Source organism: Canis lupus, chromosome 28, assembly GCF_048164855.1.
Source record: "Canis lupus baileyi chromosome 28, mCanLup2.hap1, whole genome shotgun sequence".
NCBI lineage: Eukaryota > Metazoa > Chordata > Mammalia > Carnivora > Canidae > Canis > Canis lupus.
This window is the reverse complement of record NC_132865.1, coordinates 4,308,558-4,380,646: the sequence shown is the minus strand read 5'-3', so window position 1 is coordinate 4,380,646 and position 72,089 is coordinate 4,308,558. Positions and strand designations below refer to the sequence as shown.

The 72,089-nt window shown below is 39.1% G+C and overlaps 1 long non-coding RNA gene across 3 annotated transcripts; it reads right to left on the bottom strand.

Moving 5' to 3' along the window:
- Positions 1-17,508: 17,508 nt before the first annotated feature.
- LOC140619930 (uncharacterized) lies at positions 17,509-60,447 on the bottom strand. Of its 3 annotated transcripts, XR_012019694.1 has the most exons (4): positions 60,302-60,447; positions 59,814-59,939; positions 21,950-22,014; positions 17,509-17,918 (listed from the first exon to the last, which is right to left on the bottom strand). It is a non-coding gene; the product is annotated as an uncharacterized lncRNA (long non-coding RNA). The 3 variants fall into 3 exon arrangements; XR_012019695.1 differs by lacking the exons at positions 17,509-17,918; positions 21,950-22,014 and adding an exon at positions 41,577-42,299; XR_012019693.1 differs by lacking the exons at positions 17,509-17,918; positions 21,950-22,014 and adding an exon at positions 58,939-59,274.
- Positions 60,448-72,089: the final 11,642 nt, after the last annotated feature.

Here is a 72,089-nt window from a genome sequence, read left to right as displayed (position 1 = left end):
AGCTTCTGCACAGCAAATAAAATCATCTTCAAAATGAAAAGACAAACTACTAAATGAGAGAAAGTATTTGCAACTGCATATCCAATTAAGAAATGGGCAGAAGATCTGAACAGACATTTTTCCAAAGAAGGCATATGGATGGCCAATGGGTACGTGAAACGATGCTCCAAATCATTAATCATCAGAGAAATGTAAATTAAAACCATGGTGAGATATCATCTCCCACCTGTTAGCATGGCTATTCAAAAAGTCAAGAAATAACAAGCATTGGTGACAATGTGGAGGAACTTGGTGTGACTGTAATTTGGTGCAGCCACTATGGAAATGGGGGAGGTTCCTCAAAGGACTGAAAAAAGAAGCACCGTATGATCCAGTAATTCCACTTCTAGGTATTTATTTGAAGAAAATGAAAACACTGAACTCAAGAAGATATCTGCACCCTCATGTTTATTGCAGCATTATCTACAGTAGCCAAGACGTGGAAACAACCTAAGGGTCCACCAATAAGATTGAAATATACATAATTTTATATATATAGAATTCAGCCATAAAACATAATGAAATCTTTTCATTTCTGACACCATGGGTGGACCTTGTAGGCCTCGTGCTAAGCGAATAAGTCAGAGAAAGACAAATATAGTATGAACTCTGTTGTATGCGGAATATACATGTAACCAAGCTCATAGATACAGAGAACAGGGTAGTGATTGCCAAAAGCAGGTGGTGGTGGTGGGGTGGTGGTTCAGAAAAATGGGTAAAATGGTTTTGCTTTTGTTTAAATACATTGAACAATGTTTTTTTAAATAGGCAGAAAGAGGGATAGCTGGGTGGCTCAGTTGGTTAAGCATCCAGCACTTGGTTTTGGCTCAGGTCATGATGTCAGGGTCATGAGATGGAGCCCTGCATGGGCTCCTGCTCAATGGGGAGTCGGCTTGGGATTCTCTCTTCCTTCTCCTTCAGTCCCTCCCCACTCCCCTACTCTCTCCGTATCTCTAAAATAAATAAATCAATCCTAAAAATAAAAATAGGCAAAAAGAAATAATGCTTTAAATATTTTTTTTTTCCAAATCTTGTTGTGGATTTACTCATTGGTATTTGGTATTTGGCATTTTGGGTGTTCTTTATTTTACTTATTTAATTAATCAGTTTATTTATTTATTTAAGATTTTATCTATTTATTCATGAGAGACACACAGAGAGAGAGAGGAGAGACACAGGCAGAGCGAGAAGCAGGATCCCTGAGGGGAGACGGATGTGGGACTAGATAGATCCCAGGACCCCGGGATCACGACCTGAGCCAAAGGCAGATGCTCAACCGCTGAGCCACCCACGTGCCCCCTAGGGCTCTTTATAATTTAAAAAAATCTCCTATTCTAACTCACTTGGCTAGTATATAGAAATATTGGTGATTTTTTTTATATACTAAACTGTGTCTAGTAATTTCACTAAATTCTTGTTTTAAGAATTTATCTGTAAATCCTTTTATGTTCTTCAGGTACAAAATCTGCCTTTCTTTCTCTTGTCACACACACAGAATGTGGCCATAGACTAACGTATGCCATGTGTTCAATGCCTAATAGTAAATATTAAATATAAAACCATTCCGGTGTCTCACCTCCTCCCAAGGTTCAGACTACAGCTTGAGCACTTATATTCTGAAAAATTTCCCAAATGATTCTAATGTAAAAGCCTGGCTTGAAGCACTGATTTATACCATTGAAATGATGTAAAATACAAATCAAGTTTCTGTATAAATGAAGCCCTATATGTATTTTGCTCTTACCTGTCTGAGTAACTGAGGCAAAAACATTCATTGCTCTAATTTCCTTTTTACCCTTGATTTGAGAAGGGGAGATTAAAAAAACCAACCAACCAACCAACCAACCAACCAACCAACAAGCAAACCCCCCCCCCAAAACCCTAATAAAAATATAAATAGTAGTTTTGTTTGTAAGAAGAAATGCAACTTTAAAGGTGAGATCCTTGCATTTTTTTTTTTTAAAGGATTGTGGTAGAGCAAGCTAAGAAATAAATGTCTGTAGAAGAGGTGGCTCTATGTTTTCTCACTTGGCCGAAATCTTAACAAACAACAAGCTGCAATGAGTAAATCATTTGTAAATGGATGAGACTAGGAATCCAGATGTTTGGAAGCAAGATACTAGCTGGTAATGTGCTGTAGCCCATCATCCAGGCCCTTCCTGAGGGAAATGATAGCAAAGCCAGACTCTCTGCTTTCTAAATATCCTCTAGAAACCAATCTTGTTGTCACCAACATCACAACTTTGTTTCAGCTGGCAATTTACCAACATCTGCTTGGCAAAGACTTTTTTCCCTTCAGCTCTCAAATATATATTTTCCCATTTGGAAGAACTGAACCCAACACACAGCAAGAAAAGAGTATTGAAAATCACCAAGGCTATATTCCAACCCATTCTCAGGAAAACCTCCAATCTTCTTAGTCAAAGTATTATTTCTACCTTCCAAATCTTGGCAGCATAAATTATCAGTGAGTACATCACTGGAGCAACGCAAAGGAGTCGAGACGTATAGGCATGTGGAGCTAGGCAGGTAGTCCTCAGCTATTTCAAATTTTGTAGAGAGGAGTCAGATGCAGAGGTTTTAATCGATGGACTATCAAAAGCTACATTTCACTGGCATTTCACTGGGTTTGTGAATTTTTAAAATGAAGTCATTGGCAGAGGGAAGATTTACTAAATGTAACAAATCATCGATAACATCCATTACATTTTGGCCGGAAGAGGGTCAAGCACACCTTTTTTTGGGTTTTGGACCACTTTGATGATTGCCAAAATCGTTCCATCAGTTGTTGAGTGCGTGAGCTGTATTTATGAGGAGAGGAGACAGAGCGTTTCTCTGGCAGCCCAGAGGCCAAGTTGGACAGATAGATCACTCCAGTATTGTACAAGCCAGCTGAGAGATAATTAAGTCATTTGAATGTGAGCTTTCCTGGCTTCTCGTTCTCATTTTTTTCCCCTTGTCTCTTCTTGGAAGCAAAAACCATGGCTCTTGTCCCGTGTCCTTCCCCCAACCCTTTTTAACATTCCTTCCTGCCTGCAGGAATTCTCTTCTTATCGAGGAAAAAGTGTTGAGAGAAATTATTAGCAAAGATTCAGAAGAGAAACCTTAGGTTCCTATAGAGCCTTGTAAAAAATGTTTTCCTTAGCCCTATATTATCGAAACATGACCCCTTTTCTGTACCACTTCCCCTTTAGACTGTAAATTCCTCCAGGAATTACATCTTTGTACCCCTTACAAAGGTGAAGTCTTACTCATCTTTGTACGCCCGGCCCCCAATCTAGTAAGTGATGAGGAAATGCTCCTTGAACCCAAGGAGATGATCTGACCCCATTATTTTATTTTCTGGAGAAGGAAACAGACCCAGAAGGTAAAGCCATTTGCCCAGGTTTCCAAAACAGTCAGTGGTAATGTCCCTTTCCCCTGCAGAAGAGTTTTAAAGAACAGTTTTTATTTTATTTTTTTTCTATCATAGACTATTTGCTCACTCAGTGCTGTGCACGCTCAGCCAGAGAGGAACACATTAAACATATGAGACCAATTGGAGACACCATAAGAGATTTTGGGCAGTGGGACCATCATTTGGCTGGTGATCCTTGGCTCTCCGCATTTCGTTCTCCTAGTCCCAGATGGTAGTGTGATTCCACATGCCCAGAGCCTGGCTCCGTGGGTTTGCCCCAATTCAGTATCATGAAGATAAAGTGATGCAATTTGGGTGGGACAAATAATCTGGAACCTTCAATATAAAGAATCCGGGCTCCTTTAATTAATGAAATGCATTCGTATCTTGCTTATACAAAGAAAGGCGAAGTGCAAATCCACTCTATATTTTATATCTTCAAATCGAAGTGACTTAATAGTAATTGAAGACCTTTTGGTATTTAAAACCCTTTTTATTTATCCAACAAAATCCTATCAGTTCCCCATTTGTACGTAGTAAACACGTACACACATACAGAAATATTAATTGTTTTAATAATGTTAAATGTCTTAAAATCAGTATTGCTATTTAGAAGTTTCTCGTACATGGGCTGGAATGTCAGTCACTATTTTGTTACTCTTAGTCTCCTAGGTGATACTATCTTCTAAGACATTATTTGGGAGTATTTCATTACAAGTTTATTCCCCTCGAATATGTAAAATGGTTTTCCTACATAACTAAAGGTTTGATTTACTTTCTATAAAAATAGGGTGTATTATTTGAAATAAAAGACGTTGGTTGTTTTCCAAAAAAATTGGTATCAACTCTTTAGTTCACATCCAAGCTATAATACAGCATTGTTCCTGTTTTGACTGCTGTTTTGACTTAAACAGAATCATTCCCTATTTAATGGCCAACAAATGTTGAATTTGGAGATAGAATTACATACATTGGATTAAATGCAGTATACAAATAAATACAGTATGCTGCTGTTTAAGGACTGCTGGTGCAATCTGCTGCCAATTCTTGCAACATGAAATCCTACTACTCCTCTACTAAATAATAATATAGGCTGGAGGTGCGCCGGAGAATAGGAGGTGATGCAGCTATTGAAATCAACAAAATCATGCATCCAGTCACCAATTTGGGCTGGAAACGTGCCAAGGTAGATTTTATTTTATTTCTTTAACTACTGTTAAAGCTGCCAGAATTAAAATGCACGCGCACACACGCACGCATCCTACCGATAAGGACAAAAATCAACAACAGTCAGGGGGTTATGAACTTTTGGATTCCAGTTTTTTTCCTCATATATTCTACCCTAAATTGCTGTTTGGATCATTTCTTTGTCTTCATTATCAAGATACCTATTTGAATGCAATGGAACTACTTTTAAAGATTTTTAGGCAGTATTTCTCTTTCTGGCTAAAGGCCAATATATAGGTTCAGGTCTATATTGCAGCTTCCCAGTTGGTAAAGCTCCATATCAAATTTGAATAATTTAAAACCAGGGGAAATCTTCATAGAAATAAAAAATGTTGGGGCACCTGGGTAGCTCAGTTAGTTGAACGTCTGACTCTTGATTTCTGCTCAGGTCATGATCTCAGGGTTGTGTGATTAAACCCTGCATTGATCTCTGAACCCAATGGAGAGTCTGCTTGAGATCCTCTCCCTCTCCCTCTGCCTCCTCGCCACTCTGCTTATCCACTTGCATGCTCTTGCTCTCTCAAATAAATAGAATAAATCTTTAAAAAAAAGAAGTAAAAAACGTTGCAAAACTATGCCTCCTTTTCCCCCTTAATAAGCAGGATATAATAGATTCAAAATGTATATCACCTTGAGTGCTTTGTGGTATTTGGGTAGGATTTAGCACAAACAGAGATTCTTGGCATTTCTATGAGCTTTTATTTCTATTATCTCCAATACTTTCAGATTTCAAAGACAGTTTTGGTGCTAATTACCAGATTTTGACTTTTATGAAAACCCCACACCACATGTCCTGATTTTATAGTTGCATGTGGAATCTGAAATGTGGTTTTATCAAAATAAACTCACACTTTGGTGTGTGGAATTTCACTTGTAAAGTAGAGATCATAATTTCAAAAACAAACACAATTTGCACTTGGTTTTGCTTGAAAAAATAAAACGCTTGGCTGTGATCAGATGAAAAATGTTTTACTCAAGTACTAGCTTTTCTCTGAAAAGCATCTCCAGTCAGAGCCAAGTGGTCGTGAACAGTATCATCTTCCATGCAAGCACCTTGGCATCTCCCTACTTAATCAGTATTTTAAAACAGAAGGTTCCCCCCCCGCCACCCTGCTCCTTACCATTATTTTTTTCTTTTTTAGACACTTAAACATCCATTATAACACTTTCTACTTGTTTGGGTCAAGAGAAGTGTTTGTAAGAACCCATTACAGGAAGAAAAGAAGATTATTAAATTACTAATTAAGTCAAAGAAAAGAACTGAATACACCACTGTCCAGTGCAGAAATACCCAGTTATTTCTCTGGCAGGCAGTTGGTATAGGGGAGGACAAATCTGTATTTGAATTCCAGCTCTGCCTCTTCCTAGCTTTTTTACCTTGAGCCAGTTACAAAACCCCGCAATACCTAAGCTTCCTTATCTAGGAAGTGGCAATAATTAAAAGAGTAATTTGGAAAATGAAATGAGAAATGAGACCTATAGCGTTTCTCTAGTTAAGTACCTGGAATAACTGACAGAGAAGCTCCTGGTGCTTGTGACAGCATTTTACATTCATGGAAAAAGAACACAAACAAATGTCATCAAAACACTTGAGTTTCTTAGAGTTTCAAGCTTATATATGTGAAATCTGAAAGCAGTTTGTGCCGGTTGTGCCTATTATCAACTCTAAAAAATTCTGATAGCGTATGCACAGACGCTGTTCCTAAGGAATTAGCCCTCGTGATCAAGCAGGCCCATACCCAAGAAGAGAAGAATGCAAGAAAAACCCCTACAAGAAAAGGGACATGCATTTGGGACTTGTTTTGTTGTCTATAACACACACACACCCCTGGAGGCCTCTGAGGGGAGTATAGAGAACGGAGAGGTATAGAGCGTGGTCCTATTGTCAACAGGTTTGGGTTGAGAGCCACTTCTACTACTTACTGCCATAAAGCTTTCAGCAGACCAATTAACCTCCCAAAGATGAATAGTAGCATTTATCTCAAAGAGTTATTTTAAGAATCAAATGAGATAACACATGTAAATTCTTAGCAAGGTCCCTGGCAGGTGATAAACACTCAAGAGATGGTTTAACTCTCAACACGATTATTAGTCCTTTTTTTCTTTATAGGGCTCTTTCTTGGAGGCACGTACTTGCCTTTCTGGAGGGAACATGAATGGAATAGAATATACTATTATGCTTTTGAAGTTTCTCTTTCTATGCAAGACCTTCTTCATTTTGCAATGATACTGTTCTAGGGTGCCCATGGCCATGTAGACAGTAACCTTCCATCTTGAGAGGACTTATTGGGTCTTAACTCATCGAATTATTTAAACATGATAATCAACCTTCAGTTTCCTTATTTCTTCATCTTTGACATCCTATAGCAGTGTGTACTAGGAGCTGTAGGCCTTTGGACTTCATCATGAACAACCTTTTTATGAGTCTGTTGTTAAACTCTTTATCTTTATGAGATTTATCAAAGTGAGTAACACTGCTAGTTCTGTAAGAGTCTCTTACTCCATGAATGATTTATAACAAAGAGGAGCTACTTTATTAAAAGGTTCTTGTGCTCCAGAGGCTCTTGTGAGCTCAAAGAGCTAAGAGTTGCCATTACTGCATTAGAAGAAATACATGTTTATTCATGAGAAATAAAGAAGCCATGGGAAGTTTATCAGTTGGTTGGGTAGTCCCAATTTTTTCTTAGCGTTCTCTCCCTTTGTTTCTTTTCCCTAATCGCTTTCATTTATTCATTCAGCAAATATTTCTTGAATGTTATAATGTCCTAGGCCTTGGGGGTACAGGTGGATAAAACTGGCAAAGGCTCTGTCCTAAACATGCTACTAACGGTTCTCAAAGTGGGCCGCACATTAGAATCATGTGGGGACCCACACCTCTGATGACATCAGAGTCATCTGGGTGTAGTGAAGAAGACCTTGATGCAGAAGGAGCTTATTTCTACTTGGTGGTGGGGGGGGGGGGTTGAAAAGGAGGTCAGTAGGTTGGACTACAGTGTTCAAGAGGAAGATGGTAAAAGATGCGTGTAGAGGAAAAGCAGGGGGTTGATTTCAGTCCAATTTTCCCACATTCAGAACTGCTACTTAAAATAAAACTGGGTTTAACAAGGCATTTATTCAGATTATCGAGTGCAATCCTTTTTCAATTTTATAATGAGTGAGATATTAAAAAGAGATTTTTGAAGGACTCGTGCCTCATTTCAAATAAATGCTATAATTTGAAATTTGCATAATGTGGTCTTCGCATTAATTTTTCAACACAGGGAAAAGGGGGTCTCAAATATCCAGAGTGAAATTTTTTTTAATCGCTTGAACTACAGATGCCAATTCTTTTTATCGCCCTTCCCTTGCAACATTTTGCTAGTAGAATATTTCTGATATCTAAATGCCATCAATTATTAAGTAAGGGCTATGAGCACGCATTTCCCTTTTACTTGGCTCTCTATGCATAGTTTTCTAAGTCCATTTGTTAATTTATCATGTGGCCTCAATGTCATCACTTAGTTACTATGAAGATAAGATGATAAAGTAGAGAAACATGACTGTGCTAAAAGTGTGGGATTGGGGAGATTCATCAGTATCATTTTGCTATGTACATTTTCCAAGAATGTTACTTAAAATCATATCTGGATGAAATTATGAGTTGTGATGCTTTTAATCTGCAGCCATGATGTGAATCTGACTTTATTTGATTGCATGTTTAGAAGGATGGATGCATGCATGAAAAAAAATCATCTAATGGTCTATTAGAACATTGATTTGCTTGATTCATTAATACATAATGAAATCTACATTGCAAGGAACTACCGAAACGTATTTCTTTGGCTACAATTCAAGAATGCTTATACGATTGGAAGGATTATTTTTCCAGGAGAATAAAGTTTAATAGTAATCAGATGTTCACTCTGGAAGCACAGGGATAGACGTGATATTGTTGGAAGTGATATTTAAATGTTTACCTCAGCCTGTTGATTTTCCTGCTGCAGAACCACACCACTGTCCAGAATATTTAGAAGAGCAAGTCTTGTTTTTCTGCGTCTTTCTAAGTAAACTTCTTCCGGGGGTCTGAGAAGCCTGGGTGGCTGGCGTTCAATAGAGAAGCCCAAGGAAGTCATGATAATACCTACTCACTGTTCTAGCAACGTGAACCTAAGTGTGGGGCTTTGCATCATACAGCTCCGTTGGACTGTGCTTGAATTATGCCCCCATTTGTGCCATCCAACAGCGCTACTTAAGCAAAAGCATTTGATTTCTGTGATATATTCCAATCTGTGAGATTTTCACACTACTGCTAAGAGAGTTTTAATGTATTTTTAAATGTTGTACTGTAGTCAATTGGCTACCAGGTGAATCTATGAGCCATGTTTCCTCCATTTAACTGGAGGAAGTGTGAAAGAGACATACTTGATAATGGAGAGGATGCTAGGTTTTAGAAAAATAAATGGAAAAGAAAATCAAGGGAAAGGAATGTCTTGTGCTAGAAACTGACAGCAGGAAGAAAGAATGAAGTCTTGTCAATTCTGTCTCCTTAAATGTCTTGATTCTGATGGGATGGCTCCCCAGGCCCTCCTCTACTTGACCTCATTCATTCATTTATATGTAGACTCAGTGTAGACACTGGAATCTACATATTCCTGGGGTGAAAGTAATCCTACCTAGTGTTCTGTCTGTTTCTTCTCATACCTCCTTGATGCCACTGCTTCAGTTCTTCCAAATTTTTATCAATTATATAATTGTTCTTGCAGACTCCAGTGTTAATCTTATTTGCCCCACGCTCTGCTTCCAGAGTGATCCTCCAGGATAAAATCCAACTTACATTAGGGGTACACTGAGGTTCCTTTATAATCTGGGTCCGGTTACCTTTATGGCTTCTTTTGCTCCTGGCGGTCTAGGTTTCAGGAGTACTTATTTGGACTTCCACCTAACACTGATGTTCCTCCTTCTTCCTGGTCCTTTGCAGACTCCGTACCCTCAGTTAATATAAGCAGAACATCAGGACTTGATCAGAACATCAGAACATCACTTCCTCCAGGAAGTGCTCCCTGAGAACTCCCATCCCTCCCATAAGAGCTCTGTACAACCTTATTAGAATATCCACTTAGGGGCATTTTAGTCATCTATTGACTGGTGTGTCCTGCCTTACTAGATTTAATCTCTTGAAAACTTGGATTGTGTTTTTCTTTCATCTTAGACGACCAGAATCTCACATAGAGCTTGACATCTATTAATTGCTTAGAAGTCATTTGTAGAAAAAATGAGCAGATGACTGAATAGACAAATAAAGAGTGAATGAAGGAACCAGACAGGAATAGGAAGGTTCTGGAAAGCGAGAGAGAAGGGAAGAGAGAGAGAAAGAAAGACAGAAAGAGAGAGGGAGGGAACGAGCATGTGCATGTGTGTGTGAGGGAACAGATTTATTTTTAAGATTTAATTTTTCCCCTCAATTTCTTAGTTTAGAATTTCATAATATTTTTTATTGTGCTGTACAAATTACAGTATCTTTCTCTTGGTCTGAAGTTGGTAAGAAACACGTAGGCTACATACAGCCTAGATATAGCCTATGTGTCCTTCACCAGTTTGACCAAAAATAGCCCTTTCTTCCCTCTTTTGCTTTCTAGAATATATTATATATAACACATATATCTGTTATCAGAGACTTGTTCCATGAGCACAATAATAGTTGCACTGATTTGTCTTCTTCTGAAATAATTTTTTCTTCTTTTTTTATAAGATACTTTTTTAAAAAAAGATTTTATTTATTTATTCATGAAAGACAGAGAGAGAGAGAGACAGAGAGAGAGAGAGAGAGAGAGGCAGAGACACAGGCAGAGAGAGAAGCAGGCTCCATGCCCGGGAGCCCGATGCGGGACTCGATCCCAGGACTCCAGCATCACGCCCTGGGCCAAAGGCAGGTGCTAAACCGCTGGGATCCCCTGAAATAATTTTTCTGATGCATATTAATATTCTAGGACTCCCATTATTTCTTTTTTAAAAAAGATATTATTTATTTATTCATGAGAGACACACAGAGAGAGGTAGAGACACAGACAGAGGGAGAAGCGGGTCCCTGTGGGGAGCCTGATGTGGGACTCGATCCCAGGACCCCAGGGTCACACCCTGAGGTGAAGGCAGACGCTTAACTGCTGAGACACCCAGGCATCCTGACTCTTTATCTCGGGAAGAAGTGTATGTTCGAGTTTCCAGATAACTTCAAAACAGAAAATACAGGACCTTCAGGACCTTTTAATAAACCACTATGCAACTGTTCATGTTTGGGTGTGGGCTGACCCAGACTGAACTCCCAAAGTATCATTGGGGTAATTGAAGAGGTAGCAATCAGTACCCCTCCCTTTTATCTTGTCCTGTCAATAATCTACGTTTCCTTTTTTTTTTTTGGATCTACATGAATCCTAGTATAGAATTGTTCAAATTATTAAATCTTTACTGGTAAAATTCTATCATGGAGCCAGCTGCCTGTGAAAAAGTAGATGGGGAGGCCAAAAAACGGTGAGAGACATCACTGAGAGGCAAAGCGCAGTGCTATCCCTATGTGCCCCAAAGATTGCTCTTTAAAAGACAGGCTGTTGAAAAGTGAGGATCAAGAAAGACCCCCCCTGCTAAGAATGTGTAACAGATCAGTTTATTGGAAACTGCACAGTTTGAATGTGCTTGTGATGTACTACGAAACCCCACAAATGGCAGACGCACGCTTTTGGTTCTACCCACGACTGTGGGTTCTACCCTGATGAGGGTCATCCGGCTGCTTTGTTGTGCTATTTTGCAAGTGCAGGACAGATCATAAAGGATGGTTCTAGCGTAAAAGTTGACAAGAGTAGACTTGGACTCAGACAAACATTATTTTCACTTCTGTTTACTGCTGAACTAGTAACCATGCAGCCTGGGGGTGGGGGGGGGGGTTGGGAAGATACACAAAAATGGACATAGCTTTTCAGTGGTTGCCCAGTTCCTCTCCTCTTGGAGGAGCACCTGAAATTCAGTGATCAGTGTTTTTAGCCAAGAGGATTTTGCTCTGGAGCTTGGGATCAAAGGTGTCTGACTTGGCTCCCCCATGGGCTGGAGGTGCAGCTGTGTCAGCACTCAAGTGGCCTGACTCAATACTCTTGAAGACAATTCTTACTACTTGCTGTTATAAACTTCTGGGGCCGGTGCTGCGGTAATCTAACGACAGCTATACGCCTGCCCAGGTATTTCAGTAATATATTTTATTGCTCCAAAACCATCCCTGGGCCAGTGAATAGGACAGATATGAACAGAAATGGACCTCAGTTCCTAAGGTGGAAGTAGCCAAGGGAAACTCGATCCATTATATTTTTATTTTAGCTGGGTTTTTCTGGTTGCCTAGTAGCCTTACTTCTCAATTTTTGTTGGGGATATCTTGCTCACCCTGAATCTTGCCCCTGGCTCTGTGCTGATTGCTTTAGAAGGGGGGCCGCACTCTATTTGGCTGGTAGGACGTGGGGATCCAATCTCAGAACTTTCACTGGCGGCATCTCACTCACTCTTTCTTGCTGGCCTTGGACGGAGGGTGATATGGGGCTGGAGTTGTGTTGGCCAACTTGTCCAGAGGACACGAGTCTTTTTTAAGAACAAAGCCGGCACATTGGAAGAGGAGTCCCAGGGTGGAGACAGGACCCCTGTGGCATCATTTAAGCCTCAATCCAGTCAGTTCTACCCTTTTGCTTGTTCTTTCATGGGTTGATAAGTCTTGTATTGACTTAAGGAAGTTTGGGTTGAGTGTTTGTCCCAAGAACTCTGCTTGTAGAGACCTATTGTATCTTAATAGGTGCAGAATGCCCACCCGAAGGAGTATCTGTGGGTCTGGGTCTTGCACAAAAGTGCTGTATACATGCACTATATTTGCTGTCTTACCTGTGACCCTGTCCATGTTCCCACCAATGGCAGCAATTGTGCACCTCCACCAACCATCATCCTATACACAAACTGCCCAAATGAACGGGCTTCATGGACTTTGTGACTCACCGGTCTTGCTGGTCTGCTGCTTGTAAGCTTTCAGAGCTTCAGGTGGCTTTACTTCCTACCAGGGCTGCCACGGACAGCAGCCCAGGCCTCAAAGACCCCACCAAAGAGGCAGCAGAAGTGCTGGTGTGTGAAAACCCCAGCAATCATGTTCTATGAGAGCCAGAGATGATCCGAGTCATCTGAACAGTCCTCCAGTGCATCTGTCTCGTATGCTGCGTACGATTTGTGAGAAGTATCCCTCCAGTTTTCCTATAAAACTAACATCAGTGTTTACCTATAAACAGACACAGAAGTCACTGCCGACTGTACTCTGCTTTGTATACAATCCTATTATATAAAGAGCTCAAGCAGCATGTCTGTCTGCCTAGATGTGTGTGTTCTCCTTCTCCAGCTGCCAACCACCTAAATTATTCAGCAAGCCCTGATCATGCCAAGTTTTTAGTCAACAATGGAGATCCTGCCAAAGAGCTAATAATGTTAAAAAAAAAAAAAAAGCAATGTTTGTGACAATTAACAGAGCCTGCAGCCTGCAATGCGCGTTGGACTCATTTGTAAAGGAAAATTTAAATGATATGCTTCATTATAAATGGTCCCATGCAGCACATTGCTAATCAACCAAAGCAGCTTCTTCTTTCTTCTGCCCCCCACCCCCTCCCCACCCTTCTTTCCTATCTGATAAACCCAAATGGCAGCACTATGTCAAGGCTCTTGGCCACTGCTTGCTGTAGCTATAAACGTGGTGTGGTTATCTATCAGTATTCTAATCAGCTTAGATCAAACTGAGTAATTAGCTCTAACGTGGATGAATAGAGCACCAGCCTCTTATCTTGTCTATTAATAATCACAAGTATAACTTCACAGCCAAATCAAGAGGTATGTTACTGTTCCCCTGAGAGCCTGTTTGGGTAAAACCCCTTGTGACTGCACCAATCTAAGTAGTGCAGATGGGACAGTGAGCCCATAATGACGGGCTGACAGCTGCCAAACCGAGCCATTCCTCCCCCACTCTTGGCAGAGAGAGAGAGAGAGAGACAGAGAGAGAGAGGGAGAAAGAGATTGATTGGGGAAGTGGGGCTGATTCTCCATGCTAAATAACTATTATTTCCCAAATAACGGTTTGAGATAAAGGGAGAGGAAAAGGGAGGAGAGGGGGCAAGAAGACGGTTGCTAGAGCTCCAAATTCCAGACTCAGTGAATGAGATGAAGCTGCACAGCCCAGCCCGGCTCCTGCCGGGCACCTGAGCACCACGTGCCTCTGCTCGCTGTTCCTACCACTCAGACGTCTCACATAACTAGGTTTTCCAGGCCACGAGCGTGTTTCCTTTACAGAAGTGATCCCTCTGCAAGTGTGCCTTTTGAACGTAAAAGGTCACAGTAGTTTATAAGAAAGGACATCATATTTGTAGTGTCTTTCATTTGTACAAACAAGTTCTCTTGTTCACTGGGGCACCTCTCCCACCTTGCTTTAATTCGTACGTGTCAATTTGTTGAAAGCTGTAGGCCTTCTCCTCAGAAAAATAATGCTTATATGGAAATTTACACAAAAGTTTGCATAAGGATTCATGGTGGGGGGGGGGGAGTGGTAATCACAGTCTTAAGACCATCTGTGAATTTTTAAGGGGTCTATAGGCACCAGTGTAAGAACACCTGGCTTAAGCGTGGAAACTAATAACGAAGATTTCAAGAATAGAAGTAGAGTTCTTAATTGTGGTGTGAACTATATTTTCATGAAGCATTTGGTCCATGTAGCTTTGGTAAATCGGTGTTTCATGGGGTGATGAGATGGGGGCTGGGACTTCGTAGTCCGCCATCCTGTTGGTGCCACTCCTAGTCAACTGTGTTTTAAATGCTTACGTGTAATTTGAGTTTTAGAAATCGGGAAAGTATTTTCCATTGAAACAATATTGATGAAATTCCATCTGCCTATCCATCCATCCATCCATCCATCCATCCATCCATCCATTCATCATACTGCTCCCTCTCTCACCTGCTCTCCACTCCACATTCCTACTTGGACTGTGTGTTGGGCATACAGGGCTGAACATCTGGGTGATTAAGAACCTTACAGTCCAGTGGAGTTTAGCACCACGTTTAAACGTGTTTACAACATAACATGAGAAAGGTGATCGCTCTGCTAGTGTCCACCTGTTGCCACAGGAGGAAGTAATTCATTCTGCTCAATCATTGATGAGGGGAGAGAGAAGTGGGGGGGGGGGAGAGAGAGAGAGAGAGAGAGAGAGAGAGAGAGGAAGAGAGAGGTTACCATGAAGGGATTTCCAAAAAAAGAGCTAAGGTGCAAGTTTCCTTTTAAAGGACGAGCAGAAGTTCTCCAGGCCGACCAAGGGCATTCCTTCCATACAGAAGGAGCTTGAAGATATGCGCAAAGACGAGGAAATGGGACACAGCACGATGCACTCACAGAACTGTAGAGGGCTTGGCACCTGTGAAGGTGTGTGACGTGGTGCAGAGTGTTGAACAATGACACGATTCAGTAGCCAGGCTTAGACTGCAAGTGTCTCATATGCTTCGTCATCTCAGTAGGCCATTGAAAATTTACTACCGAGTTTTAAGCATACAAGGAACAAGTGTGTCTTGGAAAGATTATTTTGAAAACTGTGGAAAATGTTTTGGAGGCCATGGGTCTTTAAATAGGCTATAGCCCCAGGTCTTTCCTACACAGGTCTATTTAACCCCAGTAAATCCATAAGGAATCACGTTTGTTGGGTGTAGGGTCCAGTGTGAACAGCAGACAGATGATCGTGCTTGGGCAACAGGAGGGTGGTCAAGGACATTAACAGGTTGTCAGTGGCTTGGTGGGAGGAAAACCTGACTTAAGGGGGTTGAGAAGAGAAAGGGGTGAGAAAGTAAATGCAGATATGAGAAATGACTGTGTCCTAATGATGGTGAGATGAACCAACAGAAAGGGGAAGATGATGATGCAGGAAAAGAATCTCTTTGTGGGAGTGCAAACCTTGAGTTGAAAAGGGCCAGGGCTAGAGTCTGGTGTAGGAATATAGGGATTGGTTTTACTCGGGGTATATATGTATGTTTCGCCCATTCGTTATACCTAATGGGAAAAATCGGGTCTGGAGTTACAGATGAGAGAACGGAGAGAGAAAAATAAAGCACGACAAGAAGGTCATCTAGAAACTACAAGTGACTCTGACTTCCCCAGTGCCTAGCTAACCCTTCAAACTCTCCTGGGGTCCCCTCTCCACTCCCAGGTCCTCCCTCAGGCTAGGAGATTCACCATCAGTTACTGAGATTGGACTTGCTCAGAAAACTTCAAGTTTTCCAGATGTACATTATGGAGAAACTCAAGGTGAACCTGAATTTCTAACCCCTATTGATGATTTGATCTTTTAGCTGAGATGCTTAAGGGGATCTTTCTTTATATTTGAAATCCAGTTCCTTTACCAGACAATATTCATTTGTATCATTTTTTTTTTCCTGTCTGGAATATAGTTTGCCTTTTCTATCTAAAAATTCAAACCCTTTTTTCCTAGGACATTTTCTTGTTTTAAACTTTTGACATTTTTATTTCATTTGTTCGAATTTTTAATTTTTAAAAAGAATATCAGTGATTCATATATGGAATCCCCTTTTGTCATATTTGTACCTATTATTGTCTCTTTAATCATTTTTACATCCAAGTTCATTTCCACTTATTTTTGTTCAATTCTCTCACTTCTGATTTCCATATACCTAACAGTACCCTCATCACTATCTACCTTCTCTTGAGTTGCTTATCATGTGACCATTGGTTCTAGTTCTCTGTTCCATTCCTCATCTTAGGCTTTGTTGCATTATTTATATATCCTTCAGGTACGTTTTATCCTGTCTTTCCTAAGTTCTTCTACTGAGTTCATGGAAACATATTTAATTATGGTTTGATCTGTTCAATGGTACTTACAAATATGTAACCATATATATATAAATTATGTAACTATATATAAAATTATATAAACGTATAAAATTATATAAATATATATAAAATTATAAAATCATACATAATGATTATATGTAATTTTATGCTGATTGTTCTTTGCCCTTTCTATATCCTACTACTTATAGTATTTTTATGTAGATACTATTGTGATAATTTTGGATAGTCATTTTTGAATTATAGGAATACTACCTGAATCTTTTATTTATAGGAGCACAATGAGGGGAACAGATTTATGGGGTATTCTGGGCTGATGTTCTTGGCTTGTGTCGAAGACTCTTGTGCATATGTGTATGTGTTGGGAGTAGAGGTTGTCCTATATTTTATTCTGAGCCAATAAAAACATGTAACTCCAGGGATGCTTATAATTTAGAATCATAATCCTCTAGGAAGACTCACGTATAGACTGATTCCTAAAAAAAGAGGCTGAACATACATTTCTTCATCTGTCCACCTAGCTACTTTTCATACCACACTGCACATAGCACATCCATGCACAATGTATCTTTGGCCCAGTAAATACTTTTGCTTCCTTGTGCTCATCATCAGGGTATATTAACTATTTTGGAGAAGTGGGTTCCCCTTTTTTCCTTTGAAATTAGTAGTTGCCAATGCCTTGATTTTTACTTTTCTCACTTATTATATTTGGGGACAACACATAACACTTAATCTCATTTGAGAGAGATTTTGTCTTTCTACTCCCACTCCCAGAGAACCTTAATCCTATGGAAATAAAAATTTCTTTGTACATTCTATTTTAAAAAAGCCTTCTCATTGTTTAGGAAGATTTCCAAGAGGAGAAGAAGACACATGGTATTTACTCCGACATCATCAAACCAGAAGTCAGAAATCTTTTCCTAATACTTGTTTATTGCAGGAGATAGTTATGCTTGAACTGGTATCTCAGAGTTTTCCCAGTGTCGTGGAAAACTGAGGGAGGAGAATATTTGGGCCAGGGGCACTTTTAATCTTTTTAACTTGACATCTGGCAGAGAGTAGCCATTATATTTATTCATCCAGTGGGTGTACTATGTTGTTCAGAATTTATTTTGCTTTAGGAGAAAGAAACCAAAGTCAAAATATTTTAGCCAAAATGAGGGATTTGTTGCTTCATATGATCAGATTATGGGGAGATCAGAAGTTGAGTTGGCCTTGTGAACAGATGGAGCTGGAGACTTGAATGCTATCAGGCTTTCTTTTGCTCCATCTCTCATCCTTGTTTCTTTTTGTGTCGGTTTCAATTTCCCAGACCAGCCAAAGCCATATAAAAGGATCAGTGATCAGTAGCTCAAACTTGCATCTTTATAGTATCTGAAAGAAAAAAAAAAAAAGACTATTTTTTTTCTGTCAACACCAGAGTGAAAATTCCCCTGGAGGAACAATTCTGATCAAGCTGGATGGATCCCAGTGCCTGTGTCTTGGAGCTCTTACTGTGGCCAGACTTTGCCTTATCTATTGTCCAACCTCTACTCAGGAGTGGCACTGTCTATTAGTGGAAGAAGGTAGGGGGGAGGAAGGGCTAAAAAGGCCATAGACAATAGCCACTGCACAAATCTAATTATGGTTGTAAGGCGCTGTTGAATTGTTGCGTGTTTTTTTCTCATGCTGCTTTTCCAAGAACCATGTTGTATTACTTCAAGTTTCCTCTGCGTACTTACACAAATACTTGCAGGAGCATACTTTATCGTTATCTCACACAAATGTGACAAAGCTATTTTTCTTTGAGCTGATAGGAAAAGCATAAACACATAAATATGCATTCATTTGACGACTACTTTATTCCTTTTAAAACCACTTAAGGTTGTTTCTGGCCAGACTGACTATTCACTAATTGAGACAAATGCTGAAGGGGGCCCTCCAAAAGTACTACTCAGTCCCTAGAAATGTAAAGAAGTCCTTTACTAAATACACACACTTTAGTTTATCTCAGTAGATAAGAATTGAGCAAGAAAAAATGGTTATACCATTGCAGGGACCTGGGGGTGGGGTGGGGGAAACTAATGCAAAAACCCACCCCGTTTAATTGCCCAGGATTCACTGAGAGATCAGAGTGTGTCTTTGCTTTTTTTTTTTTTTTTTTGGTAAAGATAGATTATTTATTTATTTATTTATTTATTTATTTATTTATTTTAATAATAAATGTATTTTTTATTGGTGTTCAATTTGCCAACATACAGAATAACACCCAGTGCTCATCCCATCAAGTGCCCCTACTTTTTATGCTATCAAAACAAAAGGTGACCCATGGAATTTGTAAACCATCTTTATCTTTTAGAAATCTCTTTAAGTACATTTCCAAAGTATTGATGCCTATATGAAATACTCTAATTTCAGAGTGTGCGACAAATCAGCAGCTAAAAGAAGGCGAGATGATTGCTAGCTCTCAAAAGAAAGAAATATTTGAATTTTATTTTATTTTATATTGCTCCTTTGAATAGCAATGTAACTTCTTCCCAATCAGTCATGGAGTAGTTTCATTCTATTTATCAGGATAATGGAAGTCTCAAAATTTCTTCTTTCAGGGAAAAGCAGCTGGAAAGAAGTAAAGTGAGCAATGTTTTCTTGTTCTTTTGTGAATTTTATAGAGATAGTAACTTGGCACAGACCCATGTTTCCAACATCTTACCCCTAAGGAGCTAGTTAGTGTTAAAAAAGAGAAAGAGAAAAAGAAAAAAAACCCACTTGGGCAAATGCAAGCACCAATTCCCTCTCTCAAAAACAAGGGAAGGGGAAAATAATCCATTTTTTATGGTATATTACCTACAAGTGCAGACATGACTTTGGTAATCACGCTTTTGTTGCACACAGACTGTAAAATATTTATGGAGACAATGTGATTTGGGTCAAGACATTAAATAAAGTAAAAGTTGCTTTATTCAATATGTGATGAACAGTATCCATATTAAAAACCATTGGGAAAAGTGTTCAAATGAAAAAATATGCTTAAAACAAATTCATCTGTTCAATGTTCATAAATGTTTTAAGAAATGCAGACAAACAAGTCTTGAAATCTATATTTACTGTACACAGTTGAGAAACTAATAGTATTTATTTAATCCAGAGGGGGAAGTGACTCAAAATTTGGCTTTTAATGATCAACAGGAAATACTTTTCCTAAGAAATTACCGAAGTGTTTGTTGTCAACCAAGCTACAATAGGGTTATCACTCTTCTCCTGGCAAATTGCTAATGCTATTAGACTAGCATTGATTTACAAAGGAAAGGTTTCTTCCAGACCTGCAGAAAATCTTAAGTCCTGACTAAAAATACTGTCTAGATAGAAGGAATGTGTGTGAGGAATGCAAAGCCGAGTGTTTACTTGAGGTTTGGGTATTGCTCAATGGCTATTATGCAGCAAATTAAGTAATATATTCACTCAGGGATATTATCTAGTGCTGATTAGGGTCAAACTGTGAGGTCTTGGTTCTGCTGGGTCATTCTCTATGTGTGTTTAGGATGAAAAAGAAAAGCAGCTTGATAATTTAAAGAGAGAAGTAAAATACAGCCACCCAGCTTAACCGTCTATGAAATCCGTCCTCTGGAGCCTGAGCTCTGAGTTAGCCAGTGAATTTAAGGTCGAGTTGATTGTCACTGTTTCACTCATTCACTCATTCTGTGCTGGCTAATTATTTTTAAAGATTTCATTGATTTATTTGAGAGAGAGAGAGAGCTCACAGGCTGGAGAAGGGGCAGAGGAAGGGGAGAAGCAGTCTTCCCACTGAGTAGGAAGCCCGACGGCAGGGTGGGGGGAGCTCAATTCCAGGACCCCAGGGTTATGACCTGTGCAGAAAGCAGGCACTTAACTGACTGAACCACCCAGGCATCCCAGGTATGCTAGTCATCGGTGAATTCCTTCTTTGAGAAAATCAGTTATCCATTTCCACCAAAGCCAACTTCACATAGGTGTGAATCCAAATTCAGCCTTAAGAACTATGCAAATCAGTGCATGCTTTACTTTCTTGCTTGGGTAAATAAAGATGTGGAATAGCCTATATGACTTGGTTCAGGCAAATTCGAGGCAAACTTTGAGAAATCATATCAATAATATAAGCCAACATTTATTAATAGCCAATAATATATTGCCTCTTGGGCTCATTCTACCTGTCAGGCACTGTTCTAGGTGATCAAAGCAGTTAAAAAAAAAAAAAAAAAAGCAGTTCAAGTAATGTTTTGCCTTGAGTGAATCATAAAATTTAACATAATATAACATAACAGAAATTATCCATTTTTTGGTCTACTCCTTACGGGTACAAGCTTTATGAGACATTATCAACTAATCATAGGTGTGATGACTGTCTGTGAGAGGTTTCATGGAAGAATAAGGTGAAAAGAAGCCTAAAGAATCCATGCAAAAATAACCAAAATTATTGGCACTCAAAGGAAATCTAAATATCAAGTCCTAGCAATTGTCCCTTAGCATTCTGAATACCATAAGGATCTGAGGTTAAAAAGTGAAGCGTGAAGAGACAGAAAATTTTTATAGTCTGCTTAAAAAAGACTTTCTGTCCCAAATCCTCTATGTGTCTGTGGTCCTCCCAGAAGAATTAGAACAAAGAGTGCAAAAAAATAAACTAGTATCTTTAATTTTCCTTTATTGGCAACTTTTTTTTTTTTTCTATTCCGGAGGTTGGCAAACTATGGTTCATGAACCAAATCCAGCCTGACGCCTGCTTTTATGTAGCCTGTAGCTAGTCGTGGTTTTTAAAACTTTTTTTTTTAGTTTAAAAAATGGTTGGAAAAAAATGCATTTCATTACATGTGAAATTAAAGAAAATTCAAAATTCATTATCCATAAATAAAGTTGTATAGGAACACAGCCATGCTTGTTCCTTTATGTATTGTCTATGGTGCTTTTGTTCTAGAACAGCAGAGTTAGGTAGCAGCAAAAGAGAATGTCAGGCTTGCAAAGCCCTAAAATATTTTCCTCTCTGGCTGGCCGTCTAAGAAAACATTGGCCAATCCCTAGTCTAACCCAATCAAGTGATAGGTTCATTACTCACTTGTACTAAATCCAGCTAGTTGTTTGGGATTCATCCTCAACGTGATGCATCTGGTTGTCAAGAACTGTGAAGTGTTAGATATTTTACTCCCCTTGTAAACTCATAAGTTGACCTGACACATTTCATTAATGCAGGTAGAAGCCATGACGCTCCTGGGTGGGGAGCAAAAGGCAGTCGATTCCTCACAGTTTTAGCAGGAGCCAGAGCATCAGCATTTCTGAGCTGGTTCTCCAGGCCCCCAAGGCTCAGGTGAGGTCTGCATGCACGGCCAGTGGGTTGCATTGCAGGGAAAGGACTCTGAGCTTAAGGAACCAGAGTCTCTTATAATTGGTGGTACATGTACCTGAGGTTTACTTCGGAGAAGAATGATATTTCTACCTCCCAAGGCTGGTCACACCACAACCATCCCTGAAAACAAAGGAACAAAGGGAAGTCAGTGCCTTCCTTGCCAGACATGGAGAAATACATGAGAGCTATGCTGCATCAGGTCCAACACTGATTCTTCTCATTACCTGTAGCGATGAGACCAAAGAAACATTGCAAAACTGTTTAGGAAAATAACTAAAAAAAAAAAAATTAAAATTGTACTTGACAAATTCCAACAATGCAAATACTTTTAATTTTTTTTTTTCTATAAACGTTTAGCACCTAAAGGGTAGGTAAAGCAAAGTGAGAATTGGATGTTTTTATAAACATAGTTTGCGAATGCACATTCTGGCCAATAGAGCTCAAGATCAAATGTCTCACTATTTCTAATAGGTGGTGAGCTTTACAGTTTACATTATAGTGCAATTATTTCCCCTCCCTGTGGTTTTGTTTTCAGAATGGAATTTTATTGTTTGGTAGAATTTAGCAGTCTTCCAAAAAAAAAAAAAATGCAGGTTACTCTTATTATTGTATTTCCGTGTGGCTATTAGAATCCTCATAGAAATGTTTCAGTCTCTTTATCTCCAAAGTAGAAATTCATTGTTAGCTCATTGTTTACCAGCATGTGAGGGCACTAAACTACGGCCCCAGACTGGAATCCAGGAGCAGAGGAGTCAAGCTGGCAAGGCGGCTGCATCAGAATCAGAAAATTACAGGAGAAATGTCTTTCAAAAGTACAAATGCTTCCCTTCCCAAACACCACTTTCTGTCTTAGAAGGAAAAGAATCTTAAACCCAGATAGGTAAATGATATTAAGGGTTTGACAAAATAACTCTGGAGATTCAAGTCCATTTAAAGGAAGTGATGATTATTTCCTAAGTATGTTGAGAAATAATTTAATAACTTAAAATATAATAGAAAATGACTTTGCTAAACATGTTACCTGCTTATTGTCTGAGAAGCAGTCTTTTCTGGAGGAATCAGTCAATACATTTTATGTTCCTTTCCACTAACTAGATCGTCCTTAGTCTCTGAAAGGCTGACTGCCTTGAATAGATGCCATCAGGTATAACCCCAAACTTTTTGCGTATATTTTCATCTTTGTCTTCTTTTTTAACCAACGTTTTCTTTTCTGGTTAATTATTATTAAAAGTAAATAGAACAATTTTTAAGACAAGTTAGTCTCAATGATGAATAACTCACTACCCAAACTGTCCTTTTAAAATGGTCATTTTATTTTATTTTTACTGCAAATTTAAAAAAAAATGTTAAAAATCGAAACTGCCTGAAGTCATATAATTGGTGATGCAAATATATTTTCTTTCTTATCACTCTTACTGGATGGAAGGCGAGTTTTGAGATGCTTTAAATCACAAAGCATTTAAGATATGCTGAATTAAATTTTGGATCACCTTGGCGACAGTGTTCTGAAAGGAGGTTTTATATCATTAGTTCTAAGAAACTTAGTGGTAGGAATGGCTTCTGATCAGTTCTTTGAAACAGTGACAGGTGGAGGTGGAAGTGAGAAGTCTGGGACATCATAGAATGTATTTGGGGTAGTTTTTATTAATCTTGAATTTGAAGAATGTCATTTATACATAATATCTTGTATTTTGTGGTAACAAGAATTTGTGGTAGTATTTTCCAGTTAAATACATTGACCTCCTTTAACTCCCAGCAATCCTGCTCCATCCGACTGGCAGAGAATAGAAGCTGGATGACCAAGGCTTCATGTTTTTAACCTTCTAAAAGATAGAGGCTGTTCAACCTGGAGATCGCCATCAGCATCTGAAATTTCTTCTTCACCTACATTTTATTGGAGGATGTCATCTTGAAGTTGGTGATAGGGAGAGGATCTTAGCAATGTTACAGGATCAGAGTTGTTTTGTTTTGATATGAACTTTGGTTCAGGTGCTAAGTAGTACACACACCATTTTCCACCCAGAAGACATTACAGTGGTAGACTATGATATATGGGAGCTTAACCATTCCAAATGGATTCCATTCTAGTCTTAAAAATTATGCTATTACTTGAGGATTAAAAATGACTTATAGTCTCAGTTTTTGGCTTCACATAGAGAATCTTAAGATGCACAATGATTTAAAAATATTGAGAGTTTACAGAGATAAAGACATTTTCTTATTACAAAATTAGTTGGTGGATTTCTCTTTTACCCTTAGCTAAATTTTCAAAAGAAATCTAGTTACATTCCCAAACCTAGCTGAAACTGTATAATTATCTTTGTAATATTCCACTGTTAGAGATTTAACATAGAGATGTTTGAGAATTGAGACAAGAAAGAGAAAGTAAAGTAGAAAGCAAGTATATTAAAGAAGTGTGCTTCTTACAACTCTTAAATTTTTTCTGATTTTGTATCGCTGATTTTACGATTCAGTAGTGTTGAACTGAATTTTAAAATATTGCGTTTTAACTAACTATTTCTACTGTGTTGTTAGATTGTGCAATACAACGATTAATCAAAAATGGACTTTGCCTTAGGGGACCTGGGTGGCTCAGTCAGTTAAGCATTCAACTCTTGATTTTGGCTCAGGTCATGATCTCAGGGTCCAGATCAAGGCCTGCCTAGGGCTCGATGCTGGGTGTGGAGCCTTCTGAGGATTCTCTTTCTTCCTCTCCTTCTGCCCCTCTTCCTACCTTGCTCACGCAATACTCTCTCTTGCTCTCTTTCTCTCTCTCTAAAAAGAGGAAGAAGAAAGAAGGAGGAGGAGGAGGAGAGGAAGGAGAAGAAGGAGAAGGCGAAGAAGAAATGGTCCTTGGCATTGGTGGGCTATTAGTCTAGGAAAATAGACAGATAGATATACAGATGAATAATTGCAATATATTAAATTTGTGCTAGCAGATAAATTCCCCTTTCTATATTTTTAATATTGTAGTAGGGACTCAAACAGTTGTGGAGGGACTGTTTAGGAACATGCTAAAAACATTGGTTAATTTGACATGGGGAGGGGAGTGCAGCCCAAATAGTCTTCAGAGAGGAGGTGCTGATTGAAGCCATTCTTGAGGGCTGGCTACAACAAGCTAGAAAATATACAGATGTTGATGGGGCGGGGCGGTTATCTAGGAGAGCACTGTAGGTAGAGAGAGAAGCAAAGAAAAAGACACAAAATAGGAAACAGTAGTGCAAATTCTCCAAGAAATTTAGTATAGTTTGAGCAGAGAGTCTGTGTTTGAGAGAGAAATAAGGCCTGAAAGGTGCCAGAGACAATAGCTTAAAGGGCCTTGTATCCCATTTAAATCTTTGGATTTAATCTTGAATGAGAAAAGGAAAACACTGAATTATTTTAAGTTTAGAAGGGATGTGATCAGCTTTATGTTTTAGAAAGTTTAATCATCATGTTGTCATGAAGGACAGATTGGAGAAGTGGCAAACCGAAAAGCTGGAAACTAACCGGGAAGAATTTGTAAAAACTCTGGCATGAACCAAGGAAGCACCAGCTACGATGGAAAGCATAGGTCATATGGAGGTATTTAAGGGCTAGAGTGAATGGGTTTTATGATTGGTTAGATGTGGGTGTTACAGAGAAGGACTAGGATTAATCCTAGGGCAGTAGCACCATTAACAAACTTGGGGAACCAGAAGTTGATCAGTTTTGAGGGGAAAATTGCATTATACATTATGGAGCATCAAAGTACAACTATCCAGGCTGAAAAGACAATTGGAATGGAAGCAGTAGCAGTCAGACAGTTTAGGTTATGGTGAGTAACAGACATCCCTGAAATCTTAGTGACTTAAAAACAACACTTCTATTTTCTGCTCGTGTTATGTATCCCTTTAGTCTTCACTCCTCGAAATCAGATGAAGGATTCTTCATCAACTGGAAAGTTGCTGGTCCTTGAGGAGGAGCTTTATAAAATTGCAGACTGTCTTTTACAAACGTCTCTCTAGAAGTCACTCTGGCTACAGTTCTACCGGCCAAAGCAAGTCCCACAGACAGGTGTAGCTTCAAAGGAGTGGAAAAACACAATCCCATTCATGTACATATATGCCTAGAGGAAAAGGGAGGAACCAGGACATACGTGGACAGTGACATAAATTGGAAACCATCAATACCGATAAGTATTTGAAGAAATTACAGTAGGTAAAATCATCTCTGGAATTATATATAGCTTGAAATTAAAGCCAAAAACAGAATTTTGGGGTGCACAGACATTTAAGTACAAGAAGAGTCCTTAGGGAAGGTGACTAAAAAAGGAGACACCAGAGAGCTAGATGAAAAATCAACCACAAAAACTCAAGTAAAACCATCAAATAGACATGAGAAAGCAATTTTTATATAGGAAATTATTTCTTAATTCCCATTCAATAGTTTGAGACTCTAAGAGCTTGAATAATTAAATTTTATCCTACGGAGCTGAACTTGTGTGTTTCGATATTATCCAAGTGACTTGTTCTTTCACAGACTGTGAAAAGTAGGTATCATTAGGACAATGAAGCTTTTTTTTTTCTAAAAAACATAAAGAGCAGGTTTAATGAAAGATAAGAACGTATCACTAAATGTGCCAAAAACAAACAAACTCCAAGTAAATAAAGAAATAGGCACAAGAAATGATAGGGTTTGCCATTATATATATATATATATATATATATATATATATATGATATAAGGGTGTCCCTTATATATTTATTTGTCTGCTCAGAAGTGGCCAGGGAGGGGTACCTGGGTGGCTTAGTGGTTGAGCATCTGCCTTTGGCTCAGGTCGTGATCCCGGGGTCCTGGGATCAAGTCCCACATCGGGCTCCCTGCAGGGCTCCTTGCTTCTCTCTCTGCCTGTGTCTCTGCCTTTCTCTCTGTGTCTCCCATGAATAAATAAATACAATCTTAAAAAAAAAATGGCCAGGGAATCACTCCATGAGTATATAGGTAGGATTTTTACAGTGATAGTAACCTTCCAGTACTATTTCCTTATGATAATTTCCCAGAAGTGAAATAATAAGGTAAAAGAATGGTATATTTTTACACTTCATATCTATATTTGTGAAGCCTCAAGGAAGATTATATTCATCTATGCTTATATCAATGGTATATGAAAGTGCCTATTCTTGAATTGTTGTAACACTAGTTTTCATGTTTTAAAAGTATAAATAATGGCATATAATGTTTTGAATGCCAACTAATACTTTAGTTGGCATTTCTAGTGAAATAGGACATTTGTGTATATGCTTTTGTTTGCCTGTATTTCTTTTTTTATGAGTACAATTGCCTGTTCGTGTTTTTCTCTGATTTTCTTTTGGGTTTCTATCATTTTTCTTTTGATTTTTAAAAGTTTTGATAAATACATAGTACATGTGGCAAATACACATATATATTTGTCTAATAATATGGAATATTAAAAATTAATATGGCATAAATTTTCATATATTTAAACAAAATATGTTTAGTCCACAGATTTCCAGATATGGAGATAGATATTGGGGATATGATGGTGAGCAAAGCAGAAATGGGCCCCGTTCTCATTGATTTGATGACCAAGAAGGGTAGATAGGTAAGAAACAAATAAGCAATTAAAATAAGTGATTGTAATTGTAACAAGTGCCCAGAGAGAAATAACAAAATACCTGATGAGAATAACTGAGGGGTTGAGGGACTCTTCTACAGATCATATGGTCAAGAAATCTTTTTTTGAGTAAAGGATATTTAAAATCAGAGCTGTGGGATGAGAGGTAGCGTACAAAGAACATTCCAGGTTGAAAGAACACTCTGTTCAAAGTTTCTAAAGTGGAGAAGAGAGGCTTAAAAAAATGTCCATGTGGCTGGAGTGTGGTACCTGAGCGGAATGAGCCAATAAGTAAGGAGCTGGATACAAGGCAGGAGTCCCATGTCCAGAGTTTATAGGCCATGCGGAGAAAATTGAATTTTAGTCCAAAACAACAGGGAAGCCATCAAAATGTTTTACAGAGGAAAAGAACGGGATCTGATTTCCATTTTAAAAAGATTGCTCTGGGGATCCCTGGGTGGCTCAGTGGTTTAGCGCCTGCCTTTGGCTCAGGGTGTGATCCTGGAGTCCCAGGATCGAGTCCCATGTCAGGCTCCCGGCATGGAGCCTGCTTCTCCCTCTGCCTGTGTCTCTGCCTCTCTCTCTGTGTCTCTCTATGTATATCATGAATAAATTTATTTAACAAATAAATTTAATAAATAAATAAATATTAATTGATTTAATAAATATTAAATTAATTATTTACATTAATTTAATAAATAAATATAATCCTTTAAAAAATAAAAAGATTGCTCTGGTTGATGGATATAAAATAATAGAAGGATGAAGAATAAGTTTAACGTTCGCATGCGGGTGCATGTGTGTGTCTCTCTCCGTGATAGGATGTTGTGTCAGCTTACTACTGCTGCATAATAAGCTTCCCTGAAATCTGTTTGCTTAAAACAACAACGGTCTCTCAAGCCTATAAAGAGGACTACTGGGAAATTCTGTTGAGTTGGGTCCATTTGCTTCAAGTTTGCTGCAGTCTACTAGCCTAAGCCAGTCACACAGCCAAATCCAGAGTCAGTGTGTGAAGGTGCAACAGAAGAGCACAAACACCGGGATGCCATGAAAAATTTGGGCCATATATTCCGCTTACAACAAATAGCTTTAAGTGAAAAAGGTACGCTATACTAAGGGAAAATAATAATCAAGCAATATATTTAAAGTGATATTTTAAAAGGAAATTTAAAAAACGAACTGGAAAGATATGTATCAATATGTAACTGTGATTATCTTTTGGGGGTGGGATGTGGGGTGGTTTGAATACTTTATTTTTCTGACAAATTTTCTGTGTTGAGTTGTATTAATTTTGTAATAAGATGCTACTTTAAAATTAAAAAAAAAGTTTTATCATGACAAGTGGAGATTTGGGAATAAAAAGGAAAGAAAGAGAAGAACTGGGTTCATTTCTCAGAGGTCAGCTTTATCCTGATGACATCCCAACTTCCTTATCTGTCAAATAAGTCTACCCAAGTGCACGTATTACCTTATTATGTCAGCTTCCTATTTCTTGCAGGTAGCCCTACAAAAATCTACTCAACAAAATATGTTTATTTTATGGAGCAGAATCACAGTGTTTCTGCTTTCAGATTTCGGTGTATAATAAAATGACTCTCGGATGCATGCACCATAGGTACTATCAGCATACAAATTTTCATTGTCTGTGAATCAATTTGTCCATTATCTTGTTCTGAAATCCCCCCATGCCTCATCCATTAGCATCTGGAAGTGGGTGGTATTTATTAGAGGAGAAGCTGGTCAGTGCATTATGAGAAAAGTATGGTCTGCAGGGCGAGAAAGTCTGTGTTTGAACTATTTGATCACATAGACAACTATTTTTATCTCTGGGATCTCAGTATTTTTATTTGGAAAAAAGGAGGATAAAGGAATAATGAAACACCATCTACATATGGTTACTCAGAGGAACAAATGTGATTCCCATATGTAAAAATTATTTTTAAGTTAATGCTTTCAAAATCCTTAGTCTTTCTTGGTACCACCTATTATTTGAATTGACATTTATCGTTTTGTTGTCCTCCTAATTTTTTTTTAATTTTAAAGATTTTATTTATTTATTCATGAGAGACACACAGAGAAAGAGGCAGAGACTTAGGCAGAGGGAAAAGCAGGCTCCATGCAGGGAGCCCGATGTGGGACTTGATCCCAGGATCCTGGGGTCACGCCCTGAGCCAAAGGCAGAAGCTTAACCACTGAGACAATCATGGGCCCCTGTTGTCCTCTTTTAGAGGTCAAACAACCCTGAGAGGGGTAAGATCTTATGATGGATGTTACATAGTATGTCATACATATACATAATAATAAAGACCTTGCTATCAGAGAAGGAGAAATGTGCCACATTGGATTCCAAAGCTAAGAAGATAGAGAGCGGAGCCAAACTTTGCCTGATCTAAAGTTTTCTGAAGGCTGACTTTCACTTTCTTGGTCGAAATTTGGGGTGTTGGTTGGGAGTACATTCAGTAGAGGAGGTCAATGAAATTTATAGTGTTTTGGAGAAATTTGCTCTTGGTCAAGGCTGTCTTGCCTTATAGTTACACAATGATGTCAATGTCAATGGGTCTATCAACAAACAAATAATCTTTATAATTGCCAATTAGGTTCTGATGAGAGCATACAAAGCATTTTGAGGCCTGGTCCAGACAATCAGAAACGGTATGAAGTGTACACTGCACCATTAAATATACTTGAAGGCAGTTAAGTCAAACAAGTGCACTTTTTATTTTGACCTTGTTCTAGATATAAAGGAAACTCCAGGAGCCCTGCTATTCCCCATCAGCCCAGACGAAATGATTGATTTCTTTTCAGTTGCAGTGAAAGCTTGTTTTAATTATTTTTAAAATTGTCCAGACAATCATAACTTTCAAGCTATCAGAGAAAGCAGAACCGTGACAAGAAAAATAATGCTTAATTCAGGTGTTCTATTGTATGTAAGCATGTGCACCTTGGTTTTCATGGGGTAGGAAGGAGAAAAGAAGTAATATCGATGATGAAACACATGGACTGCTGATCTAATCCCAGATGGAAACTTCTCAGTGAGGTTGTAGGCGAGGAGACCTTCGGCAAAAATTAAATTCCTATATGAGAGGTTCACTGTCGAAGACCTGCGCTGACTGAATGTAGCCTGAGCACGGGGTTCCTCGACGCCTGTTATAGGCTGAGGTCTCCTTTGGGCCCTGTCATGTGCTAGCTTTGTGATGTGGGTCAAGTATTTAATTTCTGAAAAAGTCAGTTTCCTGCTCTGCAAAAATCTACTTATGGCACTACAAAAATACGGAGTGCCTGTGTACAAGGTTCCTGACATCCATTATTTCCTTTGACTCTCACAATAGTCCTAGGAGTACCGAAGTGGAGGCTGGATAGAAAATAAACTTGCCCAAGATCACAGAGCTGATAGGTGGCTAAATTGGATCAATCTTAATTTAAATCTTATGGCACTTTACTAGATCACACTGCCCATCAGGAACATGGCATAAAACAAACACTTCTCAAATGAAAAACATCTCTTTGTTCCCTCCTACAAAGCCCATCGTTATTGAGGTGAGATTCTCAGTAAGATTGTCTCAGGAGAAAAATCTGTGAGGGTGAGGAAAGAACACTCTTCCTGGGAGTCTCTGTGGGCTTCCTTCCAGAATACGCAACGTGAGGATGGATGGTGGTCAGAGAAGCCATCAGATACCCTAAGTATCTGACAGTGGGCCCCTAGGGTTGGTCGGTGGATGAACAAAACCCTTTAGAGATGGTAAGGAGTGACAGGACACTTGGAAGAAGCGAAGGAGCAAAGAGAGAGATAATATGAAAAGTATAGGGGTGGAGGGAGATGGTCAGGGATAAAGGAATATTTTAGCAGAAACTTTTGAGTTTGAAACTCTAGGGGAACAGAGCAGTGTCTGAGGAGAAAATGTAAGCAGCTTCTCTGTGTGAAGAACTGCATGAAACCCCTACAACCCCATTTAAAAGAAGCTCAAAACAAGAATCTGCCTTATTGTCAGAGAATATGGACTTGAATTGTTGGGTTGAGTTGTCGTCGTTGTTGTTGCTGTTCAGTGAGCTTTGGGGCGGACCCTGGGCTAGTGCCTTCCTGTCTCACAGGGGGCCACCGCATGGTCTTGATCACCGACAGCAATACCTAAGGGGATATAACTGGAAAAGATGGGGAGGTAGTGGAGGAGCAGTGAGGGGAAGAGCAGAGTTCAAGTCCCAGACTTTATTGTTAGAGCCACGTAATACAGTCCTTTGTACACGGGGGTCGTAATATCTGTCCTAGAGAGATGTGAGGCTCAGGTGGGGTGATGGTGCTCTATGCACAGTAACTACTCCACGAATAGCAGTTCTGATTCCTCTGCAGCTCCTCCATTTATAGGTTTTCAAGCAGTTCTATGATGGCCAAGCACAGTCTTACTCAATGGTACACTTGGATTTTCCTGTGTCTCAGAACTCAGTGCTTTCTGTGACTTACCAGGTGTTCTATGTGTCTGTCTTCAATAAGGCCTGGAGAGGCAGGAAGTGTGGGGAATTGCGCTGTGGGAGCATGTTCTGATGGTAAGTCAGACGGCAATGATCACATTTTCTGAACCCAAATTGAAGACATATGGTCAGACAACAGAACAGAATATTTGAAACAGGGTGTGTCTGGAAAAATCTAGGATCATCGGTCACCAGAGCTATACGCTGGCATTGCCAGCAAGGACTCTACAAGCCCTTCATTTTCAAGGTCTCTACTGGAGGGCAAAATTCCAAGTTTACAAAGGAGTGCACTACAAGGCTTTTAATTTCCCCTTCTGCACCCAGGGGGACAAATAATTAGTGCTTTCATAGGTCTAAAGAGGAGACCAGAGCCCAGAAATTCTGCTATCAATGCGTGCTTACTAGGGAAAGACATGCTTGTGCCATGCATCACTAAGGATTATAACAGATTAGCAACTAAATTTGAGTTAATTAAAAATAATCAACTATAATAAGAAGAGAGTTTCCAGAAAATTACCATATTGATCAAGTTGCTGTCTAAACAACTTGGAAAACACAGTACAAATTTTGGAGGCCCAATGCCAAGTATCTGAAGAGGCTCATTAAAATTTACTTAAAAATATCACAAAACTCAATTTTATTAATAATGATAATAAAAATACCTGACAAATAAATAGCTGGGGGGAAGTTTAAGCTTAACAGTCTACATAATTATGCAAAACTTAAAACATAATATGCAACATGACTTTAAGAACTTAGAAGTGAATCTGAAAAGGTGAAGATTTTCCTTTTAAATGGAAATAACAATGTTTGACAATAAATAAAACTGTTTGATGTGTTACGAAGTGCTTGAAAGGTGACCTACATCTTGAAGTAGACCATACTGTGTTTTAGAAAATGAATTCTCTTACATTAAGGGGCCACAAAGCTTATCATTAGGTTATTCAGAGGGAAAAACCTATAAAAATGAATCTAAAGTGTTTTGATTACTAGTTACGATCTAGTTACAGATTTTTAAAAAGTCTTCTCTTAAAACGCAGTTACTTGGGAAACTTAATTTGTCATAGTGAATGTCTCCTCGACAAAATAAAATGTTTGTTATGTGAAGCTTTTAGGGTTTTTAAATGCATGAAAGTAGATTTGGTGAAATGGATTTCCTGGTTTCGTTTCCGAAATGGTCCTAAGACACATCGGATGACACAAATAAACCAAAGTTAAAATGTTCCTGCTGGTGTGAAATCTATTAATCTCCGTTTCATTTGTTGGATTTACTCCCATCCATCTATTTCCCCAAAGAATTTATGATGACTGCTTCCTTTATAGGTATGTCCTGAATACTGTTGGCTGCTCCCTTGTTTAATTTTTGTGACTCGAGTTCTCCTATTCAATAAAAATAGACACGGACAAAGTTGACTGAGAAAACAAGCTATCTAGGAAAGAAAGGCAGAAGCCAGCCTTGGAGGATAACCTCTGCCAAAAGTTATAAGCAAACTTTTCTTTTGCCCCAGCGGCTCGGAGCTCACTCATAACCCATAAAGTGAAGATATCCATCACTCAGCGAGGCGGTACCTGCACCAGCGGGAGGGTGAGAGCCAGTGATTGCTATTGCTGGCTGCTGAGCTCTGGCAATAATCTCATAACTATAATGGGAGTTAGGTGCCCAAAGGAGAAAAAGACAAATACAGACCCAGGACACCTTAGTAAGTTATTTCAGAAATAGGAGGAAGACTGATACAGAAATTAGAACTTGATATCATGAACAGATAAACAGTCAGTTCTCATTCCCTCCAAGTTGTCTAGGTGATTTGCAGAAGACTGGGGAATTGCTTGATTCCCCTTTACTTTCAGAAAGAGATGAAGTAATTAAAAATCTTCCCCAAGAGAAAGTTCTTGGCCCTGGCGGAGCTACAGGAGATTTCTATAAAACCTTTGGCTTAGCCCTCTCTGTACATTTGCTTGACGAGCTCAATCACTTGAGGGACTCAGGTGGATTCATCCTTGCCAGCCCTTATATCCAGATTATCTTAATTGCTAAAAGGGATAAAGATACAGAAGACTGTACCACATTTAGGTTCAAACCCCTGATTAAAGTGGATATCAACTCTTGGAAAGGATCCTGACAGCTCCCATCATTATTTGGAATCTGGGGCACGGTGATCAGGCAATTGTTTGAGAACGGGTCGTTTTTTGTATAAGATGATATATTTTTTTAAAACCTGGATCTCGGTTGTTAGAATCACAGGGCACTGGCCACTCTTTTCATTGTTTTTCTACTAAAGGATACTTTTTATTTTTTAGTAGCAGTGAGTATCAGGTATGTACCATGGGCTCAGAAATCCCAAGCCCTCATTATTTAATAATAGCTCTTTGTTGGTGTTCCAAATGAGCAGGACAATCTAAATTTCTCTAATTTCTCAATGTTCTTAGGGCTGAAGTGGGGAAGCTGACATTACATTATACCATTAACTTTTTTTTTTTTATTATCACACACACACACACACGAAGGTGTGGAAGGATAAATAAAAATACATCTTGTAGGATGGTTCCAATCATATGACATTCTGGAAAAGGCAAAAGTATGCATATAGTAAAAAGATCAGAGGTTGCCAGGTGATAGGGTGAGGGAGGGATTAATAGGTAGAGCACAGAGGCTTTTTAGGGAAGTGAAACTATTCAGTGGGATTCTACAACTGAATTTATGTTGTTACAAATTTGTACAAATGTACAGACTGTACCACACCAAGAGTGAACTCTGAGGTAAACTACGGAGTTTGGGTGGGGGTGAATGGGTGACGGGCACTGAGGGGGGCACTTGACGGTATGAGCACTGGGTGTTATTCTGTAAGTTGGCAAATTGAACACCAATAAAAAATAAATTTATTATTAAAAAAAGAAAAAAAATTATGATGTGTCAATGTAAGGCCATCAGTTGTAACACATGTGCCACTCTGCTGGGGCTTATTGATGATGGAATAGGCTATGCAGTTGTGTAGGCAGGGACGTTTGGGAAATCTTTGTAACTTATACTCTAAACTGCTATGCGACTAAAACTTCTCTGAAAAATAAAGTCTATTAAAAACGCCTTGCAAAATATTGTTGTTCTTAAAAGTAAAATAGAACCCTCAGGCAACCTTCTGCGGAATGAATGTCAAAATATGTGTTTCCCAGACCATCCAGATGACTGAGGCAAAAGCTTTTTTTTACATGAAATTTCTATTTAATTGCATTTTTTTTCTCAGCATGATGCCCTGGCCGAGTATTCTAAAAAGACTTGCTTTTTACTAAAGAAGCGTCTCTAGATGCTCGTCATACCTACAGGCCTCTCCTCAGACATTGCCCCATCTACTCATGGGGGAAGCTATGCTAAGTGATTCCTTACATACGGTTGTCATCTTCTATGCCAAGTGACCCAATCATCCTGACTACATGTCATTTGAGCCAGGAATGGTAACTCACCTGAGGACATTCAATGTCCAGTGGTCTTTAAAGAATCCCGGCATGAAAGTTCTACCCAACAAGGACAATAGGGGAATTTGGATGTAAGAAATTCAAAGAGAAAGCGAGGCGGTTGTAATGGAAACGTAAGATACGTGGAGAAGGGGAAACAGAAGAATAACTGAGTTAACAGCTGACGTTTGAGATTACTGAATTTCAGCTGTTGATGGGATGACAAAATAAGTTACTAGCTATGGTGGATTCCCAACGATCTCCAAAAAGATGTCTAGGTTTTCATAAAACAAAGCAAAACAGAATAAAGCATTAAAAATAGTTTCTGTTTCTTTTTAAGGTCTTTCTGTGTGGGTATCCTGAGCTCCTGTGTAGAATGGTCATCCGACATGATTCCTCTCTCGTGGAGACTCTAGTCTAGTGAGCTTGGTGAGGCACATTACTAACTGGTGGATTTAGGATGGTGCTAGGAGGAAGTGTAGGCTATGAGGCTTTTGGCAGGATGCTCTAGCATAGTCAGGAGGGAAAGAGCTTTCTGAGGTTAAGATTCTTGTCTCTCTTAGCCCCATGAGATCCTTAGAATAAGCTCACTTTTACCTGAGTACTGACAAAGCAAAACCAATATGTTTGTCAATAAAATCATCAATTCATCAATAAATATAAAAAAGTACAAATTGGCAGTTAGGAAGACTTGGTGGGAATACCTCGATCTTACAAAGATAGCCAATATAGCAACATGAGAGGAATATTTCTAGTGGACATCTATTTCTGTGGCTCTTCAAAGTCAACACGAGGTTACCTTAAATGAAATAATCACCTTTCCCCTAAACGACCCTTCAACTTCTGTTTTACGAAGCTAGCATTACCATTTTCTCGTATTTCAAACATACCACACTCATTCTAGGCTCTGTCCTCTCACCCTCGCTAACCAGATGGGTTTCACCTCAACAACGAATCTCACAATCAGCCTCTCCTCTCCATCCTTGCTGTAACTTTAATCTAGACCAGAGGTCAATAAACTATAACCAGGCCAAATTTGACCGTAATGCCTGTTTTTGTCAATAAAGTTTTATCAGAACGTTGCCATGTCCACTTAAATATTGTTTATGGCTGTTTTCATGCCACAACAGCAGAGCTGAGTAGAGGCCATGAGACAGAGGCCATGAGGCCAACAAAGCCTAAAATATTTGCTATCTGGCTCTTTACAGAGAAGTTTCTGGACCCCTCGTCTAAGAACATCATCCGTTGCTTCAACTATTAAAGTATCTCAGTTCTTTCCTCCTGTCAGCATCTCTCCTCGCTCCATTATGGGTCCAACACTACGGTTTCTAAAACACTGATATGATTGTCACTTACCTTCTCCCAGTTCACCATGAGAACACTTTGCCAAAGGAAAATCACCCTAAAAGGCATGAGGGCCTTCAGGAGGAGCTTAAACAAGCCAAGTCAGCCTTGGCAGTTTCCCACTACCCTGCTCCTATTACAACGACCCCTTGGTACTCCTTCACTCCGCACGTGCTATTCATGCCACCAAGAATGTCCACTCCTCTTTCCATCTCCACCCAGCCCTTGAAAGGTCACCGGCAAGATTCATATTGTTTCTTAAAAATCAGATCAGCTGCCACTTCCCATGGGAAACCTTGACATCTGTTGCCTGGGCTTCCTCCCTAGGATCCCTTTGTCTTCTGGGCTTCTCTAGGGCCGAGTTCCCACATCTACCACCTCACTCACTATGCTCCTTGGTGATTTATTTAAGTGCTGCCTGCTTTCATGGATCTCATCTCACTTCGTTGTGCATCAAGAGCAGTTGGCATAGGGTCCAGCACCCCTCTGGCATCTAGTAAATACTTTCCACTCTAGTGTGTTATTGATAGTACAACTCAACATTGTTTAGATTCACATTTTTCTTAGAATTCTGGAAAACCTGGAGAGATCAAAAGATATATAGATATTTTCTATTTATTTTTTTCCAGTCTTAATTACTAAGCTATAATAATTCAATTCAAGAAGTTAATTGATCTATTTGCAGAAATGAAATGGATCTAGATGTAAATAATCTAATATGAGAGAGAACTCAAATAAGAGATGGAGGGATTTTTTTTTTTTTAAGATTTTATTTATTTATGAGAGACACAGAGAGAGAGAGGCAGAGAGAGAAGCAGGCTCCATGCACGGAGCCTGTTGTGGGACTCGATCCCAGAACCCCAGGATCACACCCTGGGCCACAGGCAGATGCTCAACTGCTGAGCCACCCAGATGTCCAGAGAGGGAGGGATTTTGAGGTGTGGGGGTTTCAGTGAGGACTGGATATGACGAAAATAGTTTTATAGAGGAGATATGACTGTTTTTCCAGCGCTTAATGGATAGCATTGGGCAAACATTCAGTTTAGAAAATGCTTCACCATTCATTCATTCATTCATTCATTCATTCACTGTCTCCTCCTTTTGCTTTCCACACCTAAGTAGTATCTTTTTCTCCTACCCTAAACCGTGGAGTGTCTTTCTCTTCACTTGGCTTAGCTTACTGTGTTATCTTCTTAACTTTCAATTTCAGCAAACCCAAGTTTTGAGTTCAGTGAACTTTTCCCTTCACAGAGAGATAGAAATAAATGCTTGCATGTTTGATTATCATCTCTCCAAACTGTAAAATGTGGTCAGGACCATGTTTTTCTAGTTTACCTAGAGTGACTGGCACATAGTGGACACATTTGATTCTTTTGCTTTTCATTCTTTTCACAGATCCTTATTGGGTACCTCCTATAGGCCAAGGCACTGGAGTTAATGTAGGTAAAGCTTTAGGGTAGGAACCGAATCTGTAGTAGGAGGAAAAGATTCTGGAAAACAGTTACATGGATAAGATGTACGTATGGCTGCAATGTAACTCTCTTTAAGCCAAGAAGAATCACATCTTGCACTCATAAAATCTTATTTGTCTTTATAACCTCTATTCGGGAATGGAATATGAAGAGACAGTGCTGGCAAGTGGTGGTTGAGTGAATGAGTTCATACACGAGGGTAGTTTTGTGGTCTTCAAAATTCCTGCCTCTAATTCCTGCCTCTATTCAGAGTCCCTCTTTTTATACCCACTCTGAAACAGCTGACAACTAGTAGAAATCTCAGAATCTGAGATTTTCAAGTTCTTACCCAAACTAGAATGGTTTGACAGGGGAGGGGCTACTGCTAGCCAGTTCTGTGTCACAAGTGATCCAGTGTTCCCAGCTCTGTTTTCAAAAGTTTTGGTGTTTTGTTTTGAAGCTAGAGTTAAAACACTGGCATAGAAATATGAGTGGAAAGGGAAAAGAATAAGCTAAAGACCAGAAACATCCGCTGCCACCAGCAAAACTGTTAACTATTTATAACTCTTTTCAAAATTTGTGAGATGCCAATAGCCATACCACTGGGGTTAAGGCTCGACAGATATAGGTATCTAAAAATGGTCTCACTTTATAAGCGTTTGGGGGGAGATTCTCCAAGGAGAAGCATGAAACACAAGGGATATAGTCTTGCTTAAAGAATCTTTTCTTAGGAATTTGGACTGTGAGCCACACAATTTTTTTTTTTTTTGAGAAATTATCTTTCAAATTGACATCAAATGGGTGTCGAGACGGTACGTGTGGGGATAATCTCAATCTTCTGTGTGGTTACCAAGTTCTCTAGGCCTTAGCTTGCAAAGGGATTTTTGTAGACACTGTTCCAAATTCCAAAAGTGAAGGGCTTTATCCAAGGCTCTGTGGTTTAATAAATTTGGCTCCAGAAACAGCATAAGACTTTTCTAGCTTGAGGACATAAGAGGCTAGTATGATTAATAAAATATTTATTTTTAAAGAGTGATTTGGTAGCACAGTCTAGATTCCCCTTTTGCTATAATATTCTGATTTTAATTATTTGTGTGAAGTTTCTGATTTTAACTATTTGTGTGAAGCCAACTGGATATTAGTTATAATTGGGCACAGAATAGACAAGGACTCAAATTTCAGGGGTGCAAGTTCTTCAGAGGTTGAGGCTAGATTCCAACTAGGGGAGGGCCTCTAAGGTAAGAGTTGGGGATGTAAGATCAAAATTAGAGCACGAATCTGGAGATTTGGAGAGCCAGTAAGGGAGTGAGAGCCAAATAAAAATTCAAAATGAGGCTGGGGTGTGGGAAATCCCACAAAATGGAGGGAAGGTTTTGGGGGATCAAGAACTTACTGTAACTAGGATGAGACCAGATGAATTTTGACAGTTCAGGACTTAACCGGAATGTTAGGCTCATTTAAATATCCCAAGTGGGGAAAAATCAGGCTTTTCATATATTGTTAAGTAAGTATTTTGAGGATATTCAAGGTTGAGAAGGGGTCTATTTACTTCCCTGGAAGGTTCCTTATGTTCCCCTCTGATCACTGGTATGTGATTCCTTTTAGGGACTAATCTGAATGAATGGGAACCTTGGGATCTAGTCCATTTATATATGAGCAAGTACGGCCTGCCTTGTCCTCACACCTTTTGTATTTAATCTCTTTCTGTTGGATTCTATTCTGTATGCTGCTGCCAGGAGCTCTTCCATCATAGGGCTGCTCAGCTCATGAACTTAAAGTGGCTTCCTATTGCTTCAAATCCAATATTCCCATAGCCAGGATCTCTGTGAACTCCAACGACTCTTTCTCGGCTTCACAAGCTCTTCCACTCTAGCAAGGTGAGTGAGTCATTTTCTTTCCACCCGTTTGTACATGTTCTCACGATGCTTTCCCCTGTACTGTCCTTCACCCAAAGCCTCCTTTTTGTTCAATGCTCAATTTTTGTGATTCTGAATAGTCTATAAAAATAATTCTATAAATTTCTATTGCTTGAAGTTATAGTGTACTTTGTCTTAGCATACGGATTTCACAGTAAATTATTTTGATTTTGCCAACATCTCGGCCCTAAATATCTGACTAGCCATTTATTCGGGGTGAAAAAGAGTCAGGTAGTTGTTCTGGCAGTAGGAGTGTACCCCAGAATTTAATGAAGTTGGACTACATATAAGCATGAATGGATTTTAGATTAATTCAGTGGGGTATCATTTTCCAAAGCTAAGTGTCTGGATAGAAGGAGCTGTTGATCTATGGAACCCTATTCTAGGTGTATAGGATATAAGTAGGTAGGTATATAGATAGACAGATGGACATGGAATATAAACTCTTGTAGATGTCTATGAGGAGAACCTCTTTTTTCCTACGCAGCTGTCCTATTTGTTGTCAAATCTTTGGTTAGGCAAAAGGTTGTTGTGTGGTCTTTTATCAATGTCACTGAGACTCTAATAACTTTTTAAGGATGACTTGCTTCTATACCCCAGATCTTATTTCCTTGTGTTTCAACCCAACACTGAGTATTCTATTAATGACTGTTCTGCATATTGAATAGAGAGTGTTTTGTTGAGAGAGACCTATTTTTTTTTTTTTTCGAACCAGTAAGGATATCATGTGCCAGATGGTTAATTCCCATGGGTTAATGAGTGTACCCACACACTTCATGATTTGAAATATCCTGCGGACATTTCCTTTGGTGAAAGGATTGCTAGATTTTAATTTACATTTGTATGAAGTACACATTTGCTTTTTTCTGTTCATACCTAGAAAAATAGATTTTTATCCTTCTGATGTATGGGACTTAAATAATTTACAGAAATATAAGTTCTGGTAAAATTTTAATATTACATTTTAATTATCAATTGCATATAAATTAGAGAGAACACAGCTTTCTGCTGTGCGTGTAAGGGGCAATAGTTGGTAGTATTCAAAGGAATCATTCTTGCATCCCTGTTTCAATAAGATTTATATTTTTAACTGATGGGAGTCCTTTATGTTGTCATGTCCAATTAATAGGCTAATAATTTATAACTATTTAAGAGGAAGGAGATTCTTGTAAAGAGGTAATGCTAAAATGTCCACAAAGATAGGCATAAGTAGAAAATTGCATTTGAATCTGCCTTGAGAAAAACCCCAAATAAAAGCCATCGTAATTTTATATATTTTCAAGTAGTTGGGTAATGATAGTTCATCCATATAGCTGAGTTATATCACAGTTTATGTTTTAGGGATTGCAAGATATAAACGGTAACCACAGAAACCAAATAAAGTCATAACACAAATTATTTGTCCCAACAATACATTTATAGGTTTTTAAACATAAATAATAAAATGATATTTTTATAGCACTCTATAAACAACTATAATTTGTATATGCAACAAAATTATATGGGCCATTAGCAGCCCTGCCACGACCTCTGTTGCTGAGCAAGTTACTCAAAAGTTGCAGAGTCTCAAAGCGCCTGGGTGGCTCAGTCCATTAAGTGTCCGGCTCTTGTTTTCAGCTCAGGCCAGGATCTCAGGGTCATAATGTTGAGTCCCAGGTGGTCTCCATGCTCAGGTGGGGGGTCTGCTGGAGGTTCTCCCTCTCCCTCTGTCTCTGCCCTTCCCCTTGTTTTCTCATTCTCAATCTCTGTCTCTCTCTCTCTCTCTCAAATAAGCTAATAAATCTGAAAAAAAAAAAAAAGAGTCTGAAGGCCAGAGTTACCTCTGGAAGTCACTTCAGGTGTTACATCCAGATTCACTTCATAGTAACTTAAACTGCTATTCTTTTGTTAGGTGAGAATGAAGAGGTGTCATCTTCTCATTAGATGAAGATGTGGTGGGTAATACCACCTAAATTTATTCAGCGCACTGACCAAGCAGTCCAGATTGCTGCTAGTCAGAGGATTTCAGGTAACCCGAAACCGGTAGGAGTCAATTAAAGCACTAGCTGAAGATGGGTCGACAGATAAAATAAAATCTGGGGTATTTCTTGGGTAAATAGTTGAGATGTGAAGTTCCTCCACCATTTTGCACATATAGGACAAACTCCAAATGAGAAATAATAACATGGTATCCTATGTCTTATGCATCTGAAAATAAAGGACAGGAAAGAGAATTTGCAGATAAAGTTTGAGTTTAGGGAAAATAAATATAATAAATATAATAAATATAATGTAATAGAACTTTTCCAAGAAAAAAAGAGAGAGCACAGCTTAATGAAATTAAGTGATTCTCCTGAACATTTTAACATAGACATGTTAAAGGATGTGCTAAAGGTATTTAATAAGATAAAGTAAAATCAAGTAACATTCAGAGTAAAGTGGAAGAAAAATGCTTCACATTAGAGAACTTTAAAGTTATGAAATGTCATTCAGAGCAAAATGAATGAAACAGGATTTTTTTGGAATCCATTTAATGCTAGACTTTAAAAAAGATTGGTTAATAACTGGCTGGGGAGATAAAACTAGAAGCCACACGGGTTTTTTTTTTTTTTGACTCATCCATATCTCACATATCATGTAAGAATCAATTCACATATCTGCAAAGAGAACACATTATGATATCAAAGCTTTATTTTTTTCATATTTTTACTTTGCATTTAAAACCAAAATCAGATTATAGATATATCACATTAAAGAATCCATTTCCCACTGGATTCTGGCTATTTCGCTCTAATATTTTCAACTACTTTATTCCTCCCGTATTACATTTTACTTGTCTTTCATCTTCCCCACCCCCCTATCTGTACATTTCTTTGCTTCATCCAGCTCAATTTACTCTGCTAATGTTTAGAAAGAATATTATAACTCAACCTCCATGTAATGGTTTATAACCTCTTGGTTTTGTGATCTTTTTAAGGGCTGTTATATTGACAAGTAAATTATACTTACTTCAGCCAATTGTATGTACTTATGTCACTTTAAATTTAACTTTATCACTATTTGTCAAATTCTCCCCTGTGGCCTTTTTAATGTTATGATGTATTTGGCAATATATTTTTTTATTGACATTTCAATTTTGTTTTGTAGCGTGCTAAAGTTACAAGAAAACAAATGACTAAGAGTTAAACCTGAGCCAATCTAGGCTAAAGTTAAGTTTTAGGAGATTCTTTGGGAGGTTGTTGCTTTTGCTGAATGCACTGACCTCTGGACCCACTAGCGCACAGAACCATTCCATCGAGATCTGGATGGTGAACCCTATTTGGTAGGGCATAAGAACAGGAAAAGAGATCTTCACAAAATAAGTCCAAGATTTAGATGTTCTTACTAGCTTTATGTTTTCGTTGCTTGTATTGTGGTCAGTGAAAGAAATCCCAAATCATTTAAACATTTAGGTTTGTTAGTATTTACCATTTTCCTTTAATGTGTTATTTTGTTTGTTTGCTATGTTTCTTATTCCTTGATCAATTCATCCCAGGTGCTATAAATTGTTTGTACAACCTTGTTTATCTTGATCTCTGTGATTTTCTCCTGCTCCTGGTACCATAGTGCCTACTAGATACTGGATACGTGTTTGATGACCTACTGCGTCTGACACGGACAACCTACATGTAAGTAGATGTATAAACAGATATATGGAATGCACACTGTAGATTATCATTGGTATGTTTTTCCCTTAATTTTTATTAAATTGGGAAAACAAAAGCAGTGAACCCTTTCGATTTGATACTTGAATTGGCTAACTGTACTGTGTAAACTCCTTAGATCTGCACTAATACAGCAGTGACTAGTCACATGTGGCTATATAAATTTAATTAAAGTTAAATGAAATTTAAAATTCATTCTTTCTACTATACCTGACACATTTCAAATACGCAATAGCCACATGCGACTGTTAGTTACCATGTATTGAAGAATGCACCTTCATTGCTGTAGAAACTTCTTTTGGACAGTGTTGCCTTAGAATGCTCTTTAGAAGAGCACCCTGGGTAGATTACTGCAGAATGATAAAAAAAAAAAAAAAATTCTTTCCTTTATGGTTTCATATTGCTTTAGGAAATGTCTGCTAGCTCAGATCTTCAACAATATAGGCAGGACCATTCCTGGTGCTAAGTGGATCAAAATGACATTAAATGGACTGTTACCAAAATCACAGAGTAAGATTAAAATGCCAGGAGCTATAGCTGTCAAATGACTTTGTAGTGGCTCTCTTGGTTCTTTTCCTAGCAGTCTGAAACATACACCAATGTCTTTAGAAATTGGCTTGGCCTTTCTCTGTAAGGAATTGCTGTTGGATGATGGAGAACTTCATACACATGGCAGGTTTTCTGGATAGTCTGTCCTCAAATAGAGACAAAATTCACTGGGAATATAGACAGTAGATACCTCACTGCTTACCCTACCCCCCTTAGATGCTGCAGGCAAGCGTTCAAAGGAAGTGTTCTGGTATCCATGTCTCTGCCTCAGGAGAAGCTCATTTTCCAGTTTAGATTTGTATCAGGAAATTATGCTTCCTGCCAAAAGGAGATTTAAGGACTGCACCCTCCCTGTATCACCAAAAAGAAAACAGATCACCCACGACCCAGACAGAGATAACAAACAGATCACTCTAATTAAGAAAAAAAAAAAAAAAAAAAAAGATGCAGCATTCTACAAACAGAGTCCAAGCACTTCTGGGCTGTAAAAAAGAGTGAACTTTGGAGAGGTTTCTGGTTGAGGCCCTTAAAATGAATTTTTAATAAATTATACATGTTGACTAAGATTAAGGTCTTCATATGGAAAAGTGACTTTCTATGGCAGACCAGCAAAGGCCTAGAAAGGTGTGGGATGTTGAAAAATAAAAAGCAGGAAAAGATACAGATGGAACCAGAACATAAATGCTTCTGTTTGCCCTACGAGCTGCAAGGTTTTCACCAGTTCTCAGTGAGTCAGAGCTAGAGGTTGATATTAGAATTCCACCATTCTGTTGTTTATATTTATGCTGCTATTTCTAAAATGTGTTCTGAAGAACCGTTAACTGGCTACGGGAGAAAGTTTCCGTGGAAATAAGTTTAGGAAGTACCTGGGTTAAATAAGATTAAATATGTCTTAAAAATAATCACAAGACTTCTTAAGACTTTTACTATGTCACTATGTGTTGTGAGTCTCTAAAAGGTTGTGAGAGGGATAAAGAATTTGTTAAGCTTTTGTAATAAGCATTTGGGATTTTAGGTAAAGCCCCAAGGCAGAGAAAAAAATTGGTGTAAGTAGCGTCATATTATAAAGAGCAGCTACTAAACATGTGGCCGTAGGGCTGAAAGGGTGACAAAATGCAGATGATGGCGTGGACATTTGATGAGTGAATATTTACAAAACTTTTAGAGCACTGCCTTGCATGTGGTGCTTAAAAGGCAATAGTTATTGTATTGTTTTGGGACTTCATGGGCTATTAGTGGAGAAGTCCCTCTTGGCCTCCCTGTAGAAGATATTGAGACGCTCTTGGCCAATCGGAAGCAAGGATGCTGCACAGGCCCTAATGACATGAAGTCCAAGATTGCAGAGTGTCCTCACAGGGCCTGGCTCATGCCTGCTCTGGTAGTAATCACTATGTCCCCTCCCACGTGTGAGGCTGAGTGATGGTCGTGGATCGCCTAACGAGCCTAGTGGGGAGTAGCGGTTGGTGGTAGTTTGGGGGTAGCTGACTGGTGAGGAAACAAGCCAAGGGCTGCAACTAGAGGTGAGCTTAAAAGCCAATGGAAGTGATAAACTTTGACAGTAAAACTGACCTCATCTCTTGGCAGCAGTGAAAAAGCTCTCATCTAGTGATTTTAATATTGGAGCAAAATAAGCACGCCAGACTTTGGTATATATTTATCCCATGTTGAAACAGCAGGGGAAGAAAATCAGATATCATCTTCACATTTTTCTACTCTGATTTTTCAGTTTCAATTGCACTTGAGAAGTCTGACCCAATCTTTCACTCCCGAGTCGCCCTCACTGAGCCTCTCTAGGTGGGATGATTGGGGAACAAAGTTTTGGTTGAGATTTATTGGAGAGGAGTAAGCCCGGCTCCGTAACAGATCAGGCTCTGAAAGGGAAAAGCAAATGCAGTAGAAGGACTCCACAGGAATTCAGTCCTGGAGGGAAGGAGGGTAGCAGGATTCAGCGGGAGGTTGAGAACTGGGCCCAGGAATCTCTCTCTCTTCTTTCCTCCTCTTTTAAATATCCAACTGTATGTTCCTACGGCTTTCAGTATTGTCTTCTACCCATACGTCTTCTCCCCGTACTCTGGTCCTAAAGGCAATTCCTGCTCCAATTGATGTTGGCCCAATTGACTTGAGGAATTGAAAATGAATTATAAACATAAAAGATTCCCACCAACCTAAGAAATAAAAATCAAAACAATAAGATAACCTGAAAGTATCTTAAACAGATGAAAGATATCTTCAGAATGTTCTCTAAATGAGGACAAACTTGCTAAAATCAATATTGTATTGTAGCATTGACTCTCTGGGTGAGGCTAGAGGCATAAAGGATTTAGATTTTAGATTTTTTAATAAACAGAAGGCATAACATGGCACCAATAAAGATGATATTTTGGCACTTAAAGAGAGCATAAATACAGATGAGTAAGAACGAGTGCTGGAATTGTTTCTACCACTGGCTCATGGATAGCCTTTAAATAAATGGTGATATTCCTTCTGTGTATTCTCTGTCTTGTTTTTTGACCCCTGTATCAGCTTTTTCTTGCAACGTGATAAACCAGCTCAAGCCACTGTTGCTTAAAATGTCAACAAGTCTTTACTTGTGTTGCCTGGGCAATTTTTTGCTGTCCTCACTTAGCTTCAGTTGGTTGCAGGACTGGGCTCAGTGGATGGTTGCAAGGGCTGGGGCTCTTCACATGTCATTGCACCCATGGTGTCGTCACCACATGGTGGTCTCAGGTTCCAAGCCAGCAAGGGCAGAAGCTTCAAGGTCTCCCTAGACAGAATTCCTTGGAATTCACACCACATCACGCCCACCATATTCCATTAATCAAAGCCACTCCAAACGCTGGCCCAGATTCAGAGGAAGGGGAAAGAGATTCTAACTCTTGATGAGAAGAGTCACAAAGCCACATTGCAGACTCACATGTCTAAGGAAAGAAAGATTTTGTGGTCGTCTTTCCAAATAGTTGACCACAGCCCCCAAACCATTACTGAGGAGTAGGAAGGGGACTTGAAAATAAGGAGATGGGTAGAGAGAAGTTTCTTTCTAAGCAACCATTTTGCCTCTGTTTGTCCTGAAAACCTGAAACTTTAGACCTTTAGCTTCAGAGGGTCATCCACATCTGATAATGCTGATTGTAATTTTTATATTGATGTGTAAGCAGTAGAACTGTAGTATCCATCTGTACCCAGGAAGGAGAAGAATTTCTTCCAAGTGTGTGCTGGTAACTTATATTTTATAAGAACGATGCAGTGGCCGAGTTAGTGCAGGAGAAGGAGAAGAGCTAAAGGCAGAGCTTTTGAAACTGGATCACTCATCGTAGGCATCGGAATCGCTTGGGGTGCTTGTTGAACATTGAGAACCTTGCATCCTCCTAAATCAGAATCATAAATGACCCACCAGCCTACGAGTCCTGAAGTAGATGGGAATTTGAGGACGTGTGCATCATGACATATTTCTTAAGTGTAACATTAAAAGGATTTTTAATTGAACACCCTACAGGTTAGGCAGAATTTGGAAAACACTGAGCATCACAAAGGTGCTTATAAACTTGCCCGTTAGTGAATTTTGTTAGATTGTAAGTTCTTTGAAGGAAAACCAAAAACATGGCATCTTCTAAACTCAACAACATTACAAAAAGCCAAAAACTAGACATTGAATTAAATTGTATTTCGATTCGGTAACTTTGAAAAGCAGAAATATCAGGTAGGGCACCTGCTATTTATACAGTAGATTTGTATTCTGGTCCTAAAGGCAATTCCTATAATCAATTAGTATTGTATGAAGAAGTAAAAATTCCATCAACTTCTAGCCCTAAGATTAATTGTATGTGTGGTTTAGCCAATTTTATAGCATTTCCTTGGGAAGCTTACCTATAAGAATTTCTATCTTAGGGGGTTACTGTAAATATTAAATAAGGTAGGATATGGAAAAAAGTTTAAAAAATAGCTTTTCTTAAAATACACTTTATAATAAAATCTGTATCAAAGTATCAATCACTTGTTTATTTTTTGCTCAGAAGCATTTAGTTAAGTGGGTGCTTATTTAAAATCTGTAAATCTTTTCTCTCTATTTAGACTCTTAATAACTATCCATTTAATGAGAGAATGATGTGATGTCGGACCCATTTCCTGCAAAATATGCAGCTGTTTTCATGGCACTCTGAGCCTTATTAAAGTGATATTTTGAGAATTATTTCACATTGCTATTCAATTACTATATGGTTTTAGAAAATACACTTTCACCTCATCAGGATGTTGCTGATTTATTTTATCAGGACAATAGCAAAACTAAAAAAAAAAATTACCCACCATCATTGGATTTAGTAACAAATTGATAATCTTATAGTTGCTCTTTTAATAGTGTATATAGATTCTCACCCTCCCTTAAAATTTCAGTTCTTAAAATACCCCTGTTTATCTTGACTTTTGTTTTTTATGGGTGTTTGTTTGTTGGCTTTTCTCCCTTAATTCTGCTATATTTTCCGCAGGCCAAGACTAAAGAGGGTCCAATGTTATGCCTTCTGTCTGATGAGGAATACAGTTGGTTTGTCTGGACTTGACACTTTCCTACCCATACACAACCCCCAGGTGGACGCTGGGAGAGGAAAGGAAAGATAAAGAGTCACAGGTAGAAAGAGGGCAGAGCTACAACTTTCCCATGGCTCCCACTGGTTCCCTGGATGATTGAAGGGCACTGCTTTCTGGCCTCATCTGTCTGGAGGGGGAAGGGAGGAAGCTCTCAGGCAATGGCCATTCTTCCCTCTTCCTGGGGAATCACCTCAGGGGATACACCCCCCATCATGGGACCTACCCACGGCCCCATCACTGCTGCTCTATGGATCAAAACGGAAGTGTCAGAGGCCTTGGAGCAGGTTTCCTAGCTCTGACCTGTGCAAGATTGAGAGAAAAAGAAGGAAATTAACCAGGCATTGATGTTCTGCTATTGAATAGATAGTCTGCTAAGGGGTTTGCATATTTTGGCCACAGCCTTGTGAAGTGGCTATTCTTACTTTTTCATTGGTAAAGAGATAATCTAAGCTCAGAGTTTAATCAGCGTGGTTAAATCACACAGCTAGTAAGAAATAGAGCTATAATTAAACTAAATATAAGGACTGGAATCGTGGAGTGCCTGGGTGGCTCAATCGGTGAGTCAACCCACCGACTCTTGGTTTTGGCTCAGGTCACCATCTCATGGAGGGTGGGATTGAGCCCCACATCAGGCTTCATGGTCAGCAGGGAGTCTGCTTGAAGATTCTCTCCCTCTGCCCCTATCCCATTTGTGCTCTTTCTTTCATATATATATATATATTTTTTTTTAACTTAAAATAACTCCCAAAATTCTGATAGTCATACACACTCTGCAAAATGATCCAAGTAAGTAGCTTTTAGAATTGTGCATATAGTAAATGTTAATAGGCCCTGGCCAACGGCCAGGCTGCCCCTTCAATGAGTAAAGTTCTCATATACCAAAAACAAAGCAGACAAAACAAAACCCATAACTTTCAAGGCGCACGGTCTTTGGGTTATTGACCCTGTTTTCCATTTCAGGAACTGTCATGATACTAAGTCCAAACAATGTTTTTGTTTTACACTTAGCCAAGGATTATCAAGCATTTTTTTTGGACTACAACCAGTGAATATTACACAGTATGTTACCTCATTATTCCCCCAACCCATGCCTGCCCCAAAGGGAATTTTACACCATTCATTGTATTGCTAGGAATAAATTCAATTTCAAAACCTGTGCCAGCATAGATACTTCTTTTGTTTTTAGGTGCCTGATTCCCATGCAGTCCTATAGTTAGCAATGTGTACTTAATGATTAATACAAAGCTTTTCCATTTATGAAAAGGAGGAAAAAATCTCATCTTCCATGTATTTAAGGTCTACACAAAGAAAACTATGCAGTGCATAGTGTTACATAATTTAGATAGAATACGTTTAGGGCTGACCCTTGGGGAAATTGGGAAGGGGTGAAACTCACCTTTCAACATTCTTAGCCTCCCACCTTCCAAATTCTTTGTAGCATCCTATGCCAGATATCATTATTTTTAATGACTGGCCCCTTGAGGCAGCCAAATGAATGAATCTCTACTTGTGAAATGCATCAAATAAAAGGAGATATTTGGGAAACGGTTAATTTGTTCTGAAATCACAGCAGGGAGGCAAGGATTTGTGAGAAAGGGTTATCCCTCAGCATTTGCCTCCCACTATCCCAGAGGTGAGATCCCACGTTTAAGCAGACAAGCAGATAACCAAGGAGAAGAAACACCGAAACAATTCTTCGGAAAATGGAACCCGGCCAAGGGGGCATTTGTTGATTCACTTCTAGCGGAGCTAGAGACAGAGGCCCCTCCCGTGTCCGTTCTGTTGGCCAAGGCACCCAGGGTTTTCTCTTTACAGTTGCTGTCAAAAATGCATGAGAAGAAACTCCACTGTTCTCCAAAAAATTTTCTTCTTATGGAGGTAAGAACGGAAATCTTAGTTCAAGGTCTTCTATTAATATTCCGGAATAAGTAGGTAGAGTTGTGAAAGGTTCTATAAACCTTTAAATTGCTATTAGCTAATCAGAATCATTGTTCAGTGATCATTATCTGTCATTAAATGACCACTGAATCAGAATGTTCATACTGCTTTTCAATTAAAATGTAGAATAGCCAGGACGGGCTCAATAGCACACAGAGCAGCAGCCATGGGACCCAGTGAGGCTGCCATTACCCAGAGGTAATTGACCACTTAAGAACTTAAGTTAACTTCTTGATGCAGCTGGCTATTTCTGCCAATGTCATTTCTAAAGGCTTTTCCTACAGAAAGAGCACTCGTATAAACAATATGCCTTGTAATGGGGTGTTCAAGATAAAAACTGCTCACGATTTTTAAAATTCCATCCAAGTATGATGCCCTGTCGGTTGTTAGGGATTCACGCAATAGCCTACAGAAGAAAGAGATGAAGAAATGTGACCGCAGGATAGAGGCCACGTAGGTAGCTCAGGTTATGATCAGGAAAGGATTTCGCTTTGAGCTAAAGTGTATTTACACACGCACTCACCCAGAGACACACACGACTGTGTGTGTGATCTATGAAACATCAAAGCAACTGATGGCTAAATGAAAAATTCAGTCTGTCAGTCAACTCAAACACGACAGTAGACGACGTTTGGCTATTTCTTTTTCTCTCACATGATTAACAATTTCCATGAAAAGCAGAGAGATCCTAAAGACAAGATAGGACGGGCTAGTTATGGAAGAGTTAAGTTTTCCATAAGAAAGAGAAACACAGTTAAATACTACATCACAAATTACCATTTTTATGTCACTACCCCACGATGACTTTAGCACTAAGCCTGCTACATCTTCACACTCTCATTAGGATATAATGCATATTCATGGTCCTGATTATATAGCCACTTTCTTGACTTGTTTTAATTGTGCATAAAGACACTGTGACAGGAGACCTGACCTTTTCAAGATCATTTTCTCTCCATTGCTTTTCACAAAGCTATTAACTTGTCTCCTTCCCAAAGATTGCAATAATTTATTTCCCATTAATAAAAAATTCCTGGTGCCATGCAAATTAAAATTTATTCAGCAAATAGAATTCTTTGGATTATTTTCTAATGGCTTTAAATACTTCCAGCTTAGAAAGAAAAATAATATTAATGGGTACAGGCTGAGTGGATAATTGCATACATCGGAGAAAAACGAATATACAGCCAATGCTGTAGCTTACCTCACATCAATTACCTAGAAGAGTTGCTTTACTTCTTTTTTCAAAAAATATATTAAATAATTTATTTCAGGGGGTATCATTATGGTCTTGAAATGATCCCTATTACATGAAAAGCTCAGCAACTTACACGTATAAACAACACATGTTGGTATAAGAAAACCAGACCAAGTTAAAAAAAAATAAAAAAGAAGTGTGTAGGTGTAAATGACATTATTTAAGGGGGTCACTTAGCTGAAGTGGCAGTGAATTACAATATAACATGAGCAAGGAATAAATGAAATGCAAGGAATTAGATTCCTTTTCTTACTAAATGGCACCTGTCTTGCTCTTTGTAATTGGTACTCTGTGAGAGAACCAAATTTCCAGAGGATGTTGCCTTTGAACTTCATTATTCTGACAGAAGTTAAGAATATCTTCTTCGTGCTACGTACTTTTCCCCTGTTCTTTGCATTTTAGGTTAATTGATGAAAATCGGGTGTTAAAATGTTTATATACAAAATGTTTTAGACCTAAAGTTCTGTGGGTAGCACATAATAATTACTGTCAACCTATTTGCTCCATATAAAAATAATACCAGTGCCTAAAGGTTGACATTTTAACTTTGGGCCATCATAAACATAACTCTTTCTGGTTCTTGACATAGTAATTGCATTGGACAGGAGGGATTAGAACACCCAGGAGAACTTTGTGGGTTTGAAATTTTCCAATGGAAACAAAGCTCTTTGAGTGTTTTCTTCATAGTCTAGGAAATTAGAAAAGGAAGGAGTGGGTGGGCAATCTAGTTAACCTGCCAAATGGGGCAATTTTTCCCCTTAAATAGAAGACTTCATTGTCTGTTCCAATCTAATTTTAAAGATTTCTTTTCCTGTCCTCTCTATAATCCAAAAGGGAAAAAAAAAGATCGGAGAAAAGAACTACTATTTTGATGCTATTTGGTAGATAATGAGATTTTTATACCGATTATTTCACTGGACCCTCAGATGATTTTTTGAGCCCGGTAAGGTCATTTTTCACACCTTGCTTCACAGGAAAGGAAACTGAAGGCCCATAGAAATGAAACTATGTGCCCAGAGTTACAGGCTAATAAATTAAGAAGCCAGGACTCAACCTAAGATTCTGTGGCTCTTCCTAAGCGCCTACCAAATTAACTCAAATAAGCTAGACTTAACCTCTGTAGTGATGGTTGTCAAGTGGGGGCAATATTGCCCTCCAGGAAACATTAACAATGTTTGGAAATGTTTTTGGTTGTCACAACTTGTATATGTGTGTCAGAGGCTGCTGTTGGCAGCTAGTGGGTAAAAGCCAAGGTAAACACCTCACATTGCCCAGAACAGTCTTCCAAAAGTCAGAATTATTTGGTTCAAAATGTAATGGTACCCTTGCTAAGGCATTCTGTTCTATAAACATGCGATAAAAAAAAAAAGAAGTAAACAACTTTATAGATACTTGCATTTTTAGTTTGAAAGCATTGGGTTATCTCTCTACAACAACGGAAAGAAAAGTAGGAGAGAGCCAAAAGCAAACAAAGCCAGAAAATAAGGCAAAAACAGTCCTTAGGTGAAGACAAAAATTAAAATAATTCTATAATTATTAAACGATTCATCATTGAATGACATAAATATTAAATGTTTAATCACTTAATTCAATAATTATTAAATAATTAATCACTTAATTAATTAAAATAAAATAGTAAAGGGAGAATGTTTAGATTAGGGACGCAGGAAGGTCCTAGAGCACACAGCAGATGAGAAAGCTCTAAAATGCATCCGGAAATAAACACCAAAGATGATGCGGATCACTGGATGGCGAGGAAAGGACACTGTCATAAAAATACAAATAGTTGACACCTGCCATGAGACACCCAGTAACTGTGTTAGGCGAGCCAGTCAGAGAAATGCTCAGAAGGAGAGCAGAGAGACTCTAGAAAATACTCCTCAATGCAGGACACAGAATCAGCATTTCTAGTGTGAAAAGCTTGACGATGAGTGAAAAAGAGAGCAGTTCCCTGGACTACCAATAACGGTAAGGCTGGAAAATCAAAAGAGGAGTTTAAATAGGAGTTTAAACTCAGCACAGAGCACTCTTTCTCTGGGAATTCATCTTCCTTGTTCTGAAACCTTTAGCTGCTATGTATTGTAATCAACGTAGTAGGAGGAGTATATTTTACCCTGTTCAGTCATTTTAATAAAACGAAGCATTACAGAATATTCCGGTGTTTTGTGAAATTTAAGGCAGTCCTGGGATTTCCAGCCTTACTAGGAAATTAAAATTAACAAGGCTCAATAAAATTATGATGTGTGTGTGTGTGTGTGTGTGTGTGTGTGTGTGTGTTTTAAACAAGGCAGAGCAGCTTCGTCGAAAAAAGATTCTCAACAACGGGTAGCTCTTTTGGGTTTCTGGACCCAATTGCAACATGTGGGGTGGGCACCTCCCCAAACTATCAGCAATTCTTCATCACCTGCAGGAAGATACAGCATCACGACACTCCCTGAACACAGCACCAGATTCCACAGGTTGAGGGCTCAGCCTTACGAGACCGGCCTCCACCAGCCCCAGTTCGGCTGCCAATGGCAAGCCCGGGCTGCTACTTTTCCTTCTGACCAACCGGGTATAAATCGGAGGTTCCAACCACCCTCTCCAACTCAGGATGCCAATCTCAAGACTGTACTGCTGACCCCCTTGGTATAAATCAGCACAACCACAACCTGCTCCTCGGGTTTGATTAATTTGCTAGAGCAGCTCACAGAACTCAGAGAAACATCTTACTTACTGGATCACTGATTTATTAAAAAAGAATATAACCCGGGAACAGCCAGATGGAAGAGACGCATAGGGCAGTTCACAGAGCTTCCATGCCCCGTCCGGGGCACCATTCTCCCAGTAGCTGCATGTGTTCACCAACCCAGAAGCAATCTGAACCCCGTCCTTTTTGGAGTTTTATGGAGAATTTATTCAATAGGTACAATTGATTAAATCATTGGCCTCTGGTGACTGAACGCAATCTCCAGCTCCTCCCCCTTCCCAGGAAGTCAGGAGACTGGACTGGAGGCTCCAACCCCTTTAATCACAAGGTTGGCCATCCTGGCAGCCAGTCCTCTGCTCTTCGGTGCTTTCCAAATCTCACTTCATTAACACAACACTACGCACCTTTATTGCTCTCATCACAAGGGTTTCAGGGGCTCTGTGCCAGGCGAGGGGACAAAGACCAAATATATAGTTCTTGTAAATCATAATATCACGGCAACCTCAGCTAAACCTTAGTTGCCTCTTAGCAATCTTGTTGAAAACTATGAGAAAAAGTTGATGAAAGATGAATAGTTTAGGAGTCAGACAACCTGAGAAGAGGATTTGAAGTCTATCTCTCCAGCTCTTACTGGCTTACCTATGGCAAAGATTCCCAAACTTTGCAAACATCAGTTTCCTATTTGGCAGACGAGGAACAATAACAACTATCTCTCGGGTGGTATTAAAAATACTTCACGACTAGCAAACCATGGATCCGGATCAAAAAGAATGGGTGCACTGACCAATGAGAATGGACACGAGCTATAAACAACCAATATGACCACAGGGGTCACTGATGGTCATCCCTGCCTTGCACACAGAGTTCTGTAGAGAATTACATAATTTTGTTTATTTAGTTATTCATCTATTTATTACACGTGTACCGGGATCTAGATGCCCGCCATATTGGGTCCTGGGGATATAGAAGTGATCAAACACAATTTCATGTCTTTGAAAGACTTAAAGTCTAATGAGACCAATAAGATTAATATAATTGCATATGTGTTGGGTATTATTAATATTGAGCTTTATTCAGTTATAGGTCTTTTGAGGTTCTACCCACTTGCAAGTCTCCAGCCTTAACTTTTTCTGGGTGTCTAGTCCTGGGCTTTCAGCTGCCTGTTGGACATCTGTGGCTGGATGCAGGTATCTCAAACAACACAACCATCCCAAACCAAATTTGCCACTGTCTGTGCCAAACAATTTTTTCTACCTCATGCCTCAGGATGATCCTATTATTTGCCTCTGTTGCCAGGCCTCAAATTGTGAGGTCATTACTGAGAATTTGCTATATCATTCAGGGCCCCTGTATCATTCTCAGCCAATCCTGTGGACACATCTGATCTGATTCCCTCCATGCCTTTCCCAGGCTCATACTAATCCAAAATATGTTACCTCCTACCTGGCTTCCTTGCTAGGCCCTCTGCTTTTGCTTCTATGACATATACTCCTAATTCCTAACTTTTTTTTCTATCACCAATGACTAAATTCTGTTTGTTCTTTAAGACCTGTCATATCACTGTGTGCTGTTTTCTATGGATTACTGCTTTCTGAAATGAACTTGTTCATGTATTTTCTTACATGGTCAGGTCTTCTCATCCTCTTTCCCCTCCTGAGCTACCTATTAGCTACATGACTGCAAAAACTGAGCTCATCATAGACATTCGGTAACTATGTGTTGAACAAAAGGAAAGCCCCGCTCTGGGTTCTCACAGGTTAGTGTCTCTTAGCATCTTGCCAATTGTTGCTTTTAGGATCAAGAACCACACCCAAAGTCAATGGCACAAATAGTTCTCCCTATAACTAAAAAATATGTTGTGTCACTAGTTTTTTTTTTTCTACCTGTACCTACCCATTGCTGCTGAACCAAAACTCTGTGACTTTAAAAATTGTTTAGCTTCGACAGTAAAAAGAAACCTTAGCTTTAGTCCATTAGAACAACCTGCCCAAACCTCATTTTCTCCTGCACCTAGATGAAAGTAAATTAAAGAATGTAGATTAAAACAAAAGTGCGTAAACCCTGCTGTTTCTCATTTGCTGTGTTAATCAAGGCTGCAGGAAGAACTTTCTGCCTCCATTAGCCTATGTTTTCATTTTCTGTTTCTCCCTCCTTTCTCTCTGTTCTTGTATTCTCTGCCACCCATCTGAGCCTTTGATACCTTTCCAGAATAAAAATGGATCTTATTCAAACATAAACTATTCAAAACACTTGTGTTAATTGTACAGTAACAGAGAATCATTGTACGTCACAGAGTAAACTGTTTTCTTTTTATTAACTTCTTTTCCCCTGAATGAAAAAAAAAACTGTTAATTTTTTAGGAAATCTGAAGACTTACAAAGAAGGGACCATTTCAGACGGTACATCAGAAGGGCCAGATTCCTGGTGCTGACAGTGAATATTTGGGCAGTACTTTGATGATTGATTTCCAAATAAATTGAACATGAATTGATGCTATGAAGTTCAGAGGAAAGGGAACCCTGACCTGTACTACCCGGAAGGAGACACCTCTGGCCTCACCAATCTTAATTTACCTACATTCTAATCACATTTCAAAAAAAGTTCCCTACTTAGCTCCCTTTTTTTTTCCTTTTTTTTTTTTCAGCTCCCTTTCTTACTCTTCATTTTCTCATAGCTTTTGACTCATTGCATAATTTTATATTAGTGTTAAACAAAATCCTCCTTATCACAGAAACTGAGATGCAAGATGCCACAGTGACTTAGTGCATCTGTTTGGGAAATTTATTTCATCAAAGGCAGAGCTACCATGGGTCATTTTTGTTGAAAGTGATTTCGCAATCATTATTCAGGAGATAGTCATGGAATATTTTTTTTTCCAGCAGGCTCTTATGGTGCCCTAATTTATGTGGCCATTTAAATGTATTGATTATTGCCTAGTGGCACTGGAGATATGCATCCTGAAATCAGGACTGAGTTATGGATTAGTTAGCTGAAAATTTATGCTGTGGATGCATATCTGCTTAATTAAATAGAAGTCATATCCTCTTAAGTGAGACGCTCTTTAAAGCTGTGCCTATCAAAACAAGAATAAAAAAAACAAAGATATCCCCTTATGTAGAGGAAAGGCATCTTACTATAAGAAAACTGTAGCTGTTGGTCAGTCTCAAGCACAGAAACCCCATGTCATCTGATGCACCCAGCTGAGTCATTACTGTTGGAGTTCCACTCTTACCTCTGCTGGGAATTGCCTTAGCACTTCCTGATGTACCTGAATAATGAGGTTGTTGCACCTGTGAAATAATCATCACACAACCCACAACCACCCATGGGATGCTCGGCACAGCAGATGTTCCAACTCATCATCTACTGGTGGGCTGTCTTCCTCCTCAGACCTTGTCCCACTTCTCTCCAGCGTGGAGCATGTTATTTAACCAAATGAAGACTAAACTCAGCAAACAGCATGAAATTCAGCTGCACTGTCTTCAAACCAACACTGTGTTCAACTGTCCCCATCTCCAGTGTTCTGTTTGAAATATGGAATGAGTATAGGACAGTCACAGTTATCGGCACCCAAACCGCTCTACCAAAGAGAAAGTGTGTCAAATCGTATTATTTGTAAAGAGAATCAACAAATAATGAAATCATTTTGTTCTCTTACCCTGAGAAAATGGCAATTTAGTTCAAGACTAAAATTTAGAGTGATCTAAACATTTCCATTCAGTTCTCATGAAAACTTTCTACACACAAATGGGATGTTTTTGAACTCCAGGACATGAAAAGCTCCATTGTTAGCTTAATTTTCACATGCACATACATGGAAAATAGTGATGTTTTATGTTCACAGTGATGGCTTTAGTGCTTTTACAGTAACTGCAATAAATGCGTGCGGTAGAAACTGTTTGAATGTTAACCCATTCTGAATTTCTGAAAATTAATTCGTAATAATACATCAATGGTTGACGTTCTGAGGATCCTTCCTTGTCCATTATAACCTTCTAGTTGGGGGATTAGAAAGTTGAAAACTACATTTCTTATGCTGCCTCACCACCATGGTTCCAGTTGCAAATCAGTTTCTACCCTTTATATTCAATAAGACATGTGAAAGGTAGACTTGAGGGGATGGCCACCTTCTGATATCTCTAGGCCAGTGGTTCTCTGAGTTTGGTCCCTGGACCACCAGCAGTACTAGGGCTAGGGACTTAGTAGATATACAAATTCCTGAGCCCACTTTCAACCTACTGAATTAGAAATTGTTGAGGTGGGTTTAGCAAACGGTGTTTTAATATGCCGTCCATTGGATTCTGAAGCATATTCAAATTTGAAATTCACTACTAGGCTTCTGGCTACTGATTAACAAGATGGTGGATACCAGAGGCTTCCTTGCACAGCACTTCATTCCCCAACTTCCTGACTGTGGAGATGTGGTGGCGGCAGTGACATCTTGATTTTGATCTTCTTTACTTCCTAATGGAAAATATGGGTGTCCATTATCTGGTTTCGATCCATTATCTGGATGTGAGAGATGGTTATGCCCCTTGCACTGATGTCCTGTGTTTAGCACAGCTCTAGAGGCAGCCTCCAGAATAGGAGTTGCTTTAGTAGATCACCTGTATTGTTTTGGAAGTCATTTGGGGAAGACTTGCTCCTTCTGTCTTTCCTGTAATCTCATGAGCATCTGCCTACACTAAACTTTCTGCTTCAAATATCTAGAACAGGGCCTGTTTCTTACACAAAACCATGTCTGAGACATTGTTTCAGGCAGTTTTGAAACATGGCCCCAAATTCTTTGAACCGCTTCTCATCAAGAGGCGGGATGTCTGTGCCTTTGAAGCCTTTGAATTTGAGCTCCAGGACTGCTTGACCAGTTACATACAGTAGAAGTGATACAGTGCTCAGGTTTTAAGAAATTAGCAACTTCTACTTCCTGTCTCCAGGGACATTCGCTCTTGTGACCCAGACACTAGTCTGTGAGGAAGCCAAACTATAGCCAGAAACCAACTTACCAACCATATAAGGGAGACATTTTGGATGTGGCTTCTTCAGGCCCAGGCAAGCTGCCCCAACTGATGGCACAAATGACAGAAATTAATCTTCCCTGCGGAGCTCTGCCCAAAGAGAAGATTCATGAGCTAAAAATCAATAAATCAATAAATCAATAAATCAATAAAATCAATAAAATCAATTAAATAATATTAAAAAAGGTTATTCAGTTGATAGCAAATGTCATTTTTCCTAAAAGTCTGATGTTCTTTGATTTGTTTATTATAACTAATTACAGGGTTTAAAAAAATATTGTATTTATTTATTCCTGAGAGACACAGAGAGAGGCAGAGACATAGGCAGAGGGAGAAGCAGGCTCCCTGTGGGGAGCTCAGTGTGGGACTCGATCTCAGAACCCTGGGATCAAGCCCTGAGACAAAGGGAGATGCTCAACCGCTGAGCCACCCAGGTGCCCCTAATTACAGGATATTGTAATGGACATTACACTTACATAAGGTGAAACTAACTGAATGTGAACATTTTGTTCTTCTTCTTCAGATAAAGATCTCAGAAGACCCTGTGGTTGCTTTTAGCCACTGGGTTTTGCCGTGATCAGTTATGCAGCAATAGATATCTGGAAGAGTCCCTAAGCCAGAATATTTGTAGAATCAGAACAAAGATTTCAAATCTAGGCCAAAGTGATGTCACAGTTAGAATTTCCCTAAAGCAGATCCAGATGTGAGGTGGTTGGGGTACGATGATAAGAACTAGACAGTAGGGAATTTTGAAGACGTGAGGCCCTCCTGTCAATTTCACATCCTATCACAGAACTGGTTTCAGTATTTTCCCCGTTTAAGTTTGATGATGTAAAAATATCATGTTTTCTGCCATGGAGACTCTTACATAAAAGAAAGAACTTATATATACACATATGTACGTTTTTAATCTTTCAGCTTTATATTTAAGTGTGAATTTATAGAACAAAGCACTGGAATTAGGGGCAATACAAGGCAAATCAAGGGATGTCAACTTTTTTACCAGCAAGAGGTCATTTGCTGTAACCTGAGCTACTTCTCAGCTGTTCAGTCTTACAATGTCACATTTCCCCATGCAGGACCTGATTGTCCTACTAGATTTTTCTTTATAGATAAACATCTCACATATTTTTAAGTAAGAATGATTATTCTCTTTTCCAGATGAAGAAGTGGAAGCACAGTGGTGAGGTAACTCTTACAACATCATATAGTCAATTGGGGAATAAAATGATTAGGTCCCTGGCCCTGGTCTCTCCATATCCTAAGCAATATTCAATCATACAGAAAACAGTGAGGTAGAGACTTGACCATTCTTACTGAAACTATAGATTTTCCTAGGGTGATTGGGCAAAGGAGATGATTCAAGATTATAATATTAAAACAAATTATTTATATTTATAAAGCATTATCATTTTAAATAATTCACACATATTTTATTTGGTCTTCACAAAAACTTTATGGGATAGGTAGGGCAGGGATTGAGTTTCATGTAACTTTTTTTTTTTTTTTGTAGTTTAGAATAATAAGACTCAGAATGTATATGTGATTTGTCCAAATCAATGTTTGACCTGTGTCATCTATTTTGATTATGAACATGGAGCAAATTTCCTGGATAATTTCTAATTTTCCACCATCAAGGCATAACAAATAGGTCATTTTAGAATGCTTTGTTAACAATTCACTGCTTTATATTTTAATGACTTTTTCCTTTGAAATTCTTTACTTAATTCACTGAAGTCAAGGATTAAGTATAATAGTAATTTGGAACTCTTAATTTCTAAAAGTTTTTTTTTTAAATCCAAGAACCTTAGAACTTTAAAACTTGGAAAACAGCTTTAAGAAAATCTTTGAAAATGCTCCTTTTTACAAATGAAGAAATGAGAACGAAGTGATGTTTCAGCAGTCATGGCTAGTCTATGCAGAGTTGGATCTAGGTCCCACACTTTCTGTTTCCCTCAAAGACAGCTACCCTCACATGCTGTGATCTTCAGTGCTGTGTGCCGCGGCACCTGCTGCAATGTGGAGTCTGGGATGTTTGCTGGATAAATAAGCACCATCAGAAGTGACTTGGCTTCTATCATAAGCCACTTGAAGGCAAGAATTATGTTTTATTTACTTTATATTTCCTACCCTTCCTAGGACAGATTTTAAGTTCGAATCAAATACCCAAGAAGATGGGTGGGATCTGGTTTGGCAATGAGGATGACGGCATCAGACGGATGGTAGACAATAGTAAACCATTTTTTTCTCTTCCTTCCCTCAAGAAATTTGCATTTTATTTTTTATTTTTTATTTTTTTAAAATTATTTATTTATTTATTTATGATAGTCACACACAGAGAGAGAGAGAGAGAGAGAGGCAGAGACACAGGCAGAGGGAGAAGCAGGCTCCATGCACCGGGAGCCCGACGTGGGATTTGATCCCGGGTCTCCAGGATCGCGCCCTGGGCCAAAGGCAGGCGCCAAACCGCTGCGCCACCCAGGGATCCCAGAAATTTGCATTTTAATGTACGCCGTCTCCACAAGCACTTGTAGTTGCCACAGAATAGTAACAATGAACATTTGTGTGTCTCCTTCCAAAATGCTCTTGCAAACATGCTTTTATTTGATTGTGTTGTAGCCACGTGAAGGTTTATATGTGAAGGGAGCGCATTTGGGAGAGGTCAATGGGTTTGTTCAAAGCCTTACAGGGTACACACGTAGAGCAGGGGATTGGAAGTTGGGCTTCCCACTCCAGAAGTCATGCTCTTTTCAGGTCCTATCTTGAACCAAGGGACCACCTAGGAGATCAGCCAGTTAGGACGATGGCTAAAAAAAATCAAGAAGTCACGTTTGAAAGACAGTTTTATCAAACATATTCTGTAACCTTCGGCAATCTTTGATGTTCCTAATTCGTTCACGGAAAAACATCTCTTCAGACAATCCCAGGAGGACCAAAAACAAGTGTGGAACAAATAGATACTTTCCCCCTTTGTATGTGGCAAATACCACCCTTTGTTTCTAAACACTTCAGTGCAAGATGGGAAACCCTAATTCTCCCGAAGGGCCTTGACATTTCAAACTATTCTCGAACACAGGTACCCGATTCAATTCGAAATAGGAAATGATATCGTATGTGGCCATTCGATTCTAGCCAGATACTTTTTTTTTTTTTAACAAAATAAAAATGTGAGAATACTAGTTCATGGTTTGTGTTGCAAGAATATTGCTTTCATTTCTTCCAGAGGATAAATAGGTGCACATCCGTGTTCCATCTACTCCGCTGTTATCACTTGATTTGCAGTATGTAATAAAACCCAAGGAGACATCTCTTTTGTTCACAGTGTGACTCTGCGAAAGAGAGAACGTATCTGTTGGCCACTCTGATATTCCAATGGAGAAGGGCTGTCATTAAAATCTTGCATACTATCAAGTAGGAAAGCAGACTTATATTGCAATTACTTTCCTATTAGCTGCTGCCCATTGCTCCTGACAGGTATAAATTAGATCTCGCTAGGTTGCCTACAGATTAATGAGTTCCAGAATTGGCATTCAATTGTTTGGGAGTGAAAGGCAGAAAAGGGAGGTAGATGCCAAATCTTTATACACCTGTGATTAGAGGATATTTTCTTTCATTTCATATTTTTCTTCCTTCCTCGGCATCGCTTGGGTGATAACTGACACTTCTAGCAGAGGATTCCTTTCCGCGCAGCAGAAACTTGCAGCTGAGGCGAGGCCAGAATTAATAATTTGCGTGAGCAAACACACAGCTGCTGTTTGTGGAGAGAGATTCTATTAACGAACAGTGAATTCTCATAATTAGCCGAGCGGTTTCTGCAGCTGCCCGCCTGACCCCCAGACTACACAAATTGTGGGTGGTGTTCGGCCTCGAAATCAATCTTACCTAATTACTATAAGCATGTTCCTCCAGTCCTAATGACTGCAAAAAATTAGACATTTCTTACTCATTCAAATGCTCTTCTTATTAGATTTTCCTTTGTACCTAAATTTATATTTGTCTATTAGCATTTCTAAGAGTGTACAGGTGTAGTTACAAATCAGACGCAGAGAAGTATAATTCGCGTTCCTGCAAGCTTGCACCCAAAACCGTCAGCTCTACAAACAGAAGCAAGGGCTGCGCTCCCCTGAAAGCCGCATTTCCCCAGCAGCATGTAGACACCGCTTGGTGGGTTGCTTGAAGAGCTGCTTCTCTTCTGTGCCTCGGCCCCCTTGCATTCATCTGCCACTGCTCTCTGGTCCCCCACCCCGCCCAACTTCCCAAAACTCTATTCAATTAAAATACAAGAAATTGTGCACACCACCTAAGCCCTGATCTCAGGGGAACCGGCCTTCTATTTGCCATTCTGGCACCCTGAACTCAGACCAACTTATTTGACATTGAGTTGCTTGACGAGGGTGTGGCCTAGTGTCGCCTGCTCGGTCCTGCCCACCTACCCTGCAGCGATTTATGAGGCAGGTCTAGGGTTCACTGGTGCCGGGAACTCACTGCATTTTCTCTGCAGATGCAGACTTTGAACAAAGTCCGTTGTCCTCCACATGCATAGCACCGGGAGTTCCATCTGCTACTACAGTGGGGCACATGCCCACAGCCTGGGCGTGTCTCAGCTACAGCACTTTCCCCTGAACTTTCAGATGTAAAAGTGCTGTTGTGAAGTAAGGTGGTTGCACCCGGGCTGCGTAGCGCAGGTTGGGCCATATCTTCAATCTACACTTGGAAAATGGGGTTTGAGTTTTTTCCTCCATGCACAATATCATCCAGGTCTGAGATGAATGAGGCTAGGGTGCTTGCTCCTGGAGCCATAACCTCTTTTTGGTCATCTACCAAATCATTCAGTATTGATTTAGGTGGTTTTTTTCCTTCCTTCCTTCCTTCCTTCCTTCCTTCCTTCCTTCCTTCCTTCCTTCCCTCCTTCCTTCCTTCCTTCCTTCCCTCTTCCTTCCCCTTCTTTCCTCTTCCTTCCTCCTTTCCCTCCTTCCTTCCTCTTCCTCCCTCCTTTCTTCCCCTTCCTTCCTTCCTTCCTTCCTTCCTTCCTTCCTTCCTTCCTTCCTTCCTTCCTTCCTTTTCCTCTTCCTTCCTTTCTTCCTCCCTTCATTAAGTGCCTATCTCTGCCAAATATTATGCTAGGTAAGATGTATACATTAAGGGACAGAACCAATAAAACCCCTCACCTTATGGTACTTCTACTCATGAGAGGGAGACAGACCATTATCAAGTAAATAAATACATACATATACAATTACCAATGGCGAGAGACCGTGGTGTTATGTGAAGAGTATGAGTTTTAGAATCAGATTCTGTGGGTTCAGCTTGTGGATCTAAGATTTATTTGCAGTTTGATTTTGAACAGGTTATTAACCCTTTCATTCCTTAATGTCTTCCTTTTCAACATAATAAAAATAGATATATTCTTATGGTTAAGGTGAGAATTAAATAAACTGATATTTGAAAAAAAAAAAAAAACTTGGAACCTGGTCTGGTGTATAGGAAGGACACATTCCATGTTACCTATTATTTTAATTGTCAGGCAGGAATAAAATAATTTCCTGTAAGAAGTAACAGGGGGATCTGTCATAAATTGGATGAAAAGGGAAGACCTCTTGTTGGAGCTAACATCCAGCAGAGTCTTGGAGACTGTGGAGAAGCTAACTGTGAGGAGAGCAATAGGTGTGTTCTAAGCATTGAATCCACATATGCAACGGTTCTGAGGGAGGATATGCTTAGTGTGTTCCCAGAACAAATCAAAGGCCAGAGTGGCAAGGAATCCAACACAGGTTAGATTATGAGATTTGGAGGACCAAATGCTCCAAAGAGTAAGCATGAGGAATGCTTTCAAACATCCTTTTGAGAAAACAATGTCACAAATCCATAGTTATTACAAACTCTATTAGAATCTTTGGTCTAAGGATGAAAGACCTCAGAATCCTCCAAAATGGCGCCCTGAGAGAAATGGATGTGATTTGATAAAGCAGGTAGTCAAGTTATTACTTTTTTTTTCTTTTTCATTAAGCCCTAAGTCCATTTGTCTTAATGGCAGCTACATATAAAGAAAGTTTGTGTGATAAGTCTTTACTGAAGTAAAGAGTTGAAAATCACATCAGAGGGATGCCTGGATGTGCAGTGGTTGAACATCTGCCTTCGGCTCAGGTCGTGATCCTGGGGTCCTGGGATCGAGTTTCACATCAGGCTTCCCACAGGGAGCCTGCTTCTCCCTCTGCCTATGTCTCTTCCTCTCTCTCTGTGTCTGTCATGAATAAATAAATAAAATCTTAAAAAAAAAAAAAGAAAATCACATCAGAACTCAAAGGGAAGGAACAGAAGGAATTTTGCAAATCAGATCTAGTAAACCCTCGGGTGTGGAAGAGAGAACATCCCCTTCTCCCAACCCAAGTCAAAGGCTAGCACTCACAGCCTGAATCTTGAGAGCAACCTTGATATAAATAGGCATAAGCGGATGTAGGAAGGTCTACCTCACTTATCTCAATTAAGGAGGACTTTAATATCTTGCATGGAAGGATCAGAAACGAAGGAGCACTGGCTTCCAATTGCTCAGTTTGGAAATGATCAGGCGCTAACAAATGCTGATGTATAATTGCTCTGCAAGGGGGAGGTCATAGTAGCATAACAACTTCATGCATCTCCCTCCTGGCCTCAGGGATTTGGGGCTCCAGGTGAGGTGATTTCCTGTGGCCTTATGAACAGAAAAAGAAAGTATATTTTTAAACAGGCTGCTGCCACCCCCCTGAAGTAATTAATTTACCATTAAATATATAGGCAGTATTATGTAATGTTTTAAAGTATATGAACACTCCAAAATCATCAATTCATATTTGGTCATAAGCCAAAACCAGCTCTTTAAAGCAGAATTTAATTAACTGCTCAGTAAACAGTGGTAAGATAAAGGAAATGAGGTCTGAGACTTCCTCTGCTGGAGGTGATCTAGGAACTAAGTGGCATCACTGCCTGGCTCCCTTCTACCAAGAGGGCTGCACATGACTGAAAGTCAAAGGCAATCGGGGCTCGGATGGGATCCTGGGACATATATTCCCATAGGAGAAGCCATTTAAAGGGTTTTTACTGCAGGCTGTTGTAGCTGGAATTTATGGCTAGGGCCTAAGTTTCCAGGGATGATTCTTAAAGTGTGATTTCTGTACTGGCATTGGAAGCACTCGAAATGCAGAGCAGTTAAGATGCAGATTTATAGGCCTACGACTCACCACGTAAACCATCTTCCAAGCAGATCAGGGAAGAAGGCTGGCCCAGGAATTCCTAGTGATTTTTGATTCTCACCACAGTTTGAGGATGCTGCTTGAGGTTAGAATACGGGGTTCATATCATTTACTCCAGAGAAATGAAGGAAACTCAACTTTAAATTTAAGAATGTGACAGAAATTTAAAATTTTTATCTTCAAGAAAATATTTCAACCTAGAATTTTTTAAAATTTACATTCTGAACTCACCTTGTGTGGGTGATTCACAGAGTAATCACGAGTCTCGATAATAATAATAAAAAAAAAATCAGCCATCTGGAACACTGACAACACCAAATGCTGGTGAGGATGTGTAGCACCAGGAACTCGCACTTCTTGGTGATGGGGAATGCAAAAATGGTGCAACCACTTGGGAAGACAGTTTGGCCGTTTCCTACAGAACTAATCATACTCTTACCATATGATCCAGCTCTCACAGTGCTTGGCATTTACCCAAAGGAGTTGAAAACTTATGTCCACACACAAACCTGCACATGGATATTTAGAACAGCTTTATTCATAATTGCCAAAACTTGGAAACAACCAAGATGTCTTTCTGTAGGTGAATGAATAAATAAACCGTGGTGCATCCAGACTATGCTCAAAAGAATGAGCTATGAAACCTTGGATAAAACCAAGGAACTGCAAATGCCCATCACTAAGCGAAAGAAGTCATTCTTAAAGGCTACGTGCTGTGTGATTCCAACTATGTGACATTGTGGAAAAGGCAAAACTGGAGACAGTGAAAAGACCAGTGGTTGCCATGGGTTGTAGGGGGGCGGTGGTGTGGGGAGGAGGGATGAATAAGTGGAGCACAGAGGCGTTTTAGGGCGGTGAAGGTACTCTGTAAGATATTGTAATGGTGGATATACGTTGCTATGCATTTGTCCAGACCTGTACATTCTACTGTTCTGAGCGTGGACCCTGCAGCAAACTCTGAACTCTAGGTGACAGTGATGTGTCGGTGCAGGTTCATCAATTATAAGACACACCCCACTCTGGCAGAGGGAGTTGATAATGGGAGAGGCTGTGCATATGTGGGGCCAGGGATAGATGTGAAATTTCTCTGTCTTCTGCTCAATTTTGTTACCAACACAAAACCTCTCTAAAGATAAAAATAAATGAAAAAAATTAAAACTTCCATAAAAACTATTGAGCTACTCAGAAGGAGTAGTTGGGTCTTTGCTACCTGAGACATCACATTAGGTGCTAACATCACGAGCTCTCAGATTCCAGTCCCTAGCACAAGGTCTTGTACCAAGCAGTTTTCAGAGGTATTGATTAAATTGACGTTGGGGGCTTGAATCTGTGATTCTGCAATGTCTGAATCAGAAACTGGATATTTCATTACTTCATCTATTTTTTTTTTTAATTTGAGAAAGAACTATGTAAATCAGGATACTTCCCTGCAAAATGAATATATTTTTGGTCAAGCTATTCATCTACTTCTGAGACTCAATTTCTCCATTTTATTTTTATTTTTATTTTTTATTTTTTTATCAGAGAGAGTAAGAGAGTGGGAGCTCGAACATATAGATAATAAGCTTTGTACATAGTTGATGCTTGATCATTTTATAAGTGCCAGCTTGATTTAATTAGGAGCTGAAGTATATGTTCTTAATACTTAATACTTTTGCCCAGCTGGTATAAACTTTTGGAAGATGGCTCAGGCTTCCCATATCTAAAATTGAGGGGGTTTGTGAACCTCTTTAGGTTTCTTCCATAAAATACTTACCTTTTCCTCTGCCCCATTCACAAATAGAAAAGTCTTGGGGCAGAGGAAAAGTAAGTGGGGAATAGGAGGTCCTGACAAATCAAGGGGGGCTTCTAGAGAGGCTAATTCATGGAGGTTTTTGGTGGAGAAACAGAAATTGGCCAGAGGGGCATTGCAGGGAGGTTAGGGTGAAGCGAAGGAGAAGAAGGTCATTCCAGAGAGAGGAAGACAAATTGGCAGAGAGCATTATCACGGTTACATTGGGCAGAAGAGGCGAGTAGGCAGAAGAAGAGACCAGGCTGGAGAAGGTGGTGGGCTGTTTGCCATCCCAAGAATTCCAGATGTTACCTGCAAGGCTTGAGGAGACACCCAGGAGGCTGTTAAGCAGGAAGCAACTTAGGTTTGTGTTTAACAGTGGTGGGTAACATCTTTGTGAAATACGAATTGAAACGAGCAAGTTGAGGAGTACCACAGCCAGTTTGGAGGATATTGCCAACTATCCAAGAGAAAGATGATGGAGGTGGGAACCAAGGCTGTCGGTGTGAGATTGGAGAGAAGGAATGGGTTCAGGGTTAACAAGATTGAATCCAGCAGTGATTGGGTGTGAACTCACATTACTGTTGAGCATTTAGAAGGACTCAAGTTTCAGGATTGGCTCAAGGGCAACAGGGTGAATAGGTCAACACAGTCTGCTGAGATTAGAAAACAGGAGAGGAGTGGCAGGTTGGAATGGGGTGGGGCGAGATTGTGAGTGAAGGTGCCTACGAAGGTGCCATCATCCCCAGGGGGAGATGTGTACTTAGACGTCCCAAGGGTTCAGAGCAAGATATAAGCTAAAAATAATCAGGAGACATTAGCAAACAGTTGAAAATGGAAGCAATGCGAGGGGCTACATAATTTGCAAATTGAGAGTTATGATGAGAAGCAAGGATCAAAGACAGATACTTGGGGGAGTAGCTTCATTTCTGGCCAGAGATAGAGAAAGAATAGCAGTTTCCATGGTAGACACACACACACACACACACACACACACACACACACACACAAAGTTTCAAGAAGGAGCGTGTGGTTGATAGAACAATTATTTCAGAGATGTAGCAGAAGATAGAGACTACTGGGTGTCGCTCGTTTTCAAACAAAGAAAAAAGTAATTGATAAATGAGAAGAAAAATATTCTGACAGCTTTCAGGGCACCGAGAATCAGTGCAAGGTGCATAATATGTGGCAACCTCAGTGTCTGATGTACAGTAAGTGCCTTTATACCAAGATATTTTTCTGAGAAATTTTAGATCTCTGACATTTCTGGAAGCATTTTAATTATTATTTCTGGAGACTCATTATATTATTTTATTTTATCTTATTTTATTATTTTATTTTATTTATTTTATTTTATTTTATTTTATTTTATTTTATTCATTATTTTATTTTAGTAATGACCATATCCATGTGATTTTAATAATCAGATATTGTAGACTCCGGTCTTTGGAAAAAAACTGTGCATTTTTAGAAACACTTATGACCTTCAGTGACAGAAAAGGGATTTTTAAAAGTCTGCTCATGGGGCACCTGGGTGGCTCAGTGATTGAGTGTCTGCCTTTGGCTCAGGTCATGATCCTGGGGTCCTGGGATCAAGTCCCACATCGGGCTCCCCGTGGGGAGCCTGCTTCTCTCTATGCCTGTGTCTCTGTCTTTTTCTGTGTCTCTCATGAATAAATAAATAAAATCTTTAAAAAAAAACCAAAAGTTTGTTCATGTGTTTTTATTAAATTATGGAAATTTTTTTTCAAATAATTTAACTAGAATTTTAATGAGGAAGTACAAGAACCTAAATTATGGTATAAATGACTTTTGAAATATCTTTTTTAGTGATACTTTAAAATATCAACATTTAAAATGTCTTCACTGGAAAATAAAGAAAGGATAGTGGCCTTTGCTTCATACATTTCATGTTTTGAACACCAATGAAACCAAACTTCTCTCTGTTTCCAATTTGACATAGAGAATGATATTCAAGTTTGAGGAGTTACTTCAAGTTTAAAGAGATTTACCCAGGACACAAAATCTAAACGAATCCTTTATTTCAGATATTACAAAAGGTGTAAATACAAGACTTGTGATGAAAAGCGACTGTAAATATTATTTTGTTTCATAGGCATTAATGAAAAGGTCCTGGAGATTCAGCAATTTTTCCCTCTCAAAGTGTGCTTAAAATATTGCATACAAGAAACTCAGTTTTAAAGTCCTATTTATTGAGTTTTACATCTTTTATTATAGAATGTGTGTGCATTTTTGGGGGGGCAGGGAAGTCATCACTGTCTACATGGGGCAGCGGTAGCTATTCTGGGTACCCTTTTTTCCATCTCATCATCGGCCCCCAACTATCACTCTCTGGAGCTGATGAACCAAAGAGGTACGAAATTCTCAGAAAGAAAAATTCTTTTTTTTTTTTTTTTTTTAGAAAGAAAATTCTTAAGCCTGGCTATGCATTACAAATAACTGGTAAGTTTTTAAAATATCGAAGCAGGGGCCTCGACTAGAAATTCTGATACATTTTGTCTAGATTAGGACTTGAGCATTGAAATTTTTTAAACACTCTTAGATATAGAGATTCTAATATGTAATGGGATTAAGAACCATTAGGCTAGAAGCAGTTTGCACCTATTCTTCAAAGAGAAAGATCATCCCACAGTGCCATCAGTTTAGAGTGAGGCTCTTGGGTGAATTTGATAGCTTCTGATAATGCGGCCAACACACTCACTGTAGAGTTATGCAATTGTTTTCTCACTTTTAGCTTAAAAAGAACCCTTTTGATTCCAAGATAAGAACTAGGAAAAAGCAGCCTACCTAGATGAGCTTTGGCTCCTGCTTTAAAAATTATTAATGCTACCGTGTCAGAAATCTTTAAGTGGGGGTCTTGTTCAATATTAAAATCTTAGGGTGTGCGTGTGCACGCGTGTGTGGTTGCATGTTCTCATAAAATTATGGTGCAAGTTTTCTCTGCATGGTTTCTGCAAGGTAATTTTCATCAGTGAATTTAATATCAAGGGGTTAATATTAAGCTGCTGTTTCTTAGGATGCGATGTTCTGTTCTTAAAATTCTTCACTCTTGAGATAATGCCGTGACAAAGACGCAGTAAGAAAAAATGAATATCCAATGGAGGTTGGCTTGTGTCCATTTGAAAGAAAACGTTTGGAAACAACTATAGTTTTTTTTTTTTTTTTTCCTGGTTTTCTTACCTGAACAGGAAGAATGTTGATCACCATTCTCTTTCCAAGAGTTTTCTCCTATGCAGGAATGGGCAT